General features: G+C 33.9%; 3 pseudogenes across 2 annotated transcripts; 2 read left to right on the top strand and 1 right to left on the bottom strand.

Annotated features, from left to right (window-relative positions):
• Positions 1-18500: 18500 nt before the first annotated feature.
• LOC149560165 (inorganic pyrophosphatase TTM1-like) lies at positions 18501-50292 on the bottom strand (annotated as a pseudogene).
• A 162-nt stretch (positions 50293-50454) lies between these two features.
• On the top strand, positions 50455-52429 carry LOC149560164 (bidirectional sugar transporter SWEET16-like; annotated as a pseudogene). The gene is made up of 6 exons (XR_016363334.1): positions 50455-50565; positions 50928-50964; positions 51081-51295; positions 51460-51623; positions 51790-51909; positions 52003-52429. The product of XR_016363334.1 is annotated as a bidirectional sugar transporter SWEET16-like (transcript).
• Positions 52430-64346: 11917 nt separating this feature from the next.
• Positions 64347-66222, top strand: LOC149560163 (bidirectional sugar transporter SWEET16-like; annotated as a pseudogene). Its single transcript, XR_016363333.1, has 7 exons — positions 64347-64566; positions 64902-64938; positions 65055-65271; positions 65385-65546; positions 65681-65815; positions 65909-66031; positions 66077-66222. The product of XR_016363333.1 is annotated as a bidirectional sugar transporter SWEET16-like (transcript).
• Positions 66223-72089: the final 5867 nt, after the last annotated feature.

Genomic DNA, 72089 nt, shown 5'->3' with positions numbered 1-72089 from the left:
AAGATGAAGAATTCCTAAGTGATTGTGATAAGATTAAGAAAAAGAAAGTAGTAGAAGAGATAGCTTTAGTAATTATTGTTGATCTAGAGGCTAACCATGAAGATATTGAAGCCATCAATGACTTGCAGAATAATATGCAAACTAAAGAAGTTAGAGAAGAATAGAGCACATTACCTAAAATAAGAGTTTAAGCAGCAACTCCTACCCCAAATAAGAATGTGATAAGAAATCATCCTACTAATTAGATAATAGAAAGTAAAGAAAAAGGAGTAATGACAAGAAGCTGAATCAATGAAGAACTATGCCTAATATCTAATGTAGAACCAAAAAGTGTAGATGAAGCAATCAAGGATGATCATTGGATAAAAGTAATGGAGGAAGAACTTCAATAGGTAATAAAAAATGACACATGGGAACTAGTTCCTAGACCCAGGGACAAAAATGTGATTGGCACAAAGTGGTTAGTTAGAAATAAAATGAATGAAAAAGGAGAAGTAATAAGGAAAAAAGAAAGGCTAGTATGAAAAGGCTAGTATCAACAAGAGGGAATTGACTATGCAGAAATATATGCACCTATAGTGAGAATGAAAGTAGTTAGAATGTTCTTGGCATATGCAACAAATGAAACTATTAAGGTATATCAAATGGATGTTAAGTCAATATTCTTGAATGGAGAACTTGAAGAAGAAGTTTATATTTAGTAACTAGAAGCTTTTCCTTTGACAGTAGAAAAGGATATGGTTTGTAGATTAAAGAAAGCCTTGTATGGATTAAAGAAAGCACATAGAACTTGGTATAGAAGATTCGATAAATACCTAGCAAAACTTGGATTTTCTAGAGGAACAATAGATAGAAACTTGTACTTGAAAGAAATAGAAAATAGTTTTTTAATAATCATTGTATTTATTGATGATATCATTTTTGGAGGAAATGATGAAGCCAGTAACAAATTCCTAGAAGACATGAAGGATGAATTTGAGATGAGCATGATAGGAGAAATGAAATTTTTCTTAGGATTGCAAATTGTTCATAACAAAGAAGGTATCCTTATTTCTTAGACCAAGTATTTGAAAGATTTGCTAAAAATATTTGGACTTGAAAATTGTAAACCCATTGCAACTCCTATGGTAACTGGTCACAAGTTATCAAGCAAGGATGAGACACCTACTATTGAACAAAAGAAGTATAAATCTATGATTAGAGGATTCCAATATCTGACTCATAGTAAACTAGATATGGCTAACGTATTTGGAATTGTGGCAAGATTTTAGGCTAATCCCGAAGAATATCATTACTTAGCTATAAATAGGATATTCAGATATTTGAAAGGGACATCTGATTATGGCATTTGGTATGACAGAAGTAATGATTTTACTCTTTGTAATTATACTGATGAAGATTGGGCTGGAGATATGGATGATAAAAAAAGCACTAGTGGATGAGCATTCTTTCTTGGAGGAAGACTAGTTTCTTGGCTCACCAAGAAGCAATATTACATCTCACAAAACACTGTAGAGGAAGAATATGTTGCAAAAGTAAACTACTATAGTCAAGTCATATGGATGAAGTAGATGATGAAGGATATTGGAATTACACTCAAAGAACCTATTATCATTTATTGTGATAACACAAGTATGATTAACATTTCTAAGAGTCCTATTTTGCATTCTAAGACTAAGCACATCATTATAAAGTATCATGTGTTGAGAGAGAAAGTTTTAGAGAAAGAAATTAGACTGGAATATATTAACACTAAGGAATAGATTACAAACATTTTCATGAAGGCCCTACCAAAGGATACATTTGAGTACCTAAAAGGTATGCTTGGGTTATACCCCTACCTAATTTAAAATAGAAGATGTACAAGTGCATCATTCTAGGGTACATAGCATCATTGTTAGACTAGATTGAATGTTTTAGCTTCCTCAATTGGGGTAGTATTTTTTATGAACAGAGTTAGTAAAGGACTCTTGGTAATTTGTAATTGGTATACAATAGTGTCTTTAGACACTTGAGTTGTTTATGGAGTTATATGCAAAATTTGTAAAGCAACAGTTCAGCTTGTGGTTGTGTTGATAAATTACTATATGCTCAAACAATTCAGCCATTTGTGTATTATATTTGACATTGATGTCAATGGGGGAGAGAGTGACATGAAAAAAATTCAATTGGGAAGAAAGCAGAACATGATTTGGTATTTTGGGAACTTAGATGTTTTTCATCTATGTTGCCATCAATGTCAAAGGGGGAGATTGTTAGCATGAATGCTGATGCTATGGGGGAGCATTATAGAACATTGTTATGATGTATTTATAACTATGTTTGTCATTGATGAGAACATAGTAATGAGCTCATAAAAGAATGATAGAGCAAAAAATTGTGATTTTTGTATTAAGGACAATATATCACTTATCTACTTATGTGTAGTTACCAGCACATACTACAATGTGTATTTGTTACATGGGCAAGTGCACAAAACCTGAATTGATAGTTTACACAAGATATAATTGATCTATAGGGAACTATATGAAAATAGAGTATTTGGAAAGTAATTCCTATTGTGTGATTGTTATAGCTCATTACATTTGTAATGAAGTGTTGTACAGTTAACTAGAGATGGTATACTAGCCACTAATGATGTCAGAGAGTGCACATCTATGGAAGTTGAACATGTGAAAGTTTGTGTATAACTATGAGCTGACAACATTAATTAAATGTGTATTTCATTTAATTAATGTATGATAATGAAGTGTGAAGCTGGCTCAAGGATTAATTATTAAGTGTGGTATAAAGGAAAGATGTTTTCTGTGTTTTAGAAATTGTCTTGAAGAGAAGACTTATGAATTACTAAGTAGCAAAGTAGAGTGACTTACTAATGTGTGTAAGTGACCTTAAGGGTTACTATTACTGATTATAGAGTTCTAGATTTGATTGCATGATCAAAAGGTGATGGATTTTGATGTACTACACAAAGAAAGAAGTAAAATCTTGTTACACATCTATCCACTAGTACATTTGGCTTCATTTTTTGACCTTTATTGGTCAAATTTTTGACCTAAATTTTGACCAAATTTGACCAACCCATTGGTCGATATTTTTTTGGTCAAAATTTTTACCAACTCACTGGTTGGTCAAAATTTTGACCAATCTATTGGTCGAAAACCCACCAAAGCCATTGCCTAAGTTCATATAGGAATTGGTCAAAATTTTGACCAATGAAGGTCCAAATTTTGACCAACAAAGGTAGAAAAAAATTTACACATTGGTGGAAATTTTGACCAAAAAAGGTAGAAAAAAATTTAGGCATTGGTGGAAATTTTGACCAACAAAGGTAGAAAAAAAGTTTAGGTGTTGGTGGAAATTTTGACCAATGAAGGTGGAAATTTTGACCAACAAATGTAGAAAAAAATTTAGGCATTGGTGGAAATTTCGACCAATGAAGGTGGAAATTTTGACCAACAAAGGTAGAAAAAAATTTAGGCATTGGTGGAAATTTCCATTAACAAAGGTAGAAAAAACCTAGGCATTGGTGGAAATTTTGACCAATGAAGGTGGAAATTTCCACCAACAGGTAGGTGTAAATTTTTTCCAAGCATTCTATAAAATAGTTCACATGTATTGCCTATGATATGACATTTTACATGCATCCTACACTCTCTCATCCGGCTGATGATGGATTACATGGAGTGATCTGAAACCATGATTCTTCAAAACACACACAATCAAATCCAAAATGAACTTGCACTACAAATGGATTGTGGAAATTTGATATTGTTAATTTTGCATGCATGTTTACTAAGACAAATATATGTTTAAGTTGTGATTGTGTTGGTAGACATGCATGCAAATTTACCAATATCATATTTCCACAATCCATTTGTAGTGCAAGTTTATTTTGGATTTGATTGTGTGTTTTTTAGCATCATGGTTTTAGATCACTCTGCCTAGCTAGATGAGAGAGAGTGCAGGATGGATGCAAAATGTCATATCGTTCGTAAGGCATGTGAACTATTTTATAGAATGCCTAAAAAACATCGACAGTAACTAATATGAAGAATATATAATTAGTTATATGATTGAGAAAAATCATGTACCAGTTGTATATGAGAAATGTTAGTATGCTAATAGAAACCAAATTTAAATAAAGCTTCTATAAACTAAAAAAAATTCATAAACTTCAAGATAGACTAAGATGAGCTCTCAATTGAAAATATGAGCCATTAATGGGCTCTCTCAATGAGAAGCTCTCTTGTTGAGTGGCTTTATCTAAATGGATAGGATGTATGCTCAATATGCTTCCAAAGGCTTCAATGGATGATTGTGGATTTTTGGTGTGGATAGATGGCTTTAGTATGAATTTGGCTCTCAAAATAGCATTATAACTTTACTTCATGGATTGTGTTGTTTTGCAAAGGGAAAGCATCCAATTTATAGGCAAGAGGCTTGAGGGATTGAGGGCTAAGATGCAAGGATGGGAAAAAGCTTATGGAGGGCTTAGATTGCATGAGAGGAGAGCACATGGATTGTGCTTCCTTACAAGCAATCAAGGAGTGACACATGTCACATGGTGAGAGGATGAAAGAAAGGGGAAGGATGAGTCAACAAAGGAGGCTCAAGGGATGAAATCTTCATAAAGACCCTTCATAAGTGCTTTGTAAGAACATTTATGACTTTGTGCACTTTATAAAGTTTTGTGGTTGAAGATATTTTGAGGGAGATGAGAGCAATTTTGACTTGAGCTTGATTAGGAAGGTTTTAAGCTTGCTTAGGATTGTGCAAATGATTAGAGAAAGGGTTAGAGATGGCTTAGGACTAGGCAAGTGGATGGCAAGTGGATTGCAATTAATGAGGGTGGATGAAGGAGGAGATATTTGTTAACTTTGGCTTGAGTTAGCAAGTCTTAACCCATGTTTAGGGAATGTGACAAGGTTAGGAGGGGATTAGGATTAGGGTTAAAGACATCTTCTAGAAGAGTCCAGGCTTTGGATGAGGATGAAGACTTTCTAGAAGAGTCTAGAACTTCCTAGGATAAGATTTTATGAAATAAGTAAAGTTTTATTTATTTCAAGGGTTTGGGTTGAGGAGATATTTATTAAAATATTTTTAATAAACATGAGGATTAATATTTAATCTTGATTAAATATTTTGAGTTGGGATTAGGGGTAGGAAATGATGAGATTAGCCTTTAATCGAAATTAAAGAAGGATTAGAAGATTTTGGAAGAGGTTATTGGTCTTAAGGAAATTGGCCAACTTTTGGGAAAAAAATTAATTAATTATTTATTTTGGGATTTTTTGTCAATTTATTAATTAAATAATTAATAAATAAGGAAATAATGTTTAAATAAGATTTAAACATTTTTGGGAGGAATTTCTTAATTAAATATTTTTAATTAAGATAAAGGGATTTAATGGCATAAAAATTAATTAATTAATTAATTAGTAAATGATGATGTCATCAGGAATTTCTTAGAAAATAAAAATACTTTATTTTCTAAAGGTTTTCTAGGTGTCTACATTTCGCCCCTCTTTGATGTGATGCCGCAAGTGGCATGCCATCAAAGATAAGAAAATAAGATGCCCAAGGCTAGAGCAGAAGAGGAGAGAATGGACTATGACATGCCCCCTCAAGAAGGTGGCGGGGAGAGAAAGTGAGGCTCGATGACTTCTTGAAAAGTAAGAAGACTCAGATTGGCTTAAGAGAAGAGGTTTAGTAAGCTCAAACTCTCACTATGGGAGAATGATAAAGGGAGAATCAGAGGCACAAGAGGAAGCAAGTTTAAGATCTTAGGGATTGCAGAGGATGAAGGAGCGGAGCACTATAAATGAAATCCAGGATGGGGAGATGGATGAGGGGATTATAAAGTTGATGCAATAGGATTTCAAAGAGTCAGATTGGCAGAACATGGGTTTTGGAGATCCCTAGGACTAGGATTGTGGATCTCGAAAGATGAGGCTTGGTGGATCCCTAAGACTAGGATTGTGGATCCCTAAAGCTAAAGGTGAGGAGTGATTCAAAGAGATACTGATGCATAAGCTGGGGTAGGAGAGATGGATACTGGATATGAATGGGGGATAATGGAGATGAAGGAAAACCATTGAAACTTTTTGAGCGGGGGGGATACTTCAAAGAGAAGTACCACCATGTAGTTGAGCACTAGATTTGCTATAGGAATGTTGGTTAATTGCCAAGGTTACCAAGAACATCAAGGCCTTTTCACCAACTGTCCAAAGGACTAACGAACTAACTCAAAAAAAACACGCAAGGATTGCCCCAGTATCACACATGAATCCTAGAGGAAGCAGTGTGGAAATGACACTGGGTAACCCACAAGCAAAAAAGAAAACAAGAAAAAGACATGATCAAGACCTTACACTCTGATTGCCCCATTCACAGTATACCATGATATGGAAGATCATGGCAACCTTGAGGAGGGAACAAGGAGATTGCTTGGAAAAGATATTTCAAGACCCAAAAGGGAAGATTCCAAATCAAAAGAAAGTGAAAATCCAAAAGAGAACCGTTTACCAATGAGATGGGTAGGATGAGGTACTAACAGACCAAGATCAGACATGAGGAAAGCTATATCCTACAAGGATCTATTGGAGAGAACCTAAGTTGATGGATCTGGATGGGTGATGCATCTGGCAAGCTGAACTAAGAAAGATAACACTTTGGTGATAGGAAATCTAGCTAAAGGATGCATTGGAATAGCTAACCAAGATGTGCGATGGGTGCAAGATGCTGATCAAGGACGAACTGACACAAATGCTGGATAGATGCAATGGTACTAAGCTAAAGAGGATGTACAAGCTAAAAGACCAAGATATTTACAAGTGAGCTAATCAAGATATGGTACAAGCTAACGGACCAAGATAGTTACAAGTAGGCAAAAGCTCAGGATGATAGGATAGCAGGATGGTTCGATTTTGTGCAAGATGCAAAAGCTAAGGGTGGGGTGATAGCGAAAGATATGGATTTGGCAGGATGCATCCAATGATGATGAGAGATTTTGTGACCAAGGATAGCTAGAGGAGCAGGATGAGATGGCTGGATAGGATGGTAGATAGCTAGGATTATGATGGATATAAAGAGATGACATTGGGTTTGCATGAGGGTAGCCTAGAGCTAGATACCAATGACAAGGGAGGATGGACAAGACAAGATCTCCAAGGAATATAGTGCCCCCAATCAGAAGATAACATGCGGAAGGAGGTCTTATGATGGATGTGATAGGATTGAAGCTAGGATGGAAAAAGCTAAAGGGGCTAGGGAGATGGATGATAGTTGAGATGATTGGCTGAAGCTACATAAGATTAGTGGATGGTGTGAGATGGAAGTTGGAGGATGGAGGATAGGTGGATAGATTGGAAGATGGAGTTGGATGTCAAGAGATGACCAAAAGCATGAGGGTGATAGGCTAAGCTGGGGATGGTGGGATTAGGAATGACACTTGTTTTCCAAGTTTTCATCATGGTACTTGTCCAAGGCACTTGAATTGCCAAGTTTTCACTAGTGGACGCTTTATTTTTCTTTTCTTTTTTGACTTTTTGAATTTGGACTTAGTTGGAATGATTTTGGCTTTCTTAAGCTATTTTGGCTTTTTTGGGATTTTTCACTAGCTGTTGGAATGTTCAATTTTGTTGCTAGCTGTTGGTACACCGAATGTGTGATTTATGCAATAGATCGGATTAGATGGGATTGATGGTAGGAGATTGAGGGATGAAAATGCTGGAAAGGAGCATGAGATGGGGATGCTTGCAAGAGAAACATTGGCACATGTTGGAACGGGTGTGAAAAGAGCATATGGGGGATAGATGGTAGATGCGAGCGTGATGGAGGATTTGTGGAAGCGTGCTTGGGGATATAGGCACCCAAGATGGAGTTAGGAGATGGGGGACATGAGTCACTAGATGGGGGATTAGCAATGGTGGATGCCATTATGCATTGGGTTTCAACTTTTTTCTTGGGGATCCACATGGTTTTGAATTTTCTTTTCATAGGCTTTTGCATTGTTTTGCATTCTTTCATTGGATTTTTCCTTTTTGGAGTATGTCTTTTAGAATAGACATATGATTGCCTAGGATGTGGATTTTTAGCTTTATGCATTTTGAAGTTGGCATTCACATTGCTATGGTAAGCTTTGGGAAGATGGTTAGGAGAAGCTTTGTGAGATGGAGAGGATATGAAAGAGCATGAAAGGGGATGATGATGGATGATGTGCCCTGATATGTGCCTTTGTTGATCTTGCATAGAAATGGATGGAATAGGATTTTTATGATGGCTGATATGAGGATGGAGGATGGTAGATTTTGGGACATAGGGACCCAAAATGGATTTAGCGGATGAAGGGGGGGTATGGTAGTTTGTTTTGGGTTGCAAAGATGGTGGAGGGGGGATGACATAAGATTTCTTGAAGGAGTAATGGGAGGCTGGCATGGTGGGCTTGGAGATAGGCTTGGTTTGGGGGTGTGGTGTACCAACACCTTTAGATGGTGAGCCTTTGGATACATATCCAAGACCATGAAATCCTAGATTTTTTGTGCAATAATAGGCTCTCTAATTCCTTGCTCTTGTGGTCCTAAACCTTGACCTTGATAATGCCATCGATTGAGCATTTGAACAAGCTGAGGAAACTTTTTGCTTGCAGAAAATGGTAGAAGTGATTTATTAGGTGTATTGCAATGGGGAGATACTGTTCTTAATTCTTCTGCTGAGAGAGGGCCACCGTGGATGAATGTAAGTGAACCAAGAGGGTAGATTATAGATGTTGGAATAGCTTTGATAGGTGGTAAGATGGAAACATGGAGCGGGGGAGATGGAAGGATAGGATCTTGATGTAGCTGGTGGGATGACAAGATATCTTGTAGTGGAGGAGATATGGCTCAAGGTTTTTGAGATGGAGGAGATGGTGACTGCACTATGGATGGAAGACATGGTAGGATGATATATTCATTTATGCTTTGGGGGATGTCAACATGATTTTGGGAAGGATCTTGATAGGATTGGTTTGGAGTGGATGGTGCAATAGGAGGTGAAGGGATGGATTCTTCAAAGGTAGCAGATGGATAGATGGGAGATTCAGTAGTGGAGATGGGTGAGTAGAAGATGGATGCATAAGGGTCATTACGAGAGATTTGGGAAATGCTTGGAGGCGATGTGGATAGGATTTGGAGGGATTTGATAGGTGGTGGGATTTTGATGCTTGCAAGAAGTAGAAGGATTTTAAGCAATTTGATGGATGGTATGGGGATGGTAGCTATGGGAGATGGAGGTGATATTATAGATGGGGAAGCTTCATCACTAACTACTTCACATGGTTGGATTAGATGACATGGCGTATTGGCTGGAGGAGATGGATTGACTTGTGGTTCCTCTATAACTTTCCTTGGAGACTCGTGTGTCAAAGATGGAGGTGGATTGATGGGAATAGCTAGTGTGATGGGGGTGGAAGATTGGAAGCTTGGTTGATGGGGTGATGGAGGGGAAGCTGGAATATTAGATGGCATGACTAGATAGTTTGGAATAACTCTTGGATTTTGGGGGATGCTTGGGTGAATGTTTCTAAGGCTTTCATTATACCCGTCATAGTCAACAAGATTTTCATCATCATTGAAATAGGAGGTGGCGGGAGCAAGGACAATGTGACCAAACACATCATGATAGGATTGGTACTTCATGCTTTGATGATGAGTTTGATGGGGATGGGGTCTTGCGTATGGATGAACATGGAATCTCATGGTTGGATTTGGGTTAAGCACAGATTTTGGATTGGCTGATGAAAGATTTCCTAGGGAGAGTCAAAGTTGCATGACAGACCTAAGGAGGATTGCCTGGAAATTTTTGGCTTTCTTGTGGATGGAAGACTTCAAGGGCATGCTATCAAAAAGTGAGAGTTTTTCTTTCCTATGTGTTGGATTGGTGGAGATTGTGTCAACTTAAGGATAGACTAATGATCCTATGGGCATGACACGAGATTGACCACTTGTGGATCCCAACCTTTAGCTCAAGGTGATGAGGGATAACAAGTGACAAAGCTAGATTACCCTAGACAAAGCTCTGTCAAAAGGATAACCGTGGTGAGGCTGGTGGATTGGTTGGATTGATTGGATAACAAATTCTAGCAGAATGACAACAACTCTCTAAAGGCTTGGGTGTGATTTTGGATTGGGTTTCTAGCTGGCTAGAGGGGGATGATTTGGAGAGACTTTGGATTTGGGATTGTTCTAAAGCAAGGAACTAGATAGATTTGGTTGCAAAGGGGGAGCTTGGATGATTTTCTGATGAGGCAGTGACTATGCTAAGTATGCCTTGAGCTGGGAGATTTTTTTTTTTTGGGATTTTGACCAAAGTTGGCAAAAATTCATTCAAAAGCTATGAACAAATAAGCAGACAAAAGTTTTGAGCAAGCACATCAAACACACCAACATCCTAGGAAGCTTTCTACAAGGATGAAATTTGTTATAGCTAGGATCTCCTTGATATACGCAAGGTATGTGAGGCCCAAATTCGTAGATGAAACCAAAAAGATGTCACACAGTCGAGAGGAGCGGTAACCCACTTCTTCTCTTTCACTTCTCAAGGGTATAAAGTTCCTTGAGGCTTAGCCCGAGTGACAAAATCTTGATCCCAAGAGAGGTGTCTTTGGATTCACCTCCCAATTTTTATACTCTGCCAGAATGCTGGAGTTGAGGTCGTCCCAAGGGGTGATAAAATCCCCAAGAAGGCCTCCTAAAAAGTGTAAAACAAGACCACATACATGATCTTGGGCTTTAAAAGACACGCGTTCATTCCAATTGATAATTTAAATTTTGTAAGCTATGATTGAAGACACTTGTGATTATGGCATACAATGTTCATTCCAATTTGACAGTGTCATTAGCATAATGAAAGTCGAGAGATCGTCAACATAAGAAATGTGACCGCCATTGAAAATGCGTCAAAACCATGCAATGTTCATTGATTGTTAGGCATTCAAGATTGAGTGTGAGTTTATTTTAAGCCCAAAACAAAGATGTGTGAAACTCGATTGCCAAGTGCACGCCTGGAGGCCCTCCACGTCAAGAGTTGTTCAATTTTTATGCCCAAATGAAGTGTGATCAATTTAATCTAGAGTTCTGGTCATTTAAATTTTTTGATAAAGTTAAAGCAAATGTTCAAAGACCAAGTGAGTGAGTTAGACTGTGGAACATTTAACACCTTTTTCAAGTAGACCCATCCCTATAAATGGTGCTGAGATTGCAACCAATGGTTGAATTGATGGGTGATTAGAAAAGAGGTGAGTCCAAGGAACTACTCAAATTGATTTTTGCAAATTTGTATTTAACTTAACAAAGTCTCTTAAATATCCAAAAATCAAACTTTACCTAAATTGCATGTGGAAAAGAGATTTGTTTTGTTCAATTTTAGAAGCTCCAAATGAAGTGTTTGATATTGCAATGGTTAATTGATCCTTGGCATTCAAGATTGGATTTGTTGTTTTAATCATGCATTTAAGAAAAATTTGATTTTAATCCATGGCATTCAAGAGTGTGTTTAGCAACATGCATTCAAAGACAAGTGATTAAACATTCAAGTTTTTTCCTTTGAGCATTCAAGATTGAGATTTTGTGTGTTGTTTTAAGAACTTTGAAGTGCTTTGTTTTAACCTTAGATCATTCAAGATTGATTTGGACTCAAAAGTGAAAATGACTCTTTGGACTTTGGTTTTCATTCAAGAATTTGTGTTCTAGTTTGCATATTTTAAGCCCAAAAATGATATTCCTAGATTGTTTTGATGCATGAAAAACCTAAGAAACATTCAAGATTTTGCAACAAGAAATTTGTTTGGAACAAATAACAAAGCTTTTAGGACAATTTTTGGCAACCATTTAGGACTCTTAGTTTTCATGAGATTTTTAAAACAACTTTAAAATATTTGCAAATGAGGTTCATTTTATCCTTGATTGATGCTTTGAGTTTGATTTAGATTTTAGTGTGCACTTAGTGTTGATTTGGAACCTTTTGAAATGTAAACTTGAAGTTCTTTTTAAATTTTCAAAAATGAAGTGTTCCTAAATTTGCATGAATGCATCTAAAACCTTGATGTTGCAAGGATGCAAATGATTGGATTGGTTTAGTTTTACTTGTTAAAAGATTTTTTCTTTTTTGCAAATTTTTAATTTTTTAATGGATTTAAGTATGATTTCGGGGTTCATTTTAAGCACTAAAAAGAAGTGTGTATGATTTTGCATCCTTAAAAAAAAAAATGGGCAAGATCTCCCACAAGAAGAAGAAGAAGAAGTAGATGGAATAAGAAGAATATAGACAAGAAGAGGAAGAAGAATTCCAAGTGCTTTGTCCACCTATAAGCTTGAAAAATCTGCAAATACTATGAGATAGACTATGAGTTCCTTTGTCTTCTTCATGCTCATGTGGACCTACAAAACCAATTTATACAATCCTACCAATCACAAAAACAAGCAAAATTAGCCAAAATCAGCAAATGACATACAAAACTTGACTAAAAAAGCTAATGAAGATGACCCATGCGGGGTCCCACCGGGCGTGCCAAAATGTATATGAGCAATGTTAGTATGCTAATAGAAACCAAATTTAAATAAAATTTCTACAAACTAAACAAAATTCATAAACTTCAAGATAGACTAAGATGAGCTCTCAATTGAAAATATGAGCCATTAATGGGCTCTCTCAATGAGAAGCTCTCTTGTTGAGTGGCTTTATCTAAATGGATAGGATGTATGCTCAATATGCTTCCAAAGGCTTCAATGGATGATTGTGGATTTTTGGTGTGGATAGATGGCTTTAGTATGAATTTGGCTCTCAAAATAGCATTATAACTTTACTTCATGGATTGTGTTGTTTTGCAAAGGGAAAGCATCCAATTTATAGGCAAGAGGCTTGAGGGATTGAGGGCTAAGATGCAAGGATGGGAAAAATCTTATGGAGGGCTTAGATTGCATGAGAGGAGAGCACATGGATTGTGCTTCCTTACAAGCAATCAAGGAGTGACACATGTCACATGGTGAGAGGATGAAAGAAAGGGGAAGGATGAGTCAACAAAGGAGGCTCAAGGGATGAAATCTTCATAAAGACCCTTCATAAGTGCTTTGTAAGAACATTTATGACTTTGTCGGCTTTATAAAGTTTTGTGGTTGAAGATATTTTGAGGGAGATGAGAGCAATTTCGACTTGGGCTTGATTAGAAAGGTTTTAAGCTTGCTTAGGATTGTGAAAATGATTAGAAGAAGGGTTAGAGATGGCTTAGGACTAGGCAAGTGGATGGCAAGTGGATTGCAATTAATGAGGGTGGGTGAAGGAGGAGATATTTGTTAACTTTGGCTTGAGTTAGCAAGTCTTAACCCATGTTTAAGGAATGTGACAAGGTTAGGAGGGGATTAGGATTAGGGTTAAAGACATCTTCTAGAAGAGTCTAGGCTTTGGATGAGGATGAAGACTTTCTAGAAGAGTCTAGAACTTCCTAGGATAAGATTTTATGAAATAAATAAAGTTTTATTTATTTCAAGGGTTTGGGTTGAGGAGATATTTATTAAAATATTTTTAATAAACATTAGGATTAATATTTAATCTTGATTAAATATTTTGAGTTGGGATTAGGGGTAGGAAATGATGAGATTAGCCTTTAATCGAAATTAAAGAAGGATTAGAAGATTTTGGAAGAGGTTATTGGTCTTAAGGAAATTGGCCAACTTTTGGGAAAAAAATTAATTAATTAATTATTTTCGAATTTTTGGTCAATTTATTAATTAAATAATTAATAAATAAGGAAATAATGTTTAAATAAGATTTAAAAATTTTTGGGAGGGATTTCTTAATTAAATATTTTTAATTAAGATAAAGGGATTTAATGGCATAAAAATAAATTAATTAATTAAATAATTAATTAATTAATAAATGATGATGTCATCAAGAATTTTTTAGAAAATAAAAATACTTTATTTTCTAAAGGTTTTTTAGGTGCCTACACCAATGAATTGGTCAAAATTTTGAGCAAAAAAATTTTGACCAATGGGTTGGTCAAATTTGGTCAAAATTTTGTCAAAAATTGGGTCAAAAATTTGACCAATAAAGGTCAAAAAATGTACCCAAATGTACTAGTGCAAGTATGCTCACCAAGTTGACCCTTTGAGTTTGGTCATCAAGTCACCCCACCAAAGTGCCTCATCAAGGTCAATCTTTAGGTCTGCTCATCTAGCTTGCTCAACAAGTCAGCTCGCCATGTCACGTCTCTAAGTGGCCTCACTAAGTCGGCTTGCCAACTTGCCCCACCAAGTTGCCACTTTAACCCCACTCACCATGTTAGATTGCCATGCTGACTCCCCAAGTCAGCTCACCAAGCTAACAATTGAAGTATGCTCACCAAGTCAACTGTTCAAGTGCACTCACCAAGTTGACTCAGAGTTTGTTCATCAAGTTGCCCCACCAAAGTGCGTCATCAAGGTTAGTCCTTAAATGTGCTCACCAAGTTAGCTTGCCAAGTCACCTCACCAAGTTAGCTCACCCACATGTCCCACCAAGTCCCCAAGTCTGCTCACCAAGTCGACAAGTCAAGGGTGCTCACCAAGTCAACTCTTTAAGTTTTCTCACCAAGCCCATCCCCTAGGTCAACTCTCTAGGTCAGCTCACCAAGTCACTCCCACCCAGTCACATTAATGAGTTGACTCGTTTAGTTAGCTTACCAAGTCTATAGTTCAAGTACACATGCCAGGTCAGATTGCCAAGCTAGCCCACCAAGTCATGTCACCAAGTCGACTATTTGAGTACGCTCACAAATTTGACTCTTTGAGTTCGCTCATCAAGTCACCCCACCAAAGTGCCTCATCAAGGTGAGTTGTTAAATCCACTCACCAAGTCAACTTGCCAAGTTGCTGCACCAAGTTGACTCACCATCTTGCCCCACCAAGTAGACTCGCTAAGTCAGCTTGCCAACTTGCCCCACCAAGTCGACTATTCAAGTATGCTTGCCAAGTTGACTCTTTGAATTTGGTAATCAAGTCACCCCACCAAAATGCCTCATCAAGGTCAGTCTTTAGGTCCACTCATCAAGCTTGCTCACCAAGTTAGCTCACCATGTCGCGTCTCTAAGTGGCCTTGGTAAGTCCGCTCACCAACTTGCCCCACCAAGTTGCCACTTTAAGCACACTCACCATGTTAGATTGTTAAGCCAGCTCCCCTAGTTATCTCGCCAAGCTGACAATTGAAGTACACTCACCAAGTTGGTTTGCTCACCAAGTTCACCCCCTAGGCCAACTCTCTAGGTTATCTCACCAAGTCACCCCCACTTGCCCCACCAACTCACCACTTTAAGTTGACTCACCATTTCAGCTCACCAAGTCCATTGTTCAAGTACGCTCACTAGGTGGGCTCACCAAGTCACCCCACCAAGTCATGTCACCAAGTTGACTGTTCAAGTACACTCATCAAGTTGAATTTGAGTTCGCTCATCAAGTCACCCCACCAAAGTGCCTCATCAAGGTCAGTCTTTGAGTCCTCTCACCAAGTCAGCTCATGAAGTTGCCTCTCCAAGTGGCCTTGCTAAGTCGGTTCACTAACTTGCCCCACCAAGTCACCACTTTAAGCCCACTCACCATGTTAGATTGCCAGGTCAGCTCCCCAAGTGAACTTGCCAAGCTGACAATTCAAGTATGCTCACCAAGTCAACTCTTTAAGTTTGCTCACCAAGTCTACCCCCTAGGTCAACTCTCTAGGTCATCTGTATCCCCTGCTGTAGGTGGACTTGATCTCTGGCAAGCTTATTTTGGCTATATCTTTTATTTTCAACAATACCAATATTTTTAACTTGGCCTAGCCCCATCCTATTAGATGGCTGATCTATGTCACTCTGCCAGTAATGAATAAGAATATCATGTGTATTAAAGATAAATCACTTGAGCTAGAAACTGTATCCATCTTTATGAATCTAAAATATGACATAGCAAAAAGTGGAATATTTCTAATGGATAAATATCATGAATGAGCCAACTTCAGCATTAAATGCCTAAATAATAATCAAAGTATACCTCAAATTCATAATATTTGCAACAATATAGAGACCTTTCTCTTCGTTCACTATCTACATTAGCCATTTGAATAGATGTATTTTGAGAATTAATGGAATGGTTCTGAGACAACAATGACCAAGAACCAACAAAGAAAAATCTAGCTAGGAAACAAATGACTGATAAAAATAATTTTGAAACTTGAAAAAAAAAAAAAATCATTTTATCTTTGCCCCTAGATAAAGAAATAACTCTAATAGTAACAAAGATCAACATGCACTTTAGCATAGAAAATTAAAATTCATAGAAATCAAATATTTAACAAGTTATAAAACCATAATAAGTTCAAGTCCATTCATCCACTGAATGATTATTTGACTGCTCAATACATTGAATTAACAAGCCTAATTAGTCATTAGAAAACACACCAAATGCTGAGTGTGAATGTACTTGGCTGTGCTTCCATTATCATTGACCAAAAGGAGACCAAGTATCTACATTATAACTGAAATGTTATTTAAAATCTTATAATTAAGAGAGCTCAATATTTCAAAGGAAACCCTCATATTATTCCTAGAATTGGCATAAATTATGGCTAAATCTAACCTGCACAGTATGTTCGTGAAGTTGAACTATGTGCAAAGGAAGTGTACCAATATTTTCCCCTTTTGCAACCATTTGAAATAAAATTTGAAGTGAATGATCTTCAATCAGACTTTGTGCTTCTCTGGGGTGACTAGCCAATGCCTTCATTATATGCACTATATTTCCTTCTACCTAAAAATGTTCAACCAATAACCACTATCATGTAGGTCCACTTGTAATTTTACATTAAAAAAGTATCTACATATAATGGATGCATGCATTCTCATAAGTAAAGGACCTCCCATATACATTGTGGTATCTATACATTTGTCCAAAAATAAATATAAATCTATTAAAAGATAATATAAAATTGTCCAAAAGTGCAAATTAATACCCAAAGAAAATCAAAACATGATAAAATTGGAAGTCATGAGATAAAATGTCCAAATTACTTTTAAAGTTTAAACTTCAAAAACATGAGCTTAGTAGTTGAAGACATATAGGATAATCATTGAGTAGAAAATAAACCTTTACAACTAGAACTCCTCATCCAACAAACACCCAAACTGAAGTTCTAATATATATTGCAAGCCTAACATCTTTGCAAAGGACATTTTCATTGTGAAGTGACTAAAACAAATTCAGTCAAAATCAAATTTGACAAAAGAATCCCAATAGGAAAGTTTCTCTGCAAAACTGAACCAAAAGAACTTTCATTGTAACTTCAATTAGTCTGACAAGGACTAATTTATCCTCACATTATTGAAATTTTGTCATATAAAAAGAAGTAGTATGCTGATCATTTCTTTGGTAGTACATATTTTGAGTTTTTTACAATTGGTAGTTTACTTGGAGTTAAATTTGTTTAGACCTCTCAAAAAAATTTAATGTCTTAAATTTGTCTAGACCTCTGAAAAAAATTTAATGTCTAACTCCTTAGAAATCTTCTCCTACATTCTCTTCCTATTATTCCAAAGCTATGTCAAGTGGAGTTCAAGGAAAATGACCTAGATATGCTTCAAAAGGTGACCAATTTGTTGAGAATGACCTGCTTTATAATAGAAATGTTAAATATAGGGAAGTGACACACTCCAAGATTGAGGATGCTAATTTTTGTATCCTCTTATGAGTTGCACTGAGTTCATGTTTATCACCTATGCATGGTCATTTATCTGTGTGTGATAGGAAACACTCTTCCTGAGCCTTGTATCCTTGTGGACCAAAATTTCCCAACAAATTTGATGTCTCTACTTCAAACAATAGACTCAGAAAGCCCAAAAGTGACCCTATGCATTAGCAAAGAACATCACTCAACATCTTTGTTTCTTGATAATATTTCTTGCAAGGAGATGGCATTCACATTTTGCTAAAATCTAACTACTGCCATAAACAAATAATCCTACATTGTCTTGAGATACATACTTGGGTTCTCCTCCAGCCACTCCATCCCAGGACATCCTAGGAACAGATGTCTAGGAGAATTTGACATTAATTATAGAGGCATTTTGAATTGAAATCTTAGAATACAAGTTTGGCATAAGAATTCTCCTAACTCTCTTCTTCTTTGTCATTTTCTTCTCCTCATTTATGGCTTCACTAATGACTGCTAGTTTCCTTACTATCTCCTTGAGCCTTTTAGGTCTTACTATACGATTTGTAAAGCTCAATCCCTGCCATTTGATAACCAAAGCTTTAGAATACACAACATTCTAACTCATCACATGAACCATAAGTCAATAGAAAATATTGCATTGCATACTTACATTAGAATCTTCCACGTGATAGCTCTAAGAGTCCACAATCGTGTGGGCAGGCCTAAAATCTGCTATATAAGGCATAATTGTAGCAATCATTAAGCATACACCATAATCTAGTATAATCTCACTGAGCTTGCAGTTATGTTCGTAATAAGTCCTCTTTGGCATAGAATGCATTGCTATGAATGTTATTGGCACCAGGTTCTTCAACTTCAACATTCACCTCTACAACCTACATACAAATTTTCAATTATTAATATAACCACCAAAAAGCATCATTGTACAATACATAATGAGAAAATTATTTTATTTTTCCAAAATGTTCCTACTGTGGAAGTATACCACTAAAATATTGATCCCAAAAAACCTAAATATATTTGCAGCCACTCAAACTATCATTACAAAGTATGAGCCAAAAAAAACTAAATTAAATTCTTGCCATCCATTCTCTATCATTTCAACTTTACATTTTTAGGTTTGCAAATTCTTAGTCTTATTGAGAATGCTTGATTCTTATGTTTGAATTTTGAAATAGTAGCAACATGAGTGTGAAATCAAAACTTGATAAAAGTTCTAGACTAAACAACATTTGTACTTGATAAAAGTGCCAAAAGAAGTTGTATTCATAGTTTGCAACAGTATAGATAAAGGACACTATTAGACACCTAGATATATGAACTTGTGCTAAGCATGTCCTCCCATCTTGATGTTTCCAAAGAATCTCATGATCTTCCTCATGCAAGTAGACACAATTCTCAATAGTTTTTACTCCTCCAGTGAAATTTGTGAAGTGTGCATCAAAATATTTGATATAATCCAAACAATCACACCCCTAACACAGGCAATATTGTTTGTCATTAAGAGTTTTTTGTGCTTATTTGAGAAAACATCTAATTTCTCACACCTGTTATTAAACAAATGCATTTATACAAAATTTAATAACTAGATCCATGCCAACTGTCATGTGCACAATTTGTCTATTAGCCAAGAACCTTTAAAATCATTTAGAAGTAGCATAGAATTCAAATTTGATAGCTAAAGAGTTATTATCCTCCTGAACAAATTAGAGATCAAATCATTTAATAGATGGATCCATGTCAATTATTATGTGCACAATATGTCTATTAGCCAAGAACCTCAAACCTTCTTTTTAAAGCATCTATATGGATAGATTAACATTGTTTTGTGTTACAAAAAGACAATTCTATAAAGAAAACTAAAGTAAGATCAATTATTTTAACCTAAACATAGAGAGAGTGTCAGATACGAATAAGGGAGTTTAGAATTTCATATACTTCTAGAAAAATTATATGTATTGTTTTATAGCTAGAAACACCAAATCCATGCACACATTTGAGTGGTTGCCTCTAATATACCTCCCTTCAGAAACCTGAACAAATCCAGCACTCCAACAAAATAGCTAAAATAGTCTTGACAGTCCTGACAACATCCAACATATACATTAAACCTTATGCACAAGATCTACTTGCCTATGGTTATTGTAGATGAGTACTTCTAGCAGGAGTATAAAAATTGTATGAACAACACAATTCAAACAAAACTATAGGATCTAATCAATTCTTTAAAATCAATTAGAGATAGTGCTGAAATAATATAATTGAGTTAAGAATTTCTTATCCTCCTGCCACAATTAGTTTTATTGTCTTTATAGCTGGAAACAATAGATCCATGACTATTGTGGTGTGATATCTCCTACTATGCCACAAATTGAACCCTCCTTTTGAGTCAAGAATTTCTTATCCTCTTGCCACAATTAGTTGTACTATCTTTTAGGTGGAAACACCAAATCCATGACCATTGTGGTGACAAAATTATAGGATCAAATCAATTCTTTAAAATCAATCATAAAGAGAGTTCTGAAATCATATAATTGAGTTAAGAATTTCTTATCCTCCTACAATTAGTTGTATTGTTTTTATAGGTGGAAACAACAGATCCATGACCACTGTGGCGTACTATCTCCTACTGTGCCACAAACTAAACCCTCCTTTAGGAATCTAAACAAATCAAGTACAAAGGAAACAAAATAAGAGTTATAAGAGACATTGATTGCAGCTAAACATTACTTCTAGAATGCTAATAAAAATCTAACAAATATCTAGGACCGAATCAGATATACAAAATCAATCATAGAGGGAGCATTGAAATCAATCAGGGAGTTGAAGAGTTCTTATCCTCTTGTCCAAATTAGAGTTAGTTGTATCGTCTTATAGCTAGGAACACCCCAAAACCATCACCATTATTGTGTTCCATCTCCTATTATGCCACAAACTAAACCCTTCCTTTAGGAACCTAAACCAATCGAGTACAATGGAAACAAAATAGGGGGTTGTAAGAGACAAATTGCGCCTAAATATTACTTCTAGCAAGGGAAGTAAAATCTAACACAAATCTAGGACAAAATTAGTCATAGAGGCAGCGTTGAAACTTGAAATCAATTGAGGGATTTGAGAGATCTTATCCTCCTACCCATTTTAGAGATTGGATGATTTAATAACTGGAGCACCATATCCATGTCAGCTGTGATGTGCACAATATCTCTATTAACCCGGAACCTCAACCTTCCTTTACTTGCATCTGTATGGATAGATTTACATTGTTTTGTATTATAAAAAGACAATTCTATAAGAAACTAGCATCAAATCTGATCTTTGAAACTAACATAGAGAGAGCATTGAAATCAAATAAGGGAATTGAGAGAATTTCTTATAGTATTTTTTTTATTTCTTTAATTTTTAAAGTAATTTTGAAACAAATTCAAAACTTCTTATGCATTATAAGGGGTATAATGCCAAACATTTTTCAAAATTTTCTAGTAATATTTTCCATTTAATGTTCATTATTCATACATAATGGTCAGACATAGAAGTTCTAGTTCACTACCAAAGAAGTTATAATAGCTCTGTTTAAATTGATGCAGCTTCACCACTTGGCGTTATAAACAATGATTAAGCAAATGCCTAGTGATGAGAGTTTTCTTTGGTAGTGTAAGTATTCTAGCATTAGAGTATACAAGTGATGCACAGTGGCAATGGAAGAAACTTCAATGCCTCTTGTACTTCTTTATAGTCTTTATATTTTTCATCAATCAATGGTACTTGTCTAAATTTGTAGTCCTTCTATCCTTCAAGGAATCTATAAGAAATCAATAATCTTACAATCTCTTAATGGAACTACAACAAAGAAACTTTGTTTCTGCTTGGTGCAATTCCCAACACACCCCACTTCAATTTTCAAGGGCACCTTGAAGGTATCTATGTGCCTTACCCTTGAAAAATTCCTATGACCATCAACTCTACCCAAAGAACACTAGACTCATAGATAACTCGATTTTTGCCCACACAAATTCTATGCCAACAATCATAGTGACAGATATAACACAAGTGTACTCCCAAAGGTTAACACAAACCTTGAAGACTCCAAGTCATTGACAAGATTTACACTATTTAAGACTTGCCTTTGTTGATTCTTTGAAATCACTAACACAACCCCAAACTTCTTGATGTCCACCTTTGAACCAAACAGCCACCGCTTGATTGTGATAGTCATTACAAAATTGTACCTCACTGATCTATTAGTAACTTTGGAACATTCCAAGTCATTGATATGACATAAGGAAATGTTTGTGGATTCTCTAAACTCAGTCTTGACATGGTTCTGAACTCACAGACAGCAACAACTTCAAACCATATGATATATGATAGTTATGCCAATCTATGATTCTGTTGTTTTTGTTGAAAAGCACAGACTTCCAATCCTTGACTAGACAAAGGATGATGAATCAATGTATTTTTAAACACTTGATAGTCTTCCCCAACATCTAACATCTAAACTTACTCCAACATAATGATAGTGTTCAATGCACATGCAGTCCTAGCAGGCCTATCTAGGCTTGATTGCAAAGAAACCCTACCAAAATGGGTACATAAGCCAAAATGTTAATGTTAGGAATGTCTTACAATTGTCTCATGACTTGCACTATCCACCTTGATTGATTGAATCCATGCATTTGGTCTATGAGTTCCATTTGAATTGTTCCCAGGCTAAACTCACCCGACTACTTGTCATAGGGCATAGGTTTAAAAATAGTAAACCACATCCTCTGAGTCTCTCCTTCTAAAATCCCTAAATAGACTCATCAAACTATACAGCACCAAAATTTCAAGCAATTTGGTCAGTTATTGTAACAAATCCACATCCATTTGCATGAAAGCCCAGATTGGTGAGGGTTTCTGACCTAGTCGGAGTGAAATAGCAAGATCTCACTCCAAATTGAACCAAATTCCTTCAAACTTGTTGCATTTGAAAGAATACTCATAGAACTATTCGTTCATATGACTTTTAGACCCATGCCAATCTGTAAAAGTATGAAAAGGTTGTTTGCAACAGCAAAATTAGAGAGAAAATAGAGAAAATTTTATTGATATCAAAATAACCTATAAAAAATGACTGAGCTCTGCCTTGTGACAGGTTCACCAATGGTTTTAAAGACAACTTGCTTGATCCAACTGCTTTGGATTGCAGGAATAGTTGAATTTCCTTAACTAAATTCAGTTTTGCCATTTGAAAACTTTTTGTAAAGTTCTCAAAATGTTGCATTACAACATTTTTTACAACATTAAAACATTTTGGAGCAACTATCTAAGAAAAAGTGCTCTTATTGACCAAAATTGAGACTAACTCCTACCCTATACTCCTAAAATGTAGATATGCATAATCAAAGACCTAGATGCCATTGGCATGAACCTAAGCCTAGGTTTCCTATAGGTGAAAAGCCATTGGTTTATAAAACACCAAATGGCCTAACACTTTTACAAGTGGACAAAAAATCACTAACATGACCTAAACCTACCATAAAGAAATGAACTTCATTTAGATGACCCCCTTGACACAAGGGATGCCCTGCACCAACAAGCTCATACCATTGTCTGAAAGATCACTTATGTGTCATCTCAAGAGACAAAATAAAATCTTGTTGAGGGCCAGATGGTAAAGGGCTGCCACAATATCTCTAATAAACTTGTACAAGCTAGCACTTACAAATCTATGACAAACAATATTTGAATCCTGCTTATAGGAGACATATTGATTTCAAATATACAACTTTATCTTCCCACGTAGTATTCAGTTGGTCCTAAATGTAGAAAATAAGCTATGCAAGCTTTTCCACTTGGAAAAGTATTGTTATGCATTTGATATTAAGAAAAATACAACATAGCACGACAGTTATCAATATGACCATTTCTTCCAAGGGTCCCTTAGAGAAAAATCTTCTTTTACTAGATGAACACTTTTAGTCAAAATATCACTAAATCACCCTAATTGGTGTTGGTATGCACCAATCTATTATAGTAATTGCTCTCTTTGTTCAGGGAAAAGTTCATAGAATGATCACAAATATTGTGCTGATTTTAAAGACACGCACATTTACAATATCACTTTTCTCATTTGATGGACTAGCTACTTCACAATGGCTCCACTCATAGAAGAGATACAATTTTTGAGGATGAAAAATTATGGAGATTGTTAAGAAAAATAGTACATAAATGGGAGAAAGTAGGGGAATTTGATAGTGGAAGTAGGAATTTTTCCAGCATTGAGGATTATGGTTGGAGATGTGTGTTCCACAACATAACAAGTAAGGATAGAAAATTGTCTAGGTTGTTACAAAGACTTTAAAGACCGCACGTGATTTTGCAAGATGTAGAGGCAAATCTTTTCAATACAAATATAGCATTAAGCATGAACATAAATTGCATGTGGAAAATTAGCAACCAATGTGAAAACACCATCAAATCTTTTTAAGCTTTTGAAGATAAATTTTGAGCCTTGGTCTAGATACTATTTAAAAGCTCTCCAAGTGGTTGATAGTAAAATCTCTTAAGCTACCCCTATTTTCCCAATTCCTCTTGAAACTTGCCACTTGATTTTCAACTCTTAATGGTGATATTGTTGGGAACATTATAGCCACTTCTAAACAAAGGAAATACAATAAATTAATAATTTCTAAGCCATGTGTCACAGAAAGAATTCACAATTATAAAAAAGATGATGTTGGAGGACGGGAACTGAGTCAACAGGCATCTCAATAAAGATATCTTCTCTTCAGAGTAAATTCACTACCCAGGCCTTTGTCAAATCTTTTTAAGTTGGATAACTTCAACCATTACCATTTTCCTTATAGTTACAGATACAATGGATGTTATGGAAAACAATTAGTATTCTAATAGTAGCAAAAGAAATAACTAATTTAAAATCTTTGTAACAATAACCAATAAGTACCTATAAATCTTTAAATAAGCCCAATTTTAGTGGATAAACCTGAACTAACAGATTTAAACTGAAAAAATAAATTAGAATTGCAATTTTCCCAATTGTAAAAAATTGGACACACTAAAAAGCATCAGAAAAATAAGTTATGATAAAGTGAAATTAGACTCATTATAAGCCCTAAATAAAGATAGCACTAAATTTCAAAATGCATTTATGTATCAATCATACCACTCTAACTCACAACTATAGTGAAAAATGCCTATGAATTCGCAGTAATTTTTAGATTCATGGTAAAGTACTAGCTATCATAAAAATAATGCATTAACTATAATTTCCATAAATATATTAGGAAATGTTAAGCAATTAGATAGTAATTATTTGGAAACTTGCAGTAATCAAGAATCTTACAAGTAATGAATTAATTTTACAGCCAAGAAATTTGTACATTAACTCACCTACCTCAATTTTGGTGAATTTTTGGCAAATTTTGACTTGAAAAATCATGGTATGTCTTGCAAGATTTTATTGAGTGATATTTCAAACTACAGATGGAACAAAAAAAGTAAAATTATAATTTCACTGCTAGTCATTTAGAGCCCATCAAAGAAGCTCAGTAAACATATTGTCTAGAAGATTGTTATAATATGAATCATCCATAAAGCTTGTCTTCCAAAAGTTCTGATATAATTTGAAACATGATGAAGGTGACATTCTTCACATATTACAAAGAAATAACAAACTGGAAAACCCATGATATGACTAAAACACTGCTTCTCAATTGCTACCACAGTACTATTCTATACTTTTTTTCTTTGTATAAAAATGAAAACCTCTAATATCTAGCATCAGAAAAAGAACACAGGAAAGACGAGTATCAGAATCTAAGAGATACCCAATCCATAAATTCATCTTTGACACAACGAACAAAGAGATTGTAAATACCAATCATGTCAGATCATGCGGGCTAGTAACAATAGTGAAAATGATAACAATGTATTCTATAGAAATCAAATCTAGATCCTATAACAATGGAACAAAATAGTTAAAAGAAAAGAGTATCTTCCAACCAAAATATATAGCAGATGGAAACACCTCAAACTTTAATAGTATGTCTTTATATTTCTAGTTTAAAAAAAGCAAAGGAGGATCAAGGTATCTTAGCTTCAACTAACCATATGTCCAGAAAAAATAAAAAAGTACTAACTAAAATAATTATGATAATTAAGCCATTTAAAAGACAAAAAATATATACATAAAAAGAATGAAAATATAGGCCTTCATATTATTACATGGTGAAAATGATATGGCCAAAAACACTTTTTAGGATTCCAGCAAAATACCTTTTACTATACTGAGTCTTTAACCCAAGCTTTACATCAGATATCCAACAAAATGACCTAGGACTGGTAGCCTCAAAATCATTTTGCAATAACTTGGACTTAAGGTCATCAAGAAGTGCCTATCAAAACACACAATACATAAGTACAAAATATAACTTGAATGAAAACTTGGTGACTTTTTTGGTGTATAAAAATATGATATGAAGCTTTGTGACTCAATCCCTACCATTATTTCAGCTCTTAACCTCTCAACTTGTATTTTCTCAATATAGGAGCAAGGAATATATGACCCATCAAGGCCCAGTTTCCAAGCAACCTCTACAACTAAGGACTTGTCCTTACCCTGGACCTAATGATGAATTCACAAAAATTCAAATCAACAATTTTCAAAACATCAAAAAGACAATAGTACCTCCCAAATGAATTCCTTTCATAGCCCAAAAAGTCTTGAAATATGTTGAATAACTGTATGTACTTCTACTATAGTTTTTCAAGCTTATCAACTTTCACTATCACCCTATCACTTGTGAATATACAACTTGTTCGCTTCAATGATGAAGTTGTTGTCTATCCTAGGGCCATCAAGCCTCCAAGAAGATGGACACCAACTTCAAATGTTATCCTTGGAGATATGTTAAATGGATGATCTGTAACCCATTCCTGCTATCACAATGAAATTCTATCATTTCAAAAAAATAAAGTGCACCAAGTACCAATGACATAGCAACTACTTTTAGTTTGAAATGAAGACTTTCACTATCTCAAAGACAACTTCTCGGATAAACTGGATTTCACTTTTACTAAGAAAGAAATGGGTCTTTTTTAAATTGGAAGATATTTGTAACTACAAACATAAAATTTACATATCAAATTTTGTGACTCAAAAAATATGTCAGATCCTATTATAAACTGAGGCAAGGGACAAATTCATAATTACCTCAAACATAAGGTTGTATTTTCCCTCTCTACTTCACATCCTTAGGTAAGACTGGCATGTCTCTGCATCTTCCCCAGGGAGCAAAAGATAGATGTCGTAAGTTTCTTTAGTTTTTCCAAGATCTTCTATGCACAAAACTTCCCTAATTTGGTCCTCTGTAATAATGTGACTAGACTGCAAAAAAAAGTAGTAGGGACATGTATCAGGAAACTAAAGTGTCTAACTACAATTATCCATTGAGACACTTAGCCAAATTATGATTTGTACCAAATTATGATTTGTACCAAATCATAAGATGTTATATTATAATACCTTAAAAATGTAAGTTGGGGTTTGAAACCTAGAAAAAGGATTAAATTTAATGATAATTTTAATATGTGCAGTTTCTAGTTGAGGTTCAATATGCACCTTATACATTGGATAAACCTGCAAAATCCATTCTCACATTTAATTAAAAATTAAAAAAATATCATTTGTAAATGCCTCTCATTAGAGAACACAAAGACAAATATCTATAGATAACAATCCAAACTATAGTTCTTGACAATAGACACCAAGTAGCTTTGTTCTTGGGCATCATCACCATTTAAAATACATAAGATCCCACCAGTAATGCAAATTAAATTTTGAAGATTGTTCTCTTGTTTCTTTATTCCAATGATCAATCAATAATAATAATATACAAAAGACAAAGGCAGAAAATAACCCATGCTTACAAAAGGAATTCTCAGAAGTAATATAAGCTTTAGGAGTGAACTCCATATCTTGGTTCTAGTCACACAAAGCAATGGGTTTTGGACAAGAGGCTAATGTATTGTTCAGCAATAATCTAAATTCAGAAAGGAAGTTTTGAATCCACAATTAGTAGCAATACATGCTTAAAAGACATCACTTGAATCTTGGATAAATGAGGAGTTTCATGGAAGAAATCTTGAGGTAAAGTATGACATTCATTATACCATTATACATTGAATAGGCCAACAAAAATTGTGCATCCATGTCTCACTCCCTCATTCAGTAGGGTTTTGTTAAAATGATTTTCTACTTTACTGTAATTATCATATTATATATTTGTTAAAATTAAGTATGTTTTTTAAAGAGGAAAGTAAAATAAAATTACAAATCATATGATATGTGTTTTGGTATTGAGCTTCAAGGGAAAAGTGTACACCAGACCATCTATGGGGAGCAAAAACAAATGCAAGTGTGGTTTGAGACCAAACAAAAGCATTTCGATAGCAAAGTTTCATTAACCACAAAGGTAGAATTTATGATAGTTATTTTTTCAAATATTTTAATAGGTCTAAGTCAAAGATATGCAAAGAATTATTATTGGTAGTTATTTAATGCCAATTAGAATTGAGCATGTTTGTCCTGCATTAGGTATGTGCACCTACCCATAGTACTACACAAAGGAGATTTAAGCACGACAAGACCTAGTGAAGTTATCAATATGCTATAGTCATTGACTATGGAAAATTGGAGATAGTGATGTTGTGATTCTTAAAAGATATAACAATAGAATAGATGTCTCCTATAAGTACAAATAAGCCAACTATGTGCACATGCATGTCCTGGAGTAAAAGATGTAGACTTATGATTAGATACAATGTGTAAGCTCAAATACTCGAAAGACAGGCAAGTAGCAACCATACGACACATGCATAAGAAAACTAAATATGTAAAAATCTTTTCCCTGTAATTCATCTTGTGTAATGGCCCTAAAACAAATAAATGAACCAACAAAGAGGAGATTATTCTCAACTTGGTATATAGGTATGTTGGTTCCCAAAAGGAACTCCCTTGCCAAAATTTATAAGGAAAAGTCAACCTACCATTTATAATATTTGAGAAATGATCTCTACATGTTCCTGACGACAATGGCCAATATCCCTAAGAACCCACTTGACAAGATTAAAGTGAACACCTCCAGTGATACACACACAAAGATCTAGTAATGGTTGTAATTGTTCATTTAGAGCATGGATACCCTCAATGATAACAATCATAGATGATGGAAATTCAACATCCCTTGAAAATAATTCACATAAAATGTTTGCCAACTCTAAACTTCAGTTCAGGCAATTCCTAGACAGCATTTAATATTTCTTGCAAAGCATTCAAAATTCAAAACTATTATATTACAACATGTGAAAATTACAATTAATATGTTTTATGCAAACTAAAAGTCAAAAATGTAGCCAGTGTGATAGCTGAGCTTAAAATCATATACAGGAATTTTTACAGGTTTCCCATCTTTTAAATCCCTTATGTTCTGAAGAAGAGCACCATAATCAATCAGTGTTGGATCTGCCAATAAAAATGTAGGGAGAAATCTTAACAATATGATTGAGATTGCATTTTTTTTTCTCAGTAAAAGACACAAACATTGATGCAGGAGCATCCAGAGGTATAAGGGCAATCCTGTGTCACCCAAAAAAATGTACTTAGACTTAGTTTCTATTTCATGTGTTTTCATTTTGGATACCCATTTGGGCCAAATAAAGGTTCCAACTCTCACAGTTCCACTATCAGTGAGCTAGAAAATCTTGAAAAAATAGGAGCATCCAATTTGACCATCATTTTGGTGACCTAGAAGGTGTGAATTGGCCAGCTGAATGTAATTGTGATTTAGAGCATTCCAAAAAAAGAATCAGGTCAAAAGGCCCCACGGTTTGAAAGTTATTGCAGTTTTTCGAGTTTTGGAGACCTCCTAAGAATGCTTCAAAGTCAGTTAGGAGCATTAAATGACCTCAAAAAGGGCCAAAAAATGGGGGATGAGCAAAGCTTGTCCATAGGGCTATAGAGCGCTTTGAGAGCTTTTCAAAAATGTAAACGGTTCGTCAATCGGAGCTACGGTTCAAAAGTTATGCCTCCTGAAAGTTCAGTTACCGTTTTTGGATTCTTCTAGATTTGCACCGACTTCTAACGTAGCTTCTGGAACCTTCTATTTGGTCGATGGATGTCTACTAGCACTTTCTAGAATGTAGTCCTAGTCCTTAACCCTTCGGGGTCTATTTAAGGAGATTTCTAGAATTGTAAAAGGCAGTTCGAAGTGGAGTTTGAGAGGAGGTACTAAAAGGAGAAATTATCTCTAGATTTATGCTATTGTAAGCCCTTTGGGAATGTTTTGAAGTTTATTTTCTCTGTATTGTTTGTACTAGCTTATTTTCTCAGTTAATACAATTTCCCTTTTTTGTTGTGTCTATTCTGTTTGTGGGTTGTGTCCCCATCAAGTGGTATCAGAGCAAGTTTTCCTGAGTGTGTAGACAGAGCGTCGACTGTGAGGCAGTTTGCACCAGGACTGTGTGGTTGTGGGTTTGAGTTAGAAGATGCCTCCACAAAGAGAACGTGGCAGAAGGTCCAGAGCTATTAATATTGAGGAGGTTAGAGCCCTCCAAAGGTAGGTGTAGGCATTGCAAGAGGAGCTCCGTAGAGGAGCAAATGTTGCCGTAGGTGACGAAAGTGAGGATGACAATGAAGAAGAAGTAATGGGACTAGAAGAGGAATTTGATAGGGAAGTTCTGAATCATGCAGAGGAAAGGCTTTTTAGGGCCATTACTAAGTTTGGGAAAAGACCCACAATTGAAGTGGGTGTATTTTCAGGAAATTTGAAACCAGATGAATTGATCGATTGGATCAATGAACTAGAAGAATACTTTGACTATGAGGATATCAGGGACCTAGATAGGGTTAAGTTTGCAAAGGCCAAACTAAAAGGCCATGCCAAAATCTAGTGGCAAGAGGTCCAATTGGAAAGAAATAGAAGAGGAAAGGAGAAGATCACAAGATGGGATCGCATGGTGGACAAATTGAAGAAGCAGTTCATTCCTGTGGACTATGAGCTTGATTTGTTTAAGAAGATGCATGGGTTAAAGCAAGCAGGAAGATCAGTCCAAGAATATATAGAGGGATTTTACTAACTCTTGATTAGAGCGGAACATGCAGAAGCAAATAAGGAGAAGGTTGCTCGTTATATCAGTGGGTTGCGACCTAGCATCCAGGAGGAATTAAGTTTGGTAAGAATGACTAGCGTTGAAGAGGCATACCAGTTTTCCCTACAAGTTGAAGAGAAGCTGAATAAAAGGTTTGAAGGAAGACAAAGAGGGCACGGTCAAGGACGAAGGGGAAGCGGTAGGTCATCTAGAGGTTGCAATGAAACCCAAAAGAAAAATGAAGATGAGGGTACTAGCAGGAACCAGAGGAATGAGGGTTTCAACCACTCCCGTGACCAAGACTTTGGAAATTAGAGAGGAAGAGGTAGAGGACATGGACAAGGAAGAGGAGGCTTCCATGGTACTTTTTTCCATTGCAATGAAGAAGGTCATCGTGCCTTTGAATGCCCTTGACGAAAAGGAAGGACAGATAAGAGAGCTAAGGTCCAAGCTAGGGTTGCTCATGTGGATGAGGATGCATAATCATCACATTCAAAGGATGAAAAAAGAGGAGAGACCTTGGTAAATGAAAGAGTCCTACTAAGTAGTGAGATTGAACCAGGACAACGGAGGAGTTTTTTCCGTACCAGATGCAAGTGTGAGGATAAATGTTGTGACGTGATCATTGATGGTGGTAGCAATGATAACTTGGTATTAGAAGAGATGGTCTCTAAGTTGAAGCTCAAGAGGGAGAAACATCCCCAGCCCTATCAGATTGCTTGGGTAAAAGATGATCATAAGGTCCTGGTAAGTGAACAATGTTTAGTGAAATTCAAAATTGGGAGTTACCATGATGAAGTTCTCTGTGATGTTATTTCAATGGATGTTTGCCCATCTATTGTTGGGTAGACCATGGCAGTTTGATAGACATGCAGTACATGATGGGCATGCAAATACATACTCTCTGACAAAGGATGGAGTTCACCACAAATTGAAGCCCATGAAAAAGGAAGCTAAAAAGGTATGTAGCAGTGCTAGGATATGTCTTGTTGATGAAAGGAAGTTTTTAGATGGCATGAAACATCAGCATATGTGCTATGCTTTGATTCCTAGGAAAGATAAAGAACGTAGTAGTGAAATGCCACTTGAAGTTTCAGATTTACTAGGGGATTTTGGAGATATTATCTCTGATAATGTTCCAGATGGATTGCCACCAGTAAGGCAAATTAGTCATCAGATAGATCTAATTCCAGGAGCTAGTTTTCCTAACAAGGCTGCTCACAGGATGACTCCTACTGAAATAGAGGAGCTAAATAGATAGGTTTAGGAGTTGTTGAGGAAGGGCTTGATTTGAGAGAGCCTGAGTCCATGTGAAGTACCTGCAGTACTCGCACCAAAGAAGGATGAAGAGTGGAGAATGTGTACAAATTCTTGAGCTATAAATAGGATCACCATCAAGTACCGGTTTCCTTTGCCAAGGATGGATGATATTATGGACTACTTGAGTGGAGCTCAGTACGTCACAAAGATAGATCTAAAGAGTGGTTATCACCAGATACAGATTCAAGAAGGAGATGAGTGGAAAACAACCTTCAAGACCAAGGAGGTTCTTAATGAGTGGTTAGTCATGCCCTTTGGATTAACAAACGCCCCAAGCACCTTCATGCGGCTCATGAATGAGGTACTTAAGAAGTTCTTGGGAAAATTTGTTATTGTTTATTTGGATGATATTTAAATTTTCAGCAAGACTTTGGAAGAACATTTATTTCATATTCGTAGTGTCCTTGAAAGGCTAAGGGAAGAGAAACTGTTAATTAATCTGAAGAAGTGTAACTTTGCAAAAAGGGAGTTAGTCTATTTGGGGTTTGTTATATCACCTGAAGGTCTCAAAATGGATCTAGAGAAGGTAAAAGCCATCTTTGAATGGCCTACTCCGAGGTCTGCTACTGAGGTAAGATCATTTCATGGTCTGGTTAGTTTTTACAGGAAGTTTATTAAGAATTTCAGTGGCATATGTGCACCCCTAACTGATACAATAAGAGGGGATAGAAAAGAGTTCAAATGGATTGCAGCAGCTGCGAGAAATTTTGAATTGCTGAAGAAGAAGGTGACAGAACAGCCTATGTTGGCACTTCCAAATTTTAGAAAAGTGTTCCAGGTGGATTGTGATGCTAGTGGCAGTGCTATTGGGGCTGTATTAAGCCAGGAAGGTAAGCCTATTGCATATTTTAGTGAAAAATTCAATGATGCAAAGAAGAAGTATTCTGTTTATGATCAAGAGTTCTGTGCAATAGTTCAGGCCTTAAAGAAATGGAGGCATTATTTATTTCCAAAGGAATTTTTTTTGTATACTGATCATCAGGCATTATAGTACCTAAATAGTCAAGGTAAATTGAATCAGAGGCATATGAAGTGGGTAGAGTTCTTGCAGAGCTATACACTTGTGTTGAAGCATAGGAGTGGAAAATCTAACAGGGTTGCAGATGCACTAAGTAGGAGACAGTTGTTGCTTACAACAATGCAGGTTGAAGTAGTTGGGTTTGATGAAATCAAGAATTTGTACCCCGAGGATCCTAATTTTGCTGAAGCATGGAAAGCTTGTAAAGAACCTGTTGCTGTGGATAGAACCAAGTGGTTAGACTATTTGATTCAGGATGGCATGTTGTTCAAGGGTAGTCAATTGTGCATTCCAAGAAGTTCCATGAGGGAAAATCTGATTAAGGAGAAACACAGTGGAGGGATGGCAGGACATTTTGGTTGAGATAAGACCATTGCCATTCTTAGAGAACATTATTTTTTGCGTCAAATTTCACAGGATGTGAAGAAGTTCGTACAAAGTTGCCAAGTTTTTCAAGTTGCCAAGGGGTTTAGTCACAATACTGGCCTATATCAGCCATTGCCTATTCCGTCAAGGCCATGGGAGGACATAAGTATGGATTTTGTTCTTGGATTTCCAAGGACACAAAGGGGTAATGACTCAGTATTCATGGTGGTTGATAGGTTCTCCAAAATGGCACATTTCATTCCATGCCACAAAACTCATGATGTTGTCCATATTGCAGACGTGTTCTTCAGAGAGGTGGTAAGACTACATGGTCTTCCAAGGAGTATAGTTTCTGACAAAGATACTAAATTTGTGGGGTATTTCTGGAGGACATTGTGGAAAAAGTTGAGAACAGACTTGAAATTCAGTTCCACGCATCACCCACAAATTGACGGCCAAACAGAAGTGGTAAACAGAAGTCTGGGCAATTTGCTGAGATGTTTAGTTGGGGATAAGCCCAAGGGATGGGATTTGATTCTACCACAAGTAGAGTTTTCTTACAATAACTCTATAAATAGGAGTACTAGAAAATCACCATTCCAAATTGTATATGGAAGTAGCCCAAGGACTGCACTAGAATTGAGGAAGATAGAACAAGGGGAGAGGACAAGTGCTAAAGCTAAGGAATTTGCTAAACATATCAAGCATCTACATGAGGAGGTTCAAGCACACATTACCAATATGAATCAAGAGTATAAAGCTAGGGCTGATCAAAGGAGAAGACATAAGGAATTCCAATTAGGGGATCTAGTCATGGTGCACTTACGAAAAGAAAGATTTCAAGTTGGTACTTACAACAAGCTGAAAATGAAGAAATTTGGCCCTTGTAAAATTCTGAAGAAACATGACTCAAGAATTGCATATGAGGTGGAGCTGCTAGATGATATTCACATTTCTCCTATTTTCAACATTGTAGATTTAAAAGAGTACCATGATGATGGTGCAGATGACGAGCCAGTATTAGAGCCATGTCCAATTCCTGCTTCTAAGAAGGAGGAGATAGAAGACATTCTAGATCATTATGTGGGTAGGAGTACCAAAAGTAGGTAGTATGAAGAGTATTTGGTCAAATGGAAAGGACGACCGATCGAGGATTCAACTTGGATTTCAGTAGCTAAGGTTTCCCATTCGGGATTTCCTTTACCATTCATAAAGTGACAAGGTCACTTTTCAATCTACCCTGGGTGTTTGATGTAGGAGCATCCAGAGGTATAAGGGAAATCCTGTGTCACCCGAAAAAATGTACTTAGACTTAGTTTCTGTTTCATGTGTTTTCATTTTTGGATACCCATTTGGGCCAAATAAAGGTTCCAACTCTCACAGTTCCACTATCAGTGAGCTAGAAAATCTTGAAAAAATAGGAGCATGTAATTTGGCCATCATTTTGGTGACCTAGAAGGTGTGAATTGGCCAAATGAATGTAATTTTTATTTAGAGCATTCCAAAAAAAGAATCAGGTCAAAAGGCCCCACGGTTTGAAAGTTATCGCAGTTTTTCAGGTTTTGGAGACCTCCTAAGAATGCTTCAAAGTCAGGTTAGGGGCATTAAATGACCTCAAAAAGGGCCAAAAAATGGGGGACGAGGAAATCTGGTCCATAGGGTTATAGAGCGCTTCGAGAGCTTTCCAAAAATGTAAACGGTTTGTTAATCAGAGCTACGGTTCAAAAGTTATGCCTCCTAGAAGTTCAATTACCATTTCTAGATTCTTCTAGATTTGCGCCGACTTCTAACATAGCTTTTGGAGCCTTCTATTTGGTCGGTGGATGTCCACTAGCACTTTCTAGAATGTATTCCTAGTCCTTAACCCTCCGGGATCTATTTAAGGAGATTCTTGGCATTGTTTTGAAGTTTATTTTCTCTGTATTGTTTGTACTAGCTTATTTTCTCAGTTAATAGAATTTCCCTTTTCTGTTGTGTCTATTCTGTTCGTGGGTTGTGTCCCCATCAAACATCCATCTTTACCCACCAATAAAATAGACTCGTGCATAAATAATTGGCAATATTTAGAGAAAGGATAATGGAATCCAAAAGTACATAGGAGGACAAATATAACAATATAGCCAGTCAACTTTTTCTCATTAAATTTGGATGTGCAAAAAGATAAGAATGTATTGTATCTACGCATGTTCTGTATCCAAAATTATTTAAGAATTGATCGTAACATTCATATCAAGATCTAAATCTTAATTCCCAGCAATAGAAAGCAGAGAAAGAATTCAAAAATTTCCAAATAAAAAATTTAGTGTCTTTCATGTCTATTTGGGGAATGAGAACAGACTATTAGCTTCAGCTAGATAATAGTAAAGCAAAGCAAAAGCATGCTGTAATAAAATAACTAGAGAATTGAATTCAGATAATATCACCCATTATTATGGATGCATTGTTGTTAGCTCTTTTCAAATTGCAAAGCACATTACTCAAAGAGATGTCTAGAAAAGAATTTGCAACAAATTAAGAGAATGATTCTGACCATCCGATCAGTATAGAAATTCCTCTATAGTTTTCAGGTCTTGTTAGGATAAACCACAGACATAAATAAAAAAATACATGCAAATATAACCAATAACAGAAAAAATAATAGAACACACAGAAATGAACACAAGGCACCAAGATTTAACATGGTTCACCCAATCCCTGGGCTACGTCCACCAAATAGGAAGTCCGATCTTATTACAATCCAGTGATTACAACCTGATTACAATCTGTAATCCCTTACAGCTCAATACCACTGCAAGAACCAATTTTGTATCACAACTCTATGAAAAATACCCAACCCTAAGCCCTTTTATACAAGTATTAAACCGCTTTAGGGTTATAACATGTCGGCTACCATGTCAGCTACTTATGAAGTATGTACAATACTTTCTTGATCAGTCACCACAATCTAACAGGTCTTATCTTCAAAAATTAACATATTTTAATAAAGAAGAACAAATAACTCTCAGAGAATACTAAATAATCTTTTCACTTTTTATTTCATTAAACTGTCTCAATTTCTTTATTGCGCTAAAGCCAATGTCCACAAAAAATATTAAAATTTTGAAGAAATTTTTTGATTTCTATATGGCACATTCTCAATGATCTTTACCATTATGATCTATCTTAATTCCTGGCACCTTAGGCAAACCACCAATATTTCCTGACATGTACTTGACCTTTCTTAAGGAAATTACAATAGCTCAAGGACTCGAGATAAAAGCCAAGACTACCACATTCAGGTCTCCCTTAAGGAAGAAACAAAATTGGGATTAAAAAAAATATAAGATTCTCTTTAAATGGTCCAAACAATTGTAAACAGTTGTAATGTAATGTTAAGAAGTTGCATTCATAAAGAAAGGGTCCTCCACTATTCAATTTATGAAATAGATTCAAGACTAAGATCTCTAGAAAATGGCTTGACCACCATATATGTCCAATAAATTAGAATAAAAAAATAAAGGAACTAATAATAAAAGACAAAAACTTCAAAAATTCTTGAGCCCTGAATATGACACTATCAACTCTAGGAGAGAAGTTGATAATTTATGTTATAAGCCCAAAAATGATGGTGTGCAGGTCAACAAGCAGGATGATGACAACAAAAACTACTCTCCATTGTGATATTGCCATCAAGATTCAACTATGTAGTTTGAGTCCAACTCATTGACCCATGTTTCATGAGTAGTGATTCACATGAACCAATCTCTCATAAGATTGAATGGAATACTTACCACTCATTGGATCTAGGTGATGCTCAGAAAGATGAAGCACAAGGACTTTGTGGGGCTACTTTTTCCATGATGTTGTATTTTTAGTTAAACTCACTACAAACATTAAATACTACATTATTTTCCATTTAGATTTGGATATAGATGTCACCATGGTAAGAATATCAGTTTTCCAATTGCTCTTAGTTCTATGAAATGTTTTAACTACAGACCAATGTAGGATACCCTAAATTGCATGCAACCTTTATCCTTATCCAGTTTCTAGCATTTGGAAAGCACTTTCACATATATATTAAAGCTTGACTATTTGGCTGGCAACAATCTAATATAATATTTTGAAGTAAATATTCATTCTCTCTTCAGATTTAGAATCTCAATATTTTAACCCCAATGGGAAAAATTTCTAAAATAGAACCTAAATTATGCTTTGTTGTCTCCTAGAGATCACTCTTAGCAAAGTGAAACACTGGTGAGGCATCCAATGACAATCTTGGATCTATAGAGTCATATGCTAGAATGCTAAGGAAAAAGTAGCTAGTTTATTCCACTAATGCCTCAATTTAGAGACAAACAACGGTACTAAAGCTTTAGCCATGTGGTAGGGTCTTTTTTTTTTTAAAAAAGAGGGGTAAACGCTTTTGACCTAGAGCTATGAACCAGTGAGGCCACAAACAGGGGACCTCATCCCCATGAGATCTGAACCTTGATGGCAAGGATAACAACATAACAACTTAACCATTAGAACATGCCATTATTGGCAGCCATGTGGTAGGGTCTTATAAAGGCTTACACCCATTAAATTTCTATGGTTTTTACTAAGAAAAACTCCTGATTCTTGCAAGACTCTATTCAGGATGCAATTTGAAAGATGGGAAACTCAAATGCTGGGAGACCATCATCATATTCTCAACCAATTTCAAAAATATATAGGTGATGTTTTCACAATGTGCTAAATTATGTGATGATTTATTGGGATTCAACTACATAGTTTCAAGTAATCTTTATGAGTTGGATCAGTTCATGGGTAAGCATCCTATCCTAGGAAATTCTAGTGCAATACCTTTGTGAGCATCAATGAGATGCAGTAAGTGCTAAAAGATGATTTAAAGAATTGCTTGGCAACCTTGGCTCTTATAAACTTTCCACCATAACAAAAATTCTTATGATAAAAAGGAATTGGACTAGTATAAAAATCCTAGACCAACCCTTCTTCCCATCCCCAATCCAACAGACCTCAAAACCCTAAAGCTTAGCAGTCTGTTGAAGATATTTCTATAATGAAGATCCCATGAGCTCTGCCATAATCAAGCCCCTTGGGATTTCTCCTTACTCTCATCCAGTTGCTGCCCATCCTACTATTGTTTCCCTTTAAAGATTATCAAATTTTCAAAAAGAAGGTAAGTATCTACAAGGATGTTATACTAATCAAGCAATGGAAAAGCATTGCCTTGACTTCCATGGTTGTATTAAGTTACAAAACACTCATGCTTACTACTTGGTAATCTTGAGGATTCACTAATTAAGGTTGTTGTTTAAGTTTGGGAGGTATCTCATAAGTGGGGCACATATTTCAGGCCATTGCAACATTGCAAAACCTCCATGTCCATGTTATCACCAACTATTTAACTGATGACAAGTCCACAACAAGGGGCCATGCTTGGAAGCTGATGTTGAAGAGAAACCACTGGCAGCAATTAGAATTTATAGGGCATGTAGGCTCAACCATACTAAGCATACAATTCCAATTTCTTGAGATTTCTATGCTAGCTCCTATGAATTTTGCTACTATAAAAAGGGTGTGTCCTCAATAGCAATGAGTCCAGTAGGCATCTCTATGATGATATTCTGAGTTATGAGAGCTTGTCAAAGCTGAAAATAGTTAGTCCATTTATTAAGTTATAGTTTCTCTTGAATGGAAAAATAATTAGCATTGTAGTATTATTATAATCGACAAGAAAAGAAGAAATAAACACATCATTCTCAAATTTGATATTTTAAATCTTTAGAAGGCAGTATAACTTATACCCTGAGTAAAGTTTGAGGTTGTCCATTATCTCACCAACTTTTAACAGGGGATTGAAATGACTGTAGAAGATGAAATGATTGAAATACTTCATCCTACATTGGTTAGTTCTTCTTTTATGAAGAATGCACAATGAGAAGACTTTGTGATTATTGGTTCTCTTCCATTTCATCATTTCAAAGCTCTATACGATCCTTCAATTCCACTATTATTTTTCCTGTAATAGGGTTGCACTAAATCCAAGCAAAGATCTCACTAGTCCACAGAGGGGGTTTGTATAGTGGACTCGTAGATAAGGAGGTCATGTAGAGAATGGATCAAAGTAATAATTGGAAAACTACTAACAAGAGGCAGCAATTTAGAGAATTTACAATCTCTCAGATGGAGTCGAAAAGCGGTAGAGGAAGTAGAGATGGCAAGAAAGAAGGAATGATCCCGTGCATGGGAAATGTTTTAATTTTTAATATCTAAGCCCCGTGTTGGTCAAAATTTTGACCAACACGGGGCTTAGAGGTAAAATAAAATAAAATTTGCCTTCTACATTTTGACCAACCTAAACTTTTTTAGTTGATGGTCGAAAATTTTGGTAGAAAAATGAGGTCAAATGTAGTACTGATCATTCTGAAAGGAATAGTATTGAGGTCAATTGGATAGTGGGTTCGTTCATCTAATCCTAAAGTTTTTTGGATAGTGAGTTTAGCTACCTTCCATAACTCCTAATACGGTTGGAATCTCCTAATAAGGATGCAAAGTATCCTAACATGGACACTTTGTACTAAATGTTGTAATAAGACTCCTAACAGGGTCCATCCTCTAAAAAGGAATATTCATATTATTGCATCATTTTGTGGGTATCATTCCCACTAAGGTTTTCCCTCTAATCAAGGGTTTCCCTAGTCAACATATCTGGTGTAATTGTGTATGTGCATCTCTTTATGGTTGCTGTTTACTTTGGTTGAATGGTCAAGATTGTTCAAGAGGATAAATGTTTTAAATTTGAGGTTGAAGAGGATGTTGGTACTAGACTTTTGGATTTGAGTACCTTTCTTGAATTTTTAGAACAAGAGCTTTCTCCTCCTGCAAAATAAAAATAATTGATATAAGAATTGTGCAAGAAATTCAAAACTAAAACATATATACCTATTACATATTCTCTCTCACTTTGGAATAATATTATATTTCTCCAAAAATTCTCCCTTTCTCTCTCTTCACACATTTTCCTTCAAATGCTTTAAATTCACTATTTAACATTTTCTTATGTTTTTGAAGAATTCCTTCTTTTTATTTATCATCATCAATTAATATTTTAGTTACAAGTGCACACTAGAAGAGGATTAAATTTGAGATCTCGATGAGAAATTTTCAACACTTTTCCATTTTCCCATCCATGAGGGAGAAATTTCCAACACTTGACCATCTTTTCTTCCATGAATAAGAAATGTCCAACACTTCACCAAATTTCACAGTTAAACAAATATTATCTATTCTTTGAAATTTGTTCAATGGAGAAGAAATTTTTGAACACTTAATCATTTTTCATTTTCCATGAAGGAAAAATTTAAAACACTTAGTCATTTTTCTCTTGCATGATGGAAATTTTTTTTTAAACTAAGTCATTTTTTCTTTCTTGGAGGAGAAATTTTCCAACACTTAGCCATTTTTTCTTCCATGAAGGAGAAATTCCCAACACTTGGAAGGTGAAATTTGAGATATGGAGGAGAAGTTTTCCAACACTTAGACAATTCTTCAGTTTTCAAACACCTAGCCATTTTTTCTAAAAAATTTAGTTTTCTTGTTGGAAGAAATCTTTAGTAGTCATGGACTCTATCCACAATGGAAGAATTTTACAACAACCATCTTTCTCCAAGGTGATTTTTTTGAGTGGTCATGGATTTTATCCATGATGGAAGGATTCCACAATAGCCATTTTTCTCCAATGCATGACTTTTTTAGTGGTCATGAATTTTTTTCATGATGGAAGAATTATGTGACAACTATTTTCTCAAAGGCAAGATATTTTGAGTGATCATGGATTTTGTCCATGATGCAAGAGTTTCACAACAAATACTTTTCTCCAAGATATGATGTGTTGGGGTGAGCCATCAAAAAATAATTCAAAGGTAAATGTCATGCATGCAAGATGTATAGACATATGAAGAAGGATTACAAAAGTAACATGTTGTCTATTGTGGAGCTTGATTAGTCCCTAAGTGGGAGATTGTTAGTTTATGGTGACTGATCAAGGAAGTATTGTACAAACTCCATAATTTCTCAATATTTTATGGCTGACATGTTGTAACTAATTTTAACTCTAAAGTGAAAAAAATACTTGTATAAAAGGGCTTAGAGTTGGGGATTTTTATAAGGTGTGACGCAATGATTATTTATTGTAGTGATATTGAGATGTGAAGGATTACAGATTGTAATTAGCTTATAATTGTTAGAAGGTTCAAATATCAAAGATCAAAGATCAAATCCAAAAATCTAAGAACATGGCAAAGGAAGTTCAATATGAGGAAATTTGAAAGTGACAAAGTCATTAGCAATATGTTCCAATCCATTTCAAGGAGATAAATATCTGAGAAGTACATGAAAGATGGAATGTTCAAGGAGAGATTATCAAAAAAGTTAGTCAAAGTTAGATCTTAGTTGAAAAATAATGTAGTTGGAAAGGAATCAAGCCCTTCATCATAATTTTGTTACACCCAATTCTCTTTGTTGATGAGTTGAGGTGTCCAAGTCAAAATTATGTTGCCTCAATTCCTAATGTTTGGTTCATCATTTATTGTTAAATTCAACTTTTTGTATCTCTATATTTTGGTTCCTATAATTTTTCTAGGGTTTATATTCGTAGTAATAAAACATTAAAAATAATTGTCAAAACAAATATGTAGAAATTTAAAGCGGTCATAGTGGTTACTTAATTATGATTTCACTCTAGGTGTTTTAACTCTAAATTCACATGTTTTAACTCTAATATTTGCATCTTTATCATTATATTTTATATTTTAATGAGAGAATATCTTCACTGTGATTATTATGACTAGTCAATGGTAAAACCTTAAAAAGTAATTAAATGGTGCATAATTTAAGGGATGATGTAGCATTGTATTTTGGTTAAAAGTAAGAATTTTTTTCCTTATCAATTCGGCCCATCATTCATAGGAAAATATGTATATGTATTTATTTTCAATATGTATTTTTTATGTGATTATTAAGTTTTTTAACTTGAAAGTAATGCTATTGCTAATACAAAAAAGATAAATAATTAAAGATTTTTCTAATATATGTCAAAAATAATATACATCATTTTATTTTTTTAAATAATTATTATTATTGAAACTTAGAAACATATCTACTATTAATATTTCTAGTTTTCTTATACATTTACTTATTTTTTGAAATGAGTTACAATAATAAATTATATAAACCTTTTTTAACATGTTTTTTAAACTTTTAAAACATATTAATTATATTTTCTAATTATCTTTTAATAGGTAATGTGTCAAAGCTTACACTAATTAATAATACTTATTAAAATTAATTGTTATTATTTTGTTTAATTAACACTTAACCTAAACCCTTTCATAAGTTGTCATTAGACTCTTTTCTAAATTTTCTAAGTATTTTAAAACTAAATTTTTACCTTTTTATTACTTTATGAATTAATTTAATGCTATGAATTTTTTTAACTATTTTTCAATTTCGATATTTTCTTTTTTGTTAATTACGAAACATTTTTTTCTTTAAAATCTTGAAATTTTCTCATTGTAATTCATGAAGTGGGACTAGAGCTCTCTAGAGCTCTTGTTCTTCTAACTGATTAATGACCTTTAATTTACCTATCTTTATTTCAAACTTTATCTTCTATAATCATTGAAGGTCTAGTACCTCCATATTTGAAAAAACATATTATTTATATTTATATTTAATAAAAATCAAATAAGATTTAATCGTTGAAGTATCAAAACACTAATAAACCAAAGCTATAATTTAAAATGTAGCCTACAAACTTTCTAGAGCAATAATTCGAATGACATGGGACCAAACTGAATGTTAGTGTTGCACAGCTTGCGAATGTGGATGGGTTATTACTTGTGAGACTGTAATCCTTACACGAAGCTAGACATCTATCCCCTCATGTTACATGATGCTATTAAATCCAAGCTAAAAGCATGTTCTAAAATTTTTTGCACACATCTAGGCTTTTGAAGGAAGAAAAGAATTTATACACTTCATTTTGTTAATTTAAGAGATAAACTGAGAATATACAAAATAGAGACGAGACACAAGATATATGGTGGTTCACCATAACTATGGCTACATCCACACCGAGAGCAGAAAAAAAATATTATTCAGTCATTGTAGCTTACATAAACAGGGCTTTGCCCTTATATTTCTATATTAGTTCTTCAAGAAAAGATGAAGAGACAAATAAGAAGAATGTGAAATAAATAGACATGACAGTTAGACTTCACATCCAACACATTTTCCTTAAAAAAAACATAGCTATGATTGAACAGTGCCCTTGAACAATAGCATAGACTGAGACAGGCACACAAAACTAAACAAAATACACGAAATCGAGAACAAAACTAAACAAAACACACGAAATCAAGAACAAATGGACCGAGTGCCAGAAAAAATGGTGAAAAATCAAATGAACGATAAAGGCTACTACATTTACAGCCTGGATCTGCAAAACTGTGTAAAACATTGGTGAAAGGGTTTAGTGAGAATACCGGTTTGACTGCATTTTGCTGTCATTTCTACATTAAAATGCAAATTGGTGTAGCTGCCATGAAATCTATGTGTATTTGAGTGAATGGGGAGTGTCAACATAAATTAATTACACCGCACAGTATGGTCAACACCGACCAAGATGTTTCTAGAGGCAGCCATCCTTCCAACTGCCAACTACTCTCATTAAAAACATTACCAAACTCTTCTCTAGAATACTCTGTACATTCAGCTATAAATAGAATGGCTGGGCCTGGAGTTTTCAGTGCTCAAGTTTGGATTGATATGTTGTGGCTCATTTGCTGAGTTTTTCTGCTGTGTTAATCTCTCTATTTTTGTTCATGGTATCAAAGCCATGATTGAAAGATTGTGATCAGTGTGAAGAAAGGAGATTGTGTTAAGGAAGATCATTGTGAGAAGGTTGCCCCCCATTATAAAGTTGCATTGGCGATTAGTGAATACCAATTTGCACTGTGAGCTGAGGGAGAATTAAACGAATCAAGGAAAGTGCTGAAGGTACGTTTGATTTCAGCTAAACATTTTTGATGAATAGATATGTGTGTTGGTGCAGTTGGAGAATAGTTTGATTTATAGAATATTGGAAAAACAAGTTGCTGTTCGGGGCAGAATTTTACTATTTGTTAAGCTTCTGCGAAGATTTTTAACACAGTTCGAGTGTTGTATGCTTTTGTTATTTTACTAATCTTTTGAGATACTATATGTGGTTGAGACTGTTTCATTTGAAGATACAAATTGTGTGTGTTTAATGGTTGTTTGGTGATATAGTAATCAAGTACATTTGAAAGATATTATAAAGAGCACTTTGAAAGATTTGTGTGGAAAGTTGAAAGTGGTAATTTTAGAAGTCTTTGTTTTGATAGGTTCATAAGAAGGCCAATATCAAGGCATGGTCTTTGCTACATACTTGATGCTTATGTGATTGAGTGCATGTGTGTCGGTAATTGATTGGAATTTAACTATGGCTGCCAATGAGATGTCTAGTCTTGTGGTTAGTGAAAATTTGGATGGATCAAATTATGCTAATTGGAAATGTGAGATGGAGTTAATTTTACAAATGAAATATTTATGGGAACTAATCAAAGAAGAAGAACCTGAGGATCAAGATAAACTTGATAAATGGAATAAAAAAGATATGAATGCACGTGCTACACTTTTGTGGCAAATTAGTCCAGGGATTAGGCCTCATGTTCAAGGTTTAAAAACAACAAAGGCAATATGGGAAACTTTACAAACAATGTATGAAAGAACAAGTAAGTTAAAAGAAATGGATATTAAGAGGCAATTAACTCATTTGAAAATGAAAGAAGGAGATAGCATGAATGATCATATTGCTAGATTGAAAAACTTAAGAAATCAGCTTGCAATGATGAAGGTTGAGTACGAAGATGATGAAATCATAGAATTTTTAATTGAAAGTCTTCCAAAGGAGTATAATAATTTCATTCACACTTTAGAATTAACTAACAAATTTGAAAATATAAAATTGCAAGAAGTCTATGGTGCTTTGTTAAATGAAGAAGAAAGGCTTCACAAGTTTACAAGTGAGTCTAGCAAGAGTCAAGCATTTGTAACCAGAGGGAAATACAAGTATTATAATCAAGAAAGAACATATCAAAATCAAAGACCTAATCAAGGGAATCAATATAGAAATAATCAAAGACAGTGGTCTCAACAAAGAGATAATCAAAATAGGCAAAATTATCAAAGGCCACAAAATGAAGGGAGAAATTACAATAATAATCTCAAAGGAGAAAATACTATCAAATGTTTCAAGTGTGGAAAAGAAGGGCATAAAAGTGATCAATATTTTAAGAAATGGAAAAAGAGATTTAATCAAAGAAGGCAATCAAATTTTGTTCAAGAAGAGGGTGATCATCATATAATGATAGCTTCTTTGGCTGCTCAAGGTCATTCAAGTAATGCATGGTATATTGATTTGGGAGCTAGCCAACATCTAACTCACAACAAAAATATCTTTAGCTCTTTAGAAGCAACAAAAGGTGCAAAAATATTTCTTGATGATGATAGTTCACATGACATAGAAGGAATAGGTACAATTTAAATGAAAGGTAATGATGGTAAAAATTTGGAAATAACTAATGTGAATTTTGTACCTAGGTTGGCCAAAAATCTTCTATCAGTGAGTCAAATAACTCAACATGGATATAAGGTGGAATTTTATTCAGATAAGTGTTTAATCAAGAATATTAATGATGGATACAAGATAGTCACTAGAGGAGTTGAGAATGATGGATTATATAAATTTCAAGCTAGTGTTGCTAAGAAGGCTTATATCACTACAAGATCATCCTTAAGTGAGTTATGGCATCAAAGGTATGGTCATTTAAATTATCAAAGTTTGGCTATGCTTTCAAAGATGAATATGGTTAATGGATTACCTTGGATAAAATTAAATACAAATGTGTGTGAAGGATGCATGGTTGGTAAACAACATAGAGACACTTTTGAGAGGTCTAGATGGAGAGCAAAGAAAAGTCTAGAACTTATCCATAGTGATTTGTGTGGTCCTATGAATCCAACATCAAAGGGAGGAGCTAGGTATATCTTAACATTTATTGATGATTTTTCAAGAAAAATTTGGGTTTATTTCATGAAACAAAAGGATGAAGTGTTTAACAAATTTGAAATATTTAAAACTCTTCTGGAAAATGAAAGTGGAAATAAGATCAAGAGAATTAGAACTGACAATGGTGGAGAATATGTAAACAATAGGTTCAAATCATTTTGTGAGCATCATGGGATCAAAAGAGAGATGACTATTAGATATACTCCTCAAAAAAATGGTATTGCTGAAAGGAAGAATAGGACTTTAGTGGAAATGGCACATTGTATGCTACAATCTAAGAATCTTCCTTTGTTTTTATGGGCTGAAGCTATTAATATTGCATCTCATGTTTTGAATAGATCTCCCACAAATGTTTTGCAAAACATTACTCCTCAAGAAGCTTGGAGTGGAAGAAAACCTAATGTTAAGTATTTTAGAGTGTTTGGATGTGAAGCCTATGCCCATGTACCAGATGAGATTAGAGAAAAGAAATTTGATAAGAAAAGAATTAAGTGCATCTTTGTGGGGTATGATGACCAAAGGAAAGGATATAGGTTGTATGATCCTAGTGTAGAAGATGTGTTTACAAGTAGGGATGTCAAGTTTAATGAGGGGTTTGATGATATGCCAATATCCACTCCTATTCCACACGTGACCATTAAGAATCATGAAGATCCTAATGATTTTGAAACTGGTGAAAGTTCTAAGGAACCCTTTGACATGGATGAAGAATCTAGTCCTTCCCCAAAGACCAAGAGTATTCAAGAAATTTATCAAAGGACTCATCAAATTAATTATGCTTTAATGACCACCATAATGAAAACTAATGATCCTCAAACATATGAAGAGGCCAAAGGAAAACATGAATGGGAAGAAGCTATGAAAAATGAGTATGATTCTTTGATAAAGAACAACACTTGGGAAATGGTAGAGTTACCAAAAGGTAAGAATGTGGTTAACAATAAGTGGGTTTATAAAACCAAGTTCAAGTCAGATGGGAGTATTGAAAAACATAAGGCAAGACTTGTAGCCAAAGGGTATTCACAAAAAGAAGGGATTGATTACACAGAAACTTTTGCCCCAGTAGCAAAGATTAGTACTGTTAGAGTTATTATAGCATTAGCAGCTCATTTTAAGTGGCCTTTACACCAAATGGATGTTAAAAATGCATTTTTGAATGGTGAAATTGATGAAGAGTTTATATGACTCAGCCACAAGGATTTCAAATACAATGGAAAGAATATTTTGTTTGCAAATTAAGGAAGTCTTTATATGGTCTCAAACAGGCTCCAAGGGCTTGGTATGCTAAAATTGATGAATATTTTCAAATTCAAGGCTTCCATAATAGTCCTCATGATCCAAATTTGTATGTGAAGGAATTTGCTAGTGGTGATATCATAATCATTGTTCTTTATGTTGATGATCTTATTATCACAGGACATAGCATGGATAAAATTAGTAAGATAAAGTTAAGCTTGCAAAATACATTTGAGATGACAGATCTTGGTTTTCTACACTATTTTCTTGGTATACAAGTATGGCAAAAAGATGATGGATTTTATCTTTCTCAAACTAAGTATGCCCTAGACATATTGAAGAGGTTTCAAATGACAGATTGTAAAAGTGTATCTACTCCAATTGCTTCAGGGTTGAAATTAAGCAAGGACATGGAAGGTGAAGATGTTGATCCTACCTTGTATAGGCAATTAGTTGGTAGTCTTTTATATTTAAAACACACTCGTCCTGATATTTCTTTTGCAGTTAGTGTGGTTTCCAGATTTTTGAGCTCACCTAAAGTCCCACATTGGATAGTTACTAAAAGAATACTAAGATATGTGAAAGGGACTTTAACGATGGGCATCTATTATTCATTTCATGGAGATATTTCACTTATCAGCTATTCAGATTCTGATTGGGCAGGATGCATGGATGATCGTAAGTCCACTACAAGTTATGTTGTTTATCTTGGTGCAGGTCCCATTTCTTGGTGCAGTAAAAAGAAATCTACCATAGCTCTATCCACTATAGAAGCTGAATATACTGCGGCAAATGAAGCAACAAAAGAAATCACTTGGCTATGAGCTATTCTATCAGTCCTTAAGCAACATCATGCAGGGCCTTCTCTACTTCATTGTGACAATCAAAGTGCCATATCATTGTCTAAGAATCCAGTGTTCCATGCTCACACCAAACATGTTGAAGTCTATCATCATTATATCAGGCATCTTCTCCAACAACAGGTGATTCATCTTCAATATTGCAAGACAGAGGACCAGATTGCTGATTTATTCACCAAGGCTTTAAGTGAAGCAAAGTTTGTATCTCTTCGACATCTTTTGGGCTTAAGAGCAGTGACATAATTGTCTCATGGTTGTCATTCAGGGGGGATTCTTATGAATTCCAACCATTGTATTTAAGAGATAATAGATTGTAAATGGGTACCTAACAAGGCTTTAGGCCGGGACCCATCATATGTAGATTATGGGGGGATATTTACATAGTAGATATTTAGTATAGCTATTGTAATTAATTTAGGGGGGATGTCAACATAAATTAATTACACCGCACAGTATGGTCGGCACCGACCAAGATGTTTCTAGAGGTGGCCATCCTTCCAACTGCCAACTACTCTCATTAAAAACATTACCAAACTCTTCTCTAGAATACTTTGTACATTCAGCTATAAATAGACTGGTTGGGCCTAGAGTTTTCAGCGCTCAAGTTTGGATTGATATGTTGTGGCTCATTTCCTGAGTTTTTCTGCTGTGTTAATCTCTCTGTTTTTGCTCAGGGAGGAGTACAGTTTTATTTGAAATAATAGTTCTATGCGTGTAGATATTTTTTAATATGTTTTTGAATTAAAAGTAGTCAAAATTAAGGGGCTGGTTCATTAATAGACAACTTGGTCGACTATGAGCAGATTATCATCAAACAAAACTAACTCCGACCACTAAGTAAAAGAAAAACAAGATTAGGAACCATAATTAAAAAAGTTTCAGCAGGCTTTAAACATATTGCCTGTATTCAAAATAGAGAAATTATAGTAAAAAAATAATCAAAGGCTTAACATCATTGCAACATATCAAGTTCAGCAATCAGCAGATAAAGATCATAAAAATAAAAAGGAGAAAACTCTTAAGATTTCTTGGCCTCCTTCCTCCATAGAAAGATGTTAGCCATAAAATTCAGTGTGGTGGCAGAGGCATGTATCACTTTAACCTTGAACTTAGTCAGTAGGTGCGTTCTCTCCTCCAGCACATGAATTCTCTTCCATATCTCATTACCAACCTTTTACAACTTGCCTGGGTAGCTATCAGTTCCAGTCTTTGTAGCTTACTACACAATCGGGAGGTTAGTAGCATCTTTACAAAAAGTCTTAACAGAAAAGAAATCGTTATGAGGGAGGGCACCCTGTCCCATATGTTATTAAATATATTAAAAAAATTAACTATTCCTCTAAAAATCAATCAATCACTCTGTATCCCATACCTTTTAGCTGCTGTAGAATATGGCCCTTCTGTACTGCATTCGTACTTTTCTTACGAGGTATCTTCTGGAAATGTGGTGAGTTTCCTCTCTCGGAATAAAGATAAGCCATGCCCATTTTGATTTGAGCTGGTTTCCAACAACTCTGATGTGTAAAGCTGAAACCAACGCGTTCCTTCCTACATTCCGCCGTAGATGATAACATCAAGTTTGTCGTCTTCAGGATATGTGGCCTATAAAACTCTTAGAACCGTAGTGCTTTTCACAGCTTCATCTTCTTCTTGTGCAGATTTCAATTTGCATAACATATTTTTCCTTCTTAGCACAACGAAGGCAGTTTCCTTCTTTTGTTCGATGGCCTTTTCTGTGCAGCTTTTGGTGGGAATTGTGGGTATGACATCTGGACCACTATCTCTGAACTTCTTACTGTCCACGATTAAGTGGGTCATAAATAGTTGAATTTTTCAAATGGTAAAACTTCTAATGAATAGTTTCTTCCCTACAAGAATACCCTCTTCTTAATACTTGCGTTCCAAATTTTTTATTTGAGTGATTGTTTTGTTACCTTATCATTGTTGTGAAGTTTGCATGTACAAATTTGGCTATAATTTTCTTTCTGATTTGTATGCACAAGTTTATCTGTACGACTGGTTACTCATTTGCAATAGCAAGTATTTAAGTTCATTAGTTGACTTTCACTCAGTTGGATCTATATGAGTACAAACTGATGTTTTGTGGCGTTCTGGGGTGCAGGAAATCTAACTTCACTGGCACTTTTTCTGTCACCTTTGTAAGTACTGTGTACACCATATTTCTCTGTGCCAAAAACTATTCTAATGTAAATGACCATAAATAAAATGTGATGTTTTAACTATTGATGAAAATAACGTGCTTATGAAATTGCAGGACAACTTTGTGGAGGATATACAAGTGTAAGTCTACCCAAGCGTATTCAGGACTTCCATATGTCTGCACCTTGTTCAACTGCTCCCTTTGGCTTCTTTACGGAGCCCCATTCGTTAAACCCAACAGTATTTTGCTGCTCACCATCAATGGTGCAGGATTTGTTCTGGAAATAATTTATCTGATGTCCTTCCTCACATTTGCCCCTAAGCAGGAGAGGCTATATTATTACACTATCTATGAGTTTATAGCTGAAGGCCATCTGGTGACTACTGGATTTTATAAACCTTGTACATAGTGACTGCTTAACTAGGTTTTATGCAAGAAGTTAAATATAATATTTCTATTTCTTTTGACATGGATTTTCTTCAATTTGTTTGGCAGGTGAAAACGGCGAGGTTAGCCATTGCGATGATGGTTTCTTTTATCGTTGTGGTTCTAGTCACTGTTTATGCGTTGCACGCACACAATGTCAGGCAGTGACTGGTTGGCACTTTAGGTGTGATCCTTTCAATTGTTATGTATGCCTCCCCATTATCCGTAGTGGTGAGTTTTCAATCATATTAATGTTCCCCTAAGTCAGATTTCTAAGAAAACTCTTCTAAACCAAATTATTGCTACACAGAGCTCTTGCCCTAAAAGTTAAAAACTCCTAATTTGCATATGAATTCATCTTTTCAGAGAAATTGACGAGTTTCTATTATGGTTGCAGGGGGATGTTATCAGAACGAAAAGTGTAAAGTACATGCCTTTTTTGATTTCTCTGTTCAGCACTATAAATGCACTTGTCTGGTCTGCATACTCAATGATGGTCAAGGATATCTTTATAGCTGTAAGCTTCTACGTTTAACTAGTACAATTTCCCTGTAATTTTTGGCAAGAGCTGTGCACCTCTTTTCTAATTAACGTATTCTTCTGTTTGCAGGTGCCCAATGGCATTGGCTTTCTTTTAGGAATGACTCAGCCAGTTGTTTACCTTATTTACAGAAGCTCGGAGCCTGTTTTGCCCATATCTACTGAACTTCATAAACTTCCAGAAATTAACAAGGTAAATAATGCAGTTGATCTTACTATCCATATCGTGGAGTTGGACTCTTCAAGCTTTGTTAAAGTGGCTGCAGTTGATCAAGTTTGATTTCATTCTCATCGATCAATGATCAACAAGGTCTATACAGCTTCAAGAGAAAATCAGAATTGGACGAATACGGTCAAATATCGATCTAAAGCTCACCTTTTTCAGTAATACTGAATCAATGTAAAAATCAAAAGCGTCGCTAGAAAATAAATGAGATTGTGAAGCTAGCAGTACCATACAAATTTCAAGAATTTTTGCTCACAATTTTTTAGTTCAACTTTTTTTCACAATTTTTGAGTTTAAGACAGGATTCAGGTTTCCGGAGAGTTTAGACACTGGGGAGCCTTTATTGCCGTTTTTGAATATTGAATTATTTCCTTGGCTTTGTGCTTAAATAATAAATTCTTTCGAGAATCAGTGTCCATGCTGATGAATATGCAGTTCTCCCTCTACCGCATATCACAAGACATAGTAGTTTACAGATCAGACTAATTAATTAGTATTAATGATTTGTGTTTAGGTCTACAACGTCATATAATGAAGCACTGTAATAATATCAGTACGCTGTTTCTTTACCTGGGTTTGCTAGGGAGAGCTGTATCGTTCTATATCAATGTACTTTTATGATCTAATGTTTCTCTCTAGCTGCTCCTTATTAGTCTATTCTATTAGTCTTGGTAACAGTTTCATTGCTAGGCTCAGTAAAAATTTAAATATTAACACAACACCATCTCCATAGGTACAGAGAAAATTAAAAATTAAACAATTTGTTTGTAAAGAAAGAAGATCAAAGAAGTTTATGCTAAATTGTTTGACAATAGTTATTAATTAATTAAAATTTAATATAGGATATCACATTATAATGTCTGATTTTTTATTGTAATTAATTTATTTAAAGTTTAATAAAATATTAGCTTCAAAAATCGAACCCACCAAAAAGATCTGCATTATAGGTACCTGCAATTGTTGTAGATAAGTTTGATCTTTCTCAGTTAGCATGAGACAAGTCAATTTCATTCTTTTAAGAAAAGGATGCCTCACAAAACAAGAGGGTGTCACGCTGCTTAGAGACCTCTATCATTTCAATTTCTTTCATGACAAGAAATATACCTTATTCTACAACTCATCCTTTTGTGTTTAGAAACAAGACATTACTTTTCATTAGCTTTGTGCTTGCTCACGCCTTGAATTTGACAGCTGTAATGATGGCTGTAATGGTACTTTTTCACTTTTTAATCGTATTTGACGGTTTAAATTTCATTAGATCTATACAAAGACAATGTTATATTTTTCTAAAACTTATATTTTTATATTTTTATAATCAATTTGTTTTATAGAACTTTAAAATGAAAGTCATTAATATGAGAAAAGGGTGATAAGCAAATTATGTGACAGGTTGGGTGAGTGTAAGGCATGTGCTTGCTTATATATTTGTTTCCACTAATAACTAATAATATTGTTGGTTTGAGAAATTTTTGTTTTTGTTTTTATTTAAAGTACAATCAATATGCTAGGTCAATCTATAACATGTAGCTTTAAATATAAGAATGACAATTAGCTCCTAGACCCCTAACTTTTTCTTTCTATGTTTTTAGGGTCTTTTTGGTTAAAACTTATTGGCCTCTTTTATACCTAGAAATTCAAACTTGATTATTCTCCTCTATAATATAAAAAATAAGAAGCAATAATAATAATAAATGTATCAATAGCACAATTCAATCCATTGATAAATAACATTGTTGGTTTGAGAAATTTTTGTTCTTGTTTTACATTTAAAGTGCAATCCATTATGCTAGGTCAAGCAATCACAAGTAGCATTAAATATAAGAATGACAATTAGATCCTACACCTCTAGCTTTTTCTTTCTATGTTTATAGGGTCATTTTGCTTGAAACTTACTAACCTCTTTTATACCTAGAAATTCAAATTTGATTTTTCTCCTCTATAATATAAAAAATAAGTAGCAATAATAATAATAAATGTATCAATAGCACAATTCAATTCAATAGGCATGGTTTGAAAATATCTATATATATGGTTGAAGATAGTAATTTTGTACAATTATTTCAAATTATTTGGTATTTTTTTTGGTAAATTGTGTTTTAATTTTTGCATCATATTCTATGATCTATCATTAGTTCTCTTGTTGAGAGAGTTGGAACATTGATAAAAAAATTGAAACACAATAAATGCAAAATACGCAACAAACTATAGATATAGTAATAATAATTTTCAAAAGTATTTTGAACAAAAATGTGGTATGATTGTGATTTTTGAACAAAATATATATTCTATATTATCCTTAAAAAATAAATGAATAAAGTATTATTTAAGTATTTAATGATAGCTATATTTTACAAATTCAATAGATCTATCTAATGGGTTTGACTAAGTTGTTTGGAGTAATGAGTTCTCATTGTACAAACAATAGTTCAAATTTCACAAGGGACATCTTTGTGCAATTATAAGATGTGATTGTTGTCCTTCATTGATTACTCCAATGAGCATAGGGTTTGTAAATAAGAACAAGTGTAAATGACTACAAAATTTTATAAAACACAAATAACAAACCTTTATTCTGGTAGACAAAGTTTAGAGGCAAACATTTGATATTGCAAAGTGACAAACATATATTCTATTTTATAGATGACTAACTAAACTAGCATCCACTACTTGGCATTCATCAAAATCAAATCTATATTATAATTTCAATTATGAAACTAAATGGTAATGCCAATTTGATTAATTTGGTTAATAACTAAATAGTCTAGGCCACTTTTTCTTTTTTGAATTTTAATGGATCAAATGGATAAAAAAATACATGATAGATTACTTTAACCAAAATACATATCTAATTATTGATTGTGTACTTTCTAATTAGACATTAAAAGTTATATTTTTCTTAAATTTTAGTTTAGTGTTATTTCTTTTTTACCTATGAAAGGTTGTACCTATAATAAGTTATGCATTTTTCTCGAGAAGACAAATATATATATATATATATATATATATATATATATATATATATATATATATATATATATATATATATATATATATATATATATATATATATATATATATAGTATTTTCTTTCATAAATTTATTTTTTGTGATTTATATTGATAAATGGATATAATTATCACCTCTACATAAAATAGATCTTTTGAGTGACAAGATGATATGGCATTCTTCTTTTGAGTGACAAGATGATATGACATTCTATCTTTCATTAATAAAAAAAAATCCATTAATTCTTTATATACTGACACCTTTTATAGTAAATAAGCATGGCTATGTAAGAGCATGCGTACAAAAAGCTCTCACAAATCACAACAAAACAAAATGGAGGTGTTATCAATTGAAAAATAATCACTCTATATAGCTAATTGGTAGAAATAATTAATGATGGACATGCTTAAAAAGTTTTCTCCCATTCTTAATTTAAGTAACTTAATTACAATAACTAAGAAAATAATTATAAAATGTTATTGTATAAAGTAGCCTTTAAAATAAAATATGAAATCATATACATTGACTAATTTATCTTTTGTATAATAACAATAAGAAATATAACACAACAAGTAAGATATCAAATGAGTTCAACTACTGTCACCCATAGTTTGTGATGTTGGTGATGGCCCCTCCCCTCGTCTATTATATTAGTCACAAGTCTTCATCGATTTTGAACATTGTCATGGCATTGCATTCTATACCATATGGCCCTTCAGTTTATTCCTAAGTTCAGATTCCTATTCTATTTCTTGTACACGTCTAAGAAGAGTTACACCCTTCTTTAGCATTGACCCCTACTATCATATACCTTTTTACAAGAAGCTATAACTGTACATCCCATTATACTAGATAAGAATATCACATTTTACATAAGTGGATATAATAAATTAGGGTCCACTATATATCCATTTCTTACATGCTTGAATAATCAATATAAAAAATGAATTTAAAATTAAACCTACTAACTAGTAATCAGAATTAGACCCAAATTGTGTATAACCAAATATGGGTCATTATAGAGAGCCTATAAAAGTTAATAGGCAGGGAGTTAAGCATGGTGAGACTTCAAGGCGAGGCCCAAATGATAGGCAACATATCCAACATTGTCTTAAGAAACTATGAGAGATTATTCCAAATGGAGCAAAGGGCAACATTGATAATTTACTTGAGCATACCATAAAGCATGTATAAATTCAAGGTGGACGGGAAATCAAAGGTTCTTGATGAGGAAGTTGTTATTTCAGCAACCAATATGGAAGGTGGTGCTACATAAAGAAAAAAATTGATTACCCCTTGTGCCCCTGACTCTGCTTGGTTTGACTACCCTAGTGCCCCACTCCCCCCAAATCAGGTGCAAAACCATGGAAGAATACAACTATAAACTAAACATTAGGATCCTCTAATAACTAATAATGTTGTTGGTTTGAGAAATTTTTTTTTTAATATTTTATTGAAAATGCAATCTATTATGCTAGGTCAAGTTATAACAAGTAGCATTAAATATAAGAATGACAATTAGCTCCTAGACCTCTAGCTTTTTCTTTCTATGTTTTTAGGGTCTTTTTGGTTAAAACTTATTGGCCTCTCTTATACCTAGAAATTCAAATTTGATTTTTCTCCTCTATAATCTAAAAAATAAGCAGCAATAATAATAATAAATGTATCAATAGCACAATTCACTCCACTATTAACTGATACTATTGTTGGTTTGAGAAATTTTTCCTTTTTTTTTCATTTAAAGTCCAATCCATTATGGTAGGTCAACCAATAACAAGTAGCATTAAATATAAGAATGACAATTAGCTCCTAAACTTCTACCTTTTTCTTTCTATGTTTTTAGGGTCTTTTTTGTTAAAACTTACTGACCTCTTTCATACCTAGAAATTCAAATTTGATTTTTCTCCACATTAATATAAAAAATAACAAGCAATAACAATAATAAATGTATCAATAGCACAATTCAATTCAATAGGCATGGTTATAATATTAATATGATTGAAGATAGTAATTTTCAAAATTTAATTAAAATTATTTGGTATATTATTTTTGTAAATTATGTTTTAATTTTTGCATCATATTCTATGATCTATCATTAGTTCTTTCATTAAGAGAGTTGAAATGTTGATGAAAAAAATGAAATATAATAAAGGAAAAATGCACAACAAACTATAGATATGGTAATAATAAATTTTAAACCTAAATTGCTAGTATTTCTCCTTATGGAAAAAGAAGAAAATTCTATGATGAAGACTTATTTTAGAAAATGGGGATCTCTTAGACATATTCTCAAGATCTCTAGAAAGATATGCATACACAAAACTATCTTACTATTATGTTGCGATACACAATACTCATTCATACAAAACTACATTATTGTTATCTTGTAGCCCTATTGTCTGCTAAAGTACTCATTCATACAAAACTACTTAATTATTGCCTTGTACTCCTATGGTTTGCAACTTAAATACATTTTGTTTTGAATCAATATTGGATTGTACAATGTAGAGCATCAATAAAACATCACTTTTGTGTGTTGAAGTTATCAAAAGCCACAAAATATTTCAAAAAGAATGCTGGTATTGGATAAGGGTTGTTGCTTTGCAACCCTATTATCTACTAAAGTACTCATTCATACAAAACTACTTAATTGTTACCTTGTACTCCTATGGTCTACAAATTAAATACCTTTTACTTTGAATCGATATTGGATTGTACAATGTAGAGCATCAACAAAACATCACTTTTGGGTGTTGAATTTCTCAAAAGCCACCAAATATTTCAAAAACAATGCTAGCATTTGATAGGGGTTGCTACTTTGTTTGTCTTTATATTTGTCTTTAACATCCTATACACAATGGTCGATGCATATATAAAATGTGAGTTCCTTTGATGTTGATGCAGATATTTTTTCTTATATTGATTCTTTTACTTTGAAAGTCATTGAATTCTTACATATTGACTCATTATCGTATTGATGTAAAGCTCCTATGAAACCTCAGCCTATCTTATCTAAAGAAATTAACTCAATTTAAAGTGCACATTGTTTTGGAAACTTCTAAAAGATCACAAACTAAAAAATCTCCACCATTTCTCATCTTTGCATATTTATTGTTCATCCAAGATTTTCAAGTCTATAAAATGAGACCTCTACCTTTGTTGAAAGGATCATAGTATTTTTCTTAATGTTATGTTGTATAAGATGGAAGGTCAACCATCTTGAATGAACTCTTTGGTGATTTCAAAGCTGTTCTATTATATAAGAAATGAATCTCATGAAGAAAATAGAGAGTGAGATATAGAGAAGCAAGGTGAAGGGTATGGTGTGTGGGGTTTTGTATAATAAAATTAATTTTTTTCTATTTTTTTTGTGAAAATCTACTTGTGTACTGGTATTTAACTGTACTCCTAATATCTTCACCCTTATGTCATGGTTGTGACAATTCTTAACTTTTACATATAGGGAAATGGAGGCTAGAACTAATTCTAATGTTAAATGAATACCTAGTATCAATGGGGTTATTACCAAGATCTCAATACTCACTATATAAATAGTAAATTTTGCACACTTTTAGACAAAAGTACCACAATGGTTGCATGCTTTCATTTTGTAGAGATTAGGGAAGGTTTAAAGGCTTTTTTTGTTGTGTGAAATCACCCTCTCATGGGTCTACATCATAACCCTAATTCCTATAAAGAATGGACCAAGAAATAATGAGTATCTCCTATTGCATGGTAAATACAATGAATTAGCATCCAAGAAATCTAGTAGAGGCTCATGTATAATTTTCATGGTGTTTGGAGGGTTGTAGCCATTCACTAAAAACCCTTTGGAAGAGTAGAATAGTTAAAATACTAGAGTTTGGAAGAAAGTTACAATATTTTTGTTATGTATCTTTTTAAATGAGAAAATACAAAGTATATGGAGTCAATGATACCAAGATTGAGATATATGATAGGAGAGATATTTATTATTTGTTTACATTATGTTAGTGTCTAAAAAGAATATGTGAGGTGATTTTGCTTATACTATTAAATCTCTCTAGAGAAGCATTAACTTAAAAATTTAGATATGAGGAGTATAGCACTTCATAGAATCATAATTGATTTAAATGCAAGTTGATGGGTATCATTGGTAAGAGATAAAAAAAAGGGGGGGGCCTTATTGCAAAGCAAGGTGTTATAGTAAGATTGCAGATGGGTCAGAGATTGCAGATGTGAAGCATGATTTATAGTTGGCTTTGTATTATAAAATCTAAGAGTTGTAATAGGTGATTTTTTAAATCTGAGAATATCATTGACAATCCTAAAGGTGATTCTATTTTGCCTGATTCCTATCATTCATGTTGTTGAGATAAGACAATCACACTATGGCTTAGATTGTTATCAAAAGGGATTGCAAATATTTTTTTATCATTAATCTCCCAAATAATACAAAGTGATTGGTTACTACCATGAAATATATTGAAATTGTAAGTCTTTATAATAACAAGGTAAAGGTACAAAGTCGTGTCACCTTTCATGTTGACTTGTCAAAATGTTTGAATTTGAGTATTTCTATCTAAAAATCAATGTTGTTCAAACAAATGATCTAGATGAATTAATTCAAGCTAACTTATATATGATTTCACACTTTTCCAATTGGGAATGTATATTAAATGCATGTTCTATAATACATTGTATCCAATTACTAAACAAATACAATGATTTCAAAAAAAGGGGGCATTTCAATAGCTCTTACTATTTTTTATGAGGTTTTTTTAATAACATATAAACACCATTTTATAGAGCCCAAAGTCAAGAATATTCTCAATAAGTTTTATAGCATTTTAATTAGATTCAATATATTGTAATTAAAAAAATCTAGAAGCACATATATTAACACTCAAAAATATGTTAATTTCAAGAAAGAAAAAAATACTAAATCATATCAAAAAAAATTTAAAATTATATGATGTATTAGAGGAGAGAGCCACCTTCTAGAATGTATAGTTTTCCTCCTGGTTAGAATAGATTTGTTTTTAAAAATGTGGTGGGAGATGAAAATTATCGATTTTAGGTGAGTTGAAATTTGAATAATTGTGAAAGAGAAAATATAGGTCTGAAGATCATTTTTATTTTCGATTTTTCTAGCTATATATGTTTTCTCTAACATAGTTTGAAATCAAATGAAAATAAGTTTATTTCCATATAGTTTTGTGGTGGGAACTAGACCCCTAACTTTCAGTGTTTTTCAATAGTGAAAAAATCATCTATACAGATTAAGAAAATATATAATTAATTCTTATTCCAAATAATTATTAAAAATTATAATCATAAATTTCATCCATTTCTACACATTTCATTCATTTACTTCATTTTAAAATTCAAAATAATAATACAAATTTGATTTCATTGGACGTGAATAGTTATACTTTTGTTAGCCTTTTCCTTTACAAAAAGGTGACACAAGTTTGTGCTTTACCTAAGAATAGTCACCGCTTAGCTTGCGTACTTTACAATTTGGAAAATTGGCAAAATATGTCATAGAAGTGACTAGATGCATGAATTATTTCTATAAACACAAACCGTGCATATGATCTATGTGACGAAAGTTGTGGCTTATCTCCAACTTGTAGGAAAAAAATCAAAGCACATAGTTGTAAGAGAAATCAATAATCTTGATCGATGGTAATTTCCACATGGATAGACAAGTGTTTGAATGCCAATGCAATAGAGGGGTTATTACCCATGACGTATTTGATGAAATGTCCATGAATGATGCTCATTTTTACCTTACTTTGTACATCGATAATGATATATTTGATTAAATATGCATGAAATGGTTCCTCACACAATTATGTTTGGAATGGATCCAACAATTGATATTGTGATTAAAATGGAAAATAAAGGAGACAAAAGATTTGGTCTCAAATTAGATGAGACTCTATTAGAGTGTGGGAAATAATCTCAAAACCCAACATCGACCAGCTATTAATATTTGTTCTAGGTATGAGCTGTTGCAGGTATGTAATAATCATTGTATTTTTGTGTTGTGTTGGTTATAATTTTTAAACTCTGGTGTTTCTATGGGCATAGTATGCACCTAGATGATTTAGAAACTAAGTTATATAGGTATTAATTGGGCTTTTTAGGTCTCTTATGTGTCCATTAATCATATTTTTTGTGTTGATAACTATTATGCTATATTCTCTGGAGAGATTCTAAAAGTATTTATCTCATTGTTAAGATTTTTTTTTCAAATAATAGAATTGATTTTATGATCATATTCATGTTAGATTGTATGAATATTGGGCACTACCAATCAAGCATGTAGCCATAGTTGGATTTAATTGAAGCCACTATCTTATCTTTTATCGTGTAATAAATAATATGGATTCCTTAAACTCTGTCAACATAATAGTGGATTGCAGAATCCAGATATTACAAATAGTGATACATGATTACTCCCAGAAACATACTTTATAATTTGAACTGTGGAAATCTCCTCTTTTAAACTTCACTTATTTTCTTTAGTACCTTTATCATATCATTTCAATTGATTTGATCTCTAATTTATGAAGTTACTTCCCATTCCAATGAAACTAATCAAATATTTTATTTTTAAAATAGAGTAGAACAATACATTTTTGTCTAGTTTGGAAATTTTATCATACTCTCACTTTTTCTTCTATCTAATTAGCTAGAAAGAAAGGGCCTACCTTTGACATTCAGCATGTCACATGCATTTCAACATGCTGCAAATGAATTTCAAATTTTAGAAAAAAGAAAACTAATACAAAAAATTCTAAATTTGACTATATAAACAAACCCTAATACATTTCACTACCAAGACTAACTACTAACGTTTAAGATTCTTCCTTTAAGAACATTTCATTGTAACTAAAATGATGCCCTTACAATAAGCAACTACCAAGAACTGCAATGGCTAGCAATTTCCCTAGATGTAAGCTATACACAACCTGGTTCAAATCTCAGGCCAATTTAGTACACTACAGGAACATAAAAAATCACATTTTAAAGTCACAAGGTGAAAGGATTTGAAGATAGAAACTCACAAATCATAAGCTACACAGTGACACCATTTTGAATCTCAGGCCGATTCGAAACAACAGAAAATAAAAATCACACTTTTAGGTCAGAGGTTGAAAGGTTCTCATGATGGAAAAATCATCATAAACATATAAAAATCCTTAACTTCAATAGCTGTAAAAATCTTCCTAAAGCCTTCCTCCTCCACGCCTACACTTTCTTGCATTAATGAATGAAGAATCACTTTTATTTTTATTTTTTTATATCCCCAACAATGTCAAAATTTTGATGCTAAACTTAACTGTCACCATATTTTGATGTTATCAAGATCATATATATTTTTTAAATGAATTTAACAAGCCAAATTGGCTTGCCATCAAAACTTTAGGTTGAAATTGATCCCCAAATGTACTAGTGAAGAGGTCCTCTTGTTTCCTTGTGGTAAAAGGAATGATTTATGTATGAAGTATGAATTGTGCAAATAATATGTGATGTTGATAAATGTGTGTAAGTGATCCAAGGGATTATTTGAATGTGAAATTTGTGATCTGCTATTGAGATCATAATAGGATAAGTTGGGTCAAGAGGATAGAGGAGCTAAAGCTATTCCATTTCTATTATTCTACAAGGAATAATACAAAGATTAGTTGAATAGTGAGTTCAACGGTCTAGTCTCTAAAGTTGTTTGGATAGTGGGTCCATCTGTCTTCTACAACTCCTAACAGAATTTCGTAATAGGGATAAAAAAGTCTTATAATAGGGATTTATATGTACTAAATGTATTTTATTGGCTCCTAATAGAGTCCATCCTCTAACAAGGAACTTTTATATTAGTACACAATTTTGTGGATACCATCTCCACTGGTATTTTCCCTCTAATCAAAGATTTTCTTAGCTAACATATCTAGTGTTATTGTGTATGTATATATTCTTATGGTTGCTGATTATATGCTTCACATGCTTAAGGATTAATAAGGTTGATAAGTGTTGTAATAATTGGATAATTTCTTCCCCCTTGCCTCTCAGATATCTTGGTAGACTTTACTTTCTAACAAAAAATCCACTAAAATCCTTGTATTTTCTAATCCCCTATTGCCCCTCCTCAAGGTCTATCCCATATCTCTCCATTTTCCCTTTTCTCTCTGCCTCATACCCACCTCACACCCTCATCACACAATATGCTCACCATAATTACCATATCTCTCTCTCTCTCTCTCTCTCTCTCTCTCTCTCTCTCTCTCACACACACACACACACACACACACACACACACACATTTAAGAAGAATATTCAATCCATTAAATATTTACTCATATGATAAAAATGCTAATTAAGAACCACACTTGTTTGGAACTCAGATTTTATTTTAGTATTATCTTTTGGATTAATAGTTTAATTATAATAATCGTTCACTTCAAATGAAATAAAAAATTCCATATTTATTTAAACTCAACGAAAAATTATCATTTATTAATTAAAAATCAATATAAAAATAAAATTATATTTTTACATACAAATCATTTCATATCATTAAATTAAAATCGAATATATATTTAGAAAGAGATTCATTAACAATAACAAATCAAAGTTAATTAATATTAACCAATCATCACTTCACAATTTTATACACAAATTATTTTTTATTTTTTATTTAGATTTTATAGACAATAGAGATTAATCGGCCTTCACATAGTTTGTAACAGATTGGTTTGTATTAATACTCCAAAACCATGGAAGAATACAACTAAGGCATATAAATTAAAAATTGGGATCCTCCCACATATAGATCAAGGCCTGCATGATGACCCTTCCCGCCCCTGATAAATTCATTCGGTCATGCCTCAGTCCTTACCATTGGAAAAGTAGCAGAGCCGATCATGCTTCATTCTTTGCCGTTGGATATGTAGCAGGCGATGAGTTCCTCCCGCAACACAAGAGTTTAGTGCGGTCATGAAATGAGATGATATAATTAGAACTTAACTAAACTCACACGTGTTTTTGTCTTTGTTTCAGAGTAATTAAAAAGTTAAAAAACTTAATTTAAATTATAAAATGTGTCTTAGAAAAAAGTAAAATTTTGTCTTAATTTATCATCCTAAATAACGCGTTACTTCCTAAGAGGTATCTCCACAATGTAGTAGTGGCCAACGCGTTACTTCCTACGTTCGCCCTCTTGATAATATCAAGTAGGTAATCTGCAGGCCTCTAAAAAACCTAAAAACTTCGTGCTTTTCACAGCTTCGTCTTCTTCTTGTGCATAACATTAGATCTCAATTTGCATAACATATTTTTCCTTTTGACCACAACAAAGGCAGTTTCTCTTCTCTTGTGCAATGGCCTTTTCTGTGCAGCTTTTAGTGGGAATTGTGGGTATGACATCCAGACCACTATTTCATATGTTTTTATTACTGTCCACGAATAAATGCATCATAATGTTTCTTCATAAAAGAAATACCCTCTTCTCAATTGTTGCATTCCAAGGATTTCCATATGGGCGACTAGATGATTGTTTCGTTATCTGATCATTGTTTAGACTTGCGTGTACAAATTTGGCTGTAATCTTCTTTCTGTAGGATGGTTGCTTGTTTCTATGTTTTGTTATCTGATCATTAGCTTGATTTTAAGTGCAATGGTTGATTTTCGTTAAGTCGGATTTATATGTAAGTACAAATTAAACTGATGTTTTGTGGTGTTCTGGGGTGCAGGAAATATAACTTCACTGGCACTTTTCCTGTCACCTATGTAAGTACTGTGTACACCATATTTTTGTGTGCCAAAAACTATTCTATTGTAAATGACCATGAAGAACATGTGATGTTTTAACTATTGATGAAAATAACGTGCTTATGAAATTGCAGCGCAACTTTTTGGGGGATATACAAGTGTAAGTCTACCCAAGCGTATTCGGGACTTCCATATGTCTGTACCTTGTTCAACTGCTCTCTCTGGCTTCTTTACGGAGCCCCATTCGTTAAACCCAACAGTATTTTGCTGCTGACTATCAATGGTGCAGGATTTGTTCTGGAAATAATTTATCTGATGTCCTTCCTGACCTTTGCCCCTAAGCGGGAGAAGGTATATTATTTTATCTACGAGTAGATAGCTGATGGCTAATAGATCATATAAGCAGGAAGCTAAATATTTAATTGTATTTTTTCTGAAACAGATTCCTTCAATTTGTTTGGCAGGTGAAAACGGTGCTGTTAGTCATTGCGATGATGGTTTCTTTTGTCGTTGTGGTTCTAGTCACTGTTTATGCGTTGCACGCACACAAAGTCAGGGAGTCGCTGGTTGGCATTTTAGGTGCCATCCTTTCTATTGCTATGTATGCCTCCCCATTATCCGTAGTGGTGAGTTTTCAATCATATTAATGTTCCCCTAAGTCAGATTGCTAAGAAAAGTGTTCTAAACCAAATTAGAACTACACAGAGGTCTTGCCCTGAAAGTTATAATGCCTAATTTGCAGATAATTCCATCTTTTCAGAGAAATTGACGATTTGGGGATGTTATCAGAACAAAAAGTGTAAAGTACATGCCTCTTTTGGTCTCTCTGTTCAGCACTCTCAATGCACTTGTCTGGTCAGCATACTCTGTAATAGTCAAGGATATCTTTATAGCTGTAAGCTTCTACCTTTTCCTAGTACAATTTCCATGTAATTTTTGGCAAGAGCTGTGCATCTCTTTTCTAATTAACGTATTTTTCTTTTTCCAGGTGCCCAGTGGCATTGGCTTCCTTTTAGGAATGACTCAGCTAGTTGTTTACCTCATTTACAGAAGCTCGCAGCGTGTTTTGCCGATATCTACTGAACTTCATAAACCTCCAGAAATTGAGAAGGTAAATAATGCAGTTGATCTTCATAAAGTTCCAGAAATTGAGAAGGTAAATAATGCAGATGATCTTCCTATCCATAACGTGGAGTTGGACTCTTCGAACTTTGTTAAAGTGGCTGCAGTTGATCAAGTTTGATTTCATTCTCATCGATCAATGATCAACAAGGTCCATACAGCTTAATGAGAAAATCAGAATTGGACGAATACGGTTAAATATCGATCTAAAGGTCCATGCTGATGAATATGCAGTTCTTGCTCTACCGTATATCCCGACAAAGAGTAGTTTACAGATTAGAGTAATGAAATAGTATTAATGATTTGTGTTTAGGTCTACAACGTCATGTAATTAAGCACTATAATAATATCAGTACGCTGTTTCTTCACCTGGGTTTGCTAGGGAGAGTTGTATCGTTCTAAATCAAAGTACTTTTATGATCTGATGCTTCTCTCCAGCTGCTCTGTATTAGTCTATTCAATTATAATTGGCAACAGTTCCATTGCTAGGCTCAGTAAAAATTTAAATATTAACACAACGTCATCTCCATAGATACAGAGAAAATAAAAAATTAAACAATTTGTTTGTAAAGAAAGAAGATGACAAAGAAGTTTATGCTGTCAAGCCGCTTAAAGTAATGGGCAATAGGGGCATAAGCATCAACGATTGTTTAAGGAATATAAACAAAATTAATGGAAAAATAATAATAATATTAACAATGTATTAGCTTCCTAAATTGTTTGACAATAGTTATTGATTAATTAAAATTTAATATAGGGTGTCACATTATAATGTCTGATTCTTTGATTGTAATTAATTTATTCAAAATTTTATAAGCATAAAATTATTAAGAATTTAATAAAAAATTATTATTTTTAATTGAAGAATAATGAAATGTATTTAATAATTAGAAAAATAATATTTATATTAAACAAACCATCTATCTAAATTAGAGAAGAGCACATTTTACATGTTTATTAAGGTTAATATTATACCGCTTACATGTTTCTTCCATCACATTTTGTATGATGCTTCCCAAAATATCAGCATCTTAAATCGACCCCACCAAAAAGATCTGCATTATAGGTACCTGCAATTGCTGTACAAAAGTTTGATCTTTCTTAGTTTCCATGAGACAAAAGTCAATTTTATTATTTCGAGAGAATATTGCCTGACAAAACAAGAGGGTGTCACGCTGCTTAGAGCCCTCCGTCATTTCAATTTCTTTCATGACAAGAAATATACCTTATTCTACAAATTGTCCTATTGCGTTTAGAAACAAGACATTACTTTTCATCAGCTTTGTGGCTGGTCAGCCCTAGAATTTCATGGTTGTAATGGCCATTTTTTCACTTTTTAATTGTATTTGACAGTTTAAATTTCGTTGATCTACACAGGAAAAACGATACATTTCTCTAAAACTTATATTTTTGTATTTTTATACTCAATTTTTTTTATAGAACTTAAAATGAAAGTCATTAAAATGAGAAAATAGTGATAAGAAAATTATGTGACAGGTTGGTTGCCAGGAAGGCATGTGCTCATTTATACATTTATACATTTTTTTCCACTAATAACTAATAATGTTGTTGTTTATTCTAATAATCTAAAAAAAATGGTGAATTTTTACAGAGCAGCGAATAGAGCAGGGTTGTCATTTAATCAGAGAATCAAGAAGAAAATCCCTAGGTAGAAGCATATGCAGGGTGTTTTTGTATACAATGATATTAATCTACAAAAACGAAAACGACTTTTAGTGGTAGGCCAAGATTCGTAGGATCCTAGATTTGCTATAGAAACTACAAATAGCTTCTCCATCTTGGGGTATTATGAAGAAAAACATCAATGCCAATGAAGGAATTACGGAATATGGTTCCATCAAAAACCAATAAGAGGCCAGGAAAATGCATCTGAATTACCACCCTTGCTCTCAAGTCTTCCAGGTAGTTGTAAACCTCTTTCGCTCATTACCCTTAATAGTTTAGATCACTAATTTAGGGTTTTTAATTTAACTAAGTATGCCCACCCTTAGTTTTGTGAATGGTCTACAAAATCAATAGATGTAGATTTTCATTTATCTTATCCTGATAGATCTAAGGCTCATCCATCTCTTGTTGTGTCTTTTCTGATTCCATACATTCCCCTGCATCATCACCCTTCAATAAGTGTCCATTCTCCATCAAACCCTAACTTTTATCTTGAGTAGCAATCCCTAGCTAAACCTGTAGACAAGCCTTTGATTATTTCCATAGAAGAAGTGGATGATTCTTGGTATGAATGCCAAAAGGGAAGAATTTTCATGGTTTGGAATGGCCCCATGAAAGATTTTCCCCTTCTCTTCGATTGGCTGGAAGAAAATTGCTATGATCAGGTAAGTATCTTTCATTTCTCAATAGGATTCTCTATTTACAATGCTTTGAGGAATCAATAAAGGAAGAATTTATTTCAGTTTCTGAGTGGTTCTTCAATGATCACATTGTGAAATTCGTTGACTGGTCTCATGATTTTAAGGTAGAAAATTTAGAATTTTTGGTTCCAACTTGGTTTAACATTCCATCTTTACCTCTGGAACTTCTTCAAATAGAAATTCTCAGGTCTATAGGTACAGCTATAGGAGTTCTTATTTGCATTGATTCTTCATTCTAATGCTATAATAATGTTAAATTACTTATCAAGAGCAAGTTCAATGAATCTACTCAAATTCAAAAAAAAGTTGTAACTAACAAAGCTGCTTATGATTTAAAATTGCAAATTTATGAGGGTAAAATCTTAGAGATCATAATATTAAATGACATGAACATGATCAGATTCAAAACCTTACCTCTTACCTTAGATTTCAACAGTAAGTTTCTCTGGATGAGAATAATGAGGAAAAGAAGTAAGCAAAGGTCTTTGGATCAGAACATTTCTCCAATCTCTCAAGAAAAGTTTGAATTCTAGACAGAGCCCTTATGTATATAAAGAACAGTCAGCAATTGGACAGATAAACCTCTAGTAGATAAAGGAAAGCTAAAATCTGTCAAAGTGGTCAGTCACAAGGAGTATCCAGAGTCATCAAAGGATCTAGATTGCACAAAGAAAAGAAAATCTAAAGGGATAACGAAATCATAAAAAAATAGTGAGGGCCAGAGTAAAAATGGAGATAGAGTAGACCAATGTACATAGGAACATCAGACACATAAAGAGAAAGAAAAAGGAACTCTCAACACTACTTCAGCCAAGCATAAGAAGGCAAAGGCTACAACTAATGAAAAAGACATAGTGCTTAAGATAAATCATGCTAGCAAATATATCATACATAAAGGGATCTCAAAAGTTCAGCAAGCAGAAGTCACATGGGATAATCAAGAGGTCAATATAGAAGAAATTCAGAACTCTTTGCTATTTAATTCAAGTGGGAATAATGAAATGGAATTCAATACCCAAAAGGAAATGGAACAAATGAAGCACTGTTAGCCTTAGCAGGCCGATAAAAAAATGGAAACTCTAGTTACAAAAAACAAGTTTTGGCAAACTCCTACTGCCATAACAAGTTCCCCATTTACCCCCATTAGTAATTAGCAAATTAGGGGAATGAGTATAGAGAGAGAAGATAAGGTGATGATAAAAGAATTTTATGACTTCCTGAACAAGGATAATACTCTAGATTTTGAAGTGGAAAATGTGAGTATTTCAAAATTAGAAGAAGCTAGCTTGAATAATCTTATGGAGGAATTGATCCAAGTGTTTTGTTTTGAAAATATTGATAAAAGCACTAATGCTCAAAAGGAAGAATTAATGTAGAAAATTCTCAAGTTAGGTGGGGAAAACTATACTTAAGAAGATCTAAGAAAAAATTTATTAAACATTGAAAACGAAGATAATATACTAAGCCAAGTGCATATGGTAGAACCTAGTACAGATGTAGAGCAGGAGGGCAATGATATCAGCAATGTTAGTAAAGTTGGATCTGATATAGATGTAGGGAAGCATTCTAATTTCCTAATTTAGATGCTTAAAGAAGTTGAAAATGAAGAAAAGGAAAAGAACGATGTCAAGAAGATCTCTTCTATTGAAAAGGTGGAATCTTGTTTACATTAGCTAGGGATTTGTATGAGTCAAGAAGTCTCAAATCTCCTATATGTGGTAAAATGAAAGGTATAGACGTAGAAGATCTTTAAAAGAGCTCAAGGAAGCAAATGGACATTGTAGGGAACAACAAAAGATAGGCCAATTTTTTAACAATAGGAAGGGGAAGTGCCTTCCTGAGGAGGTATGAGGATTACCACATGGAATGCTAGGGGTCTTAATGCCCCTAGCAAAGAGAGATTATTAAAACATAACCTTAAGGTTTTTGAATCTAATCTTGTTCTAATTCAGGAAAGTAAATTATGTAAGATAGGAGTTAAACTAGATAAGATGTTAGGTCTTTGGAGTTCTATTTTTCAAGAATCGGTAGGGGCTTATGGGGGTTTAGGCATCCTTTGGGATCCTAGGAAGGTTTGTATAAACACTCTATATAGTAGAAACAAATGGATTAGTGGTAGTGTACAAAGTTTAAAATTAGATCTTAGGTTTATTCTCATTAATATTCATGGTCCTATTATGAATATCAATAAAAATTTAGTTTGGGAAGATATTGACCTATTCATGAACAAGTATAAGGGCAATATGTTTTTATTAGGGGGTGATTTCAACACAATTTTAGATATAAGGAAAAGGTAGGTGCTAATAAAAAATTATCACAAGCAGCTAAAGACTTTAGAGATTGGTGTTTTTCACATAATCTGATTGATATTCCAATCAGTAATGGGACCTACACATGGAATAATAGGGGAAAAGACTTCGTATTCATTGCTGAAAAAATTGATAGGTTCTTGATTAAAGGTAACTTGGGTGACAATAATCTAAATATCCAATCTAATATGTTGCCTGTTATTGGGTCAGATTTTTTAGTTAGATTTGAATGTTTAGAGCCACATAAATCGGCTAAGAATCTATTTAAATGTGAAAAAAATGTGGTTCTTAGATCCAAGTTTCATCAATAATATTAAAGATTGGTGGACACAAGACAGTTTTGAAGGCTCAAAGATGTTTTTTTTTGTCTCCAAAATGAAGATGCTCAAGGAACAAATACTTAAATGGAATAAGGAGCATTTTAATAACATCTTTAAAGAAAAACTAGATATAGAGAAGCAACTAAAAGATTTAAATGCGGAAGTGATTAGGAAAGGTACGAGCAATGACAGCTACCTTTTAGAAAAAGATTTATTAGCAAGGAAATAGGATATATTAACTAAAGAAGAATTTTTTTAGAGACAAAAATCAAGAGAGAGATGGCTAGCTAAAGGAGATTGAAATACGAAATTCTTTCATAGCTCCACTCTATATAATAGGTCAAAGAGTAGAATAACTTGTGTCCAAAATCACTTGGGCATTCTGACTAATAATCTAAGTGAAATTATGGATACCTTTGTCAATTATTATCAGAATATTTTAAACAATTACAAAGGATCAAATAGAACAGTGCAAGCTAATCTTCTTAAAGTAATCTTGAAAATCATTACAGCCGAAGATAATAATGTTTTAAACAAACTGTGGGTAAATAGATTTGTTCTTTTAAATTATAATTCTTGAATGCCCAAACTTGGAACAATATCTAGTTACAAATAGTTGAAAAGCCACTTTTGGATGAATTGGTTTTTCTCTAAATTGGTAGGTACAACTCCCTAGAATAGATTTGCAATGAATTATGTTTTTCTCCTAAATTAATTTAGGGGTATGTTCTTGACCTGAGAAAAGAAGAGGTATAACCAAGATAGACCTAAATAGAATCTAGCTCAGGTGAATAAAAAATTTTGAATATCAAAACAAGTTTATGCATTCACACATCTTATGAATTCACAAAGCTTAACTAAGCAATGGCTAGTATTGAACTAAGTTAATTTGAATCTGAATTGTGATTAATAAATTGAAAATGGTAAAGGGATTTCTGTTTGAATGAACAATAACACTACCTATCGCTTTCAATTGTTGCTTCAAAATAAGGGAAGTGAAACTCTATTCTTTCCTCATTTCAATTCAAACA

This window comes from Cupressus sempervirens, chromosome 4 (genome assembly GCF_028749045.1).
Source record: "Cupressus sempervirens isolate cs-2001-9-10 chromosome 4, ASM2874904v1, whole genome shotgun sequence".
NCBI lineage: Eukaryota > Viridiplantae > Streptophyta > Pinopsida > Cupressales > Cupressaceae > Cupressus > Cupressus sempervirens.
The sequence above is the reverse complement of the archived record's forward strand: the minus strand, read 5'-3'. Positions and strand labels throughout refer to the sequence as shown.